This window comes from Vigna unguiculata, chromosome 4 (assembly GCF_037176805.1).
Source record: "Vigna unguiculata cultivar grain cowpea cultivar isolate G323 ecotype 2 chromosome 4, ASM3717680v1, whole genome shotgun sequence".
Taxonomy (NCBI): domain Eukaryota; kingdom Viridiplantae; phylum Streptophyta; class Magnoliopsida; order Fabales; family Fabaceae; genus Vigna; species Vigna unguiculata.
In genome coordinates, this window is record NC_140795.1 from 33,261,255 (window position 1) to 33,332,618 (window position 71,364).

General features: G+C 33.6%; 3 protein-coding genes across 5 annotated transcripts; 2 read left to right on the forward strand and 1 right to left on the reverse strand.

Moving 5' to 3' along the window:
* Nucleotides 1-30,821: 30,821 nt before the first annotated feature.
* On the forward strand, nucleotides 30,822-31,304 carry LOC146887051 (uncharacterized). The gene has a single exon (XM_085672000.1). It carries the CDS (start codon nucleotides 30,822-30,824, stop codon nucleotides 31,302-31,304), a length of 483 nt encoding a protein of 160 aa, XP_085528126.1.
* Nucleotides 31,305-51,241: 19,937 nt separating this feature from the next.
* Nucleotides 51,242-59,305, forward strand: LOC114182724 (magnesium transporter, putative (DUF803)). Of its 3 annotated transcripts, none has more exons than XM_085672806.1 (15): nucleotides 51,242-51,537; nucleotides 51,645-51,807; nucleotides 52,093-52,352; nucleotides 52,782-52,866; nucleotides 52,950-53,011; nucleotides 53,201-53,286; nucleotides 53,389-53,462; nucleotides 55,309-55,411; nucleotides 55,493-55,618; nucleotides 55,700-55,799; nucleotides 55,905-56,024; nucleotides 57,805-57,895; nucleotides 57,974-58,040; nucleotides 58,654-58,750; nucleotides 58,835-59,305. In XM_085672806.1, the coding sequence occupies exons 3-15, from the start codon at nucleotides 52,260-52,262 to the stop codon at nucleotides 59,054-59,056; spliced, it is 1,326 nt and encodes a 441-aa protein (XP_085528932.1). In that variant the 5' UTR covers nucleotides 51,242-51,537; nucleotides 51,645-51,807; nucleotides 52,093-52,259; the 3' UTR covers nucleotides 59,057-59,305. The 3 variants fall into 3 exon arrangements, with proteins under 3 accessions (XP_085528932.1, XP_027925456.1, XP_027925457.1); XM_028069655.2 differs by having other exon boundaries at nucleotides 51,243-51,537; nucleotides 51,645-51,703; XM_028069656.2 differs by lacking the exon at nucleotides 51,645-51,807 and having other exon boundaries at nucleotides 51,292-51,537.
* Nucleotides 59,306-65,507: 6,202 nt separating this feature from the next.
* Nucleotides 65,508-66,731, reverse strand: LOC114180961 (uncharacterized). The gene has a single exon (XM_028067261.2). The coding sequence runs from the start codon at nucleotides 66,521-66,523 to the stop codon at nucleotides 65,927-65,929; it is 597 nt and encodes a 198-aa protein (XP_027923062.1). The 5' UTR covers nucleotides 66,524-66,731; the 3' UTR covers nucleotides 65,508-65,926.
* Between the last annotated feature and the right edge of the window lie 4,633 nt (nucleotides 66,732-71,364).

Genomic DNA, 71,364 nt, shown 5'->3' on the forward strand with positions numbered 1-71,364 from the left:
TTTATTTCATACAACCACTTTAATTTGGACAAATAAAAAAAATGCACACCACGCAGAAAGAAATAAATACATTTAACTATTAGAATCTTACCAAAAAAAGGAAAAGAACAATTATTGTAAATACGCGTGACCCCACAACATTTTAAATATAGGAATTAGTTAGGCATTAAAGTTGCATTTATTACATTTCTCTTGACAAAACTAGGATATATAGAATTATTGTTTCAATATTGTTCATCAAATGATATTTGCAGAAAATATGAATGAAAAATTAAAAGCATAATTTAATACTTCCCTTCTGTATTTTTTTATATTTCAACAAATCTTATAGTCCTCCTATATTTATATATTTATAAATTTATACAGGTAGAAAAAGACGAGTAGAGGGAAAATAAAGAAAATGGTAATCGGAAGTCAAATAAGTGTGGTAGCCTGATTTTATTTCTCAATTTTTAATATAACATAAGTAGATCGCGCAAATTTATTTATTTCAAGTATAAGTAAAAATATTACAAGATCTAACGTGGATTTTAAAAAAATGGAATATGTAGTATTATAATTTAAATTGTTTGAGTGGATACGATTTTATTGGATCTGATTAACCATATAGGCCGCAATAGACACGGTACTGCGCGTTGACTTCACGTGGAGCATGCAGGAGTGATATATGAACTAGGTTTTTTTTCGTGGAAATCTAAGTAGAAAAAATGGCAAACAAATAGTCACGTTGGCTTCATGTGGCATGCATGCATGTGTGGGCTCGTCGGTAGTGAGATTTGTTTTCCTCATTACCTAACTCAGAAAAGAATGTCGTTTTCAGACGCTTCAATATAATATTATTTATATATATATATATATATATATATATATATATATATATATATATATATTAAATCAGCAGTAGTTTTTTAACAATTGATTATTTTTCACAAAACCTTTTACCATTAATGGCTATTTCAATACGAATGTTAAATCCAGGGGATTAATTTATTTTATCACCTCTAACTTATGTAGAAGTTAAAGAATCACTTTTTAAACCTATATAAAAAAAATTATGAAAATTTTTATGCAAAATGGATTCTTGAAAAAGGGCTAGCTAGTACTTGTTTTTATTTTAATTTGTGATTTTTTTAAAGTCCATTAAATAAAATTTTCCAAAATAGTATAAATTTGTATGTTTAAACAAATTATTATTATTATTATTATTATTATACTTTCCTTTGCGTGGAATATGTGATAACAACTTATTAATAGGTATAAAGAACACATTTTATATCGTAAGAATCATTATGTGAATAAACATATAAATATTTATGTTTTCAAGAGAAAATCATAAATAAAAGATAAGAAACGAAACATAAACAAATTCTAAATTTAAAGAATTAAAGAAAACAAGGAAACCGTATATGAAAGAAGAGAGCTAAAAAGTTGGTAAAAAAGTACATAGCAATTTCAATCCCTTATAATTAATGTATCGGAGTATTTTTGAAAAGTGAGTTTATAAATATACTTTAGGTAAGAAAAGTAATCGGTAAAAGAAATTTTATATTAAACCAGTCTAACACTCTCACTTTCTTCTCACTTTTAGAAAAATCAGTTTCTCAAGCGCTCCCTTGTTCTTAGCAGAAGCTCTGCTAGGGTTTGGTTATCTCTTGTTCACGCTAGCTCAAAAGCTCACCCCCGTCTCACATAAGTTAGTTCTTGAACCGTACTCTCTCCTTTCTAAGTTTGTTTTCGTGGTTTCTGTTAGGGTTCACAGTAGTAACCCTATTATTCTTTTTATGCCGCTGTTCTCAGCTCTCGAGTCTGCTCCTGGAGCTGTTGGGTTCGTTGGCTTAAGTGTCGAAGTCTGTTACTAGCTCTTTCCAAGTAAGAGAAGCTATGGTTTTCATATTTTCTTAAGTGATTGCGTGTTCTAACTTTGCTTCGTGTTCATATATGGCTTGTATGCTACTGTGATTGCCTGGAATACCTCGATGTGTGGTTTGGAATGAAATGTATGGCTGATGCAGGTACGAACAATGGCGAGAACTAATATTCTCGCCCAAGCGAGCTCGTCTCGCATAGGCGAGAAAAGTAGAGACTGACCCAGATTCCTGCTTGAGCTCTCGCTCAGGCGGAAAGCTCTTATTTTGAGTGAAGTGTCATCTCACTCAGGTGAGAGGGGCTCGCCTAAGCGAAAACGCGTGAGAGTCTGTTTGTGTTTCGCTTGGTTGCAGCTCAGGCGAGAGATCTTACTCTTAAGCGAAGAGCAGTCTCGCTCAGGCGAGGAGGTCTTGCCTAAGCGAGAGCTCGCGAACACTACAGTACTCTCTGTTGGCAGTCTCGCTTAAGCGAGGACCTGCAGCTTGAGCGAAAGACCCCTTTCGCCTGAGCGAGGGTCCCTAGCTTAAGCGAGACTGGTGTAGGGATTTGTGTTCTTTGCCATGTTTTTGGTTGTTGGTTGTAGGATTTAATTGGAATACTCTATTTAAAGCATGAAGTATGTGAATATGCATGTAATCTTTGATTGTGTGGGCTGAATTGATGAGTTTGGCATGATCTTGGCATGTAATATGAATGGGATGGGTGGTTACAAAGGTTGATATGGAATTGGTATGTATAATGACTTGTCTTGGTTGGAGAAACATAAATTTGGTGCGGTCAGGACGTAATTCCACGATGGTTTCGTGGTGGTGCCTCATTGGTCAGGACGTAATTCCACAATGGTTGGGTGGTGATGCCTCATGGTCAGGATGTAATTCCATGACCCCTGTTAGTGGGAGTTCATGGTGGTGCCTCATACTTAGGATGTAATTCCACAGTTCATGGTGGTGCCTTATTATATAATTTAGTAAAAATTCAAGTAAGGATTGCATCCTGACACTCTAAAGAGTTAGTGAGTCTCACGTAGAGTGTACTGACTTAAGTGGTGTGAGTAGCAGGAGGTCCTAGTATTTGGTAGGATAATGGCCTTAGATGTTTGAAGACCAACTTTGTGAGTGGTAGGGTGAAACCCATTGGCAATTGGCTCTGCAAAGAACTAGAGGCCACCACAAGTGCAAACATCTGGTGAATCCGACTAATTATATGTATCCGGATAAGTCGTGTCTTGAGTCTTAGTGTCTTGTTTGCGAGTTATCACATGCTTGGTTGATGTATGTATCTTTGGCTATCAAATTGTATGCAATTACATGATAAAACATTTTTCCACTCTAACTTACCCTTTATGCTTTTCTTGTGTGTTGGGTGTGTTTTCTTCTTTTGCGATGATCATCAATTCATTAATGGGAGCAGATGTGAGAACTCCTCATGGTCGTCAAGGTGATGGAGATTCCGCTGCATAGCTTTGAGTTAGATATCATTTTTTCGAGTTTCTTTTAGGGTTGTAGCCCATGTACTACGTTGCTCTTTGAGCCTTTATATTGGATGCTGTTAAATTTTATCCTGTTTTGTATTGGTATGGTGGTATGCCTTAATTTCCTTCAGGTTAGATTATTGTAAAAAGTGATAATATACTCTATAATTTTGCTCTTAATATTATTTTGTGTGACGTTACATTTAATTAAAGTTAATATTTAAATACGACGTTACACGGATAAAATCAATTTCTCGATAAAAATAATAAGGGAAAGTAATGGTAATAATGAAAGGTATTATTAACCGAAATTTCCATGGATAAATTAAGAGTCAAGTACGGAAATATCCGTTGGCATTATACATCAAGAATGAATATAATTCTTTTTCGTTGGTAGTATATCTCGGGGCATTAAGCACGAAGTAAGAAAAGAACAATTTTCGATATTTAATTTTTAATTGTACTTATCTGTCGGTAATATTCATTAATCGATAATTATTTGATTGACAAATTGAGCTACTTTATATTATTGATAAATTTATCTAACGGTCAAATAAACAGTAGCTTCTGCTTGACAAATATGGTATCGAAATGTTAAAATTATTGAATGACATCTTGGATGTTCCGTGCATATCAGTCAATAAAATTGTGTAAAATAAAAAAATGTTAATATAAATTATATTTTATTTTAATTATTGAATAAATGTAATTATAATTACGAATTGAAATATAAAGTTTTAAATATTATTATTTCATCATTGTTTGAAACCTAACTTGTACACAAAACCTAATTTAAAGTTTGCATTACTGGAGCTTGTAGTGTGGTGGGTAAGGATGTTAATGGAACGAGTAGGGTACAGGTAGAAACTCTCATGTACCTTACTTGCTGGATAAATATTTATCACGTATCTGTATCTATATTTGTCAAGTATCCGTTATGCAGGTACCTGCCTATTTTTTTCATATTCGCGGGTATCTATGGGTACTGTGGGTATTTATAAAAATATTTTAAAAAATAAATATTTAACCATAAATTCAAATAAAATAAAATAAAATACATCATTGTCATAAATTTGAAATAAAGTTCAAATAAACTCAAGTTCATACAAGTCCAAATAATTATAAAAGTAAATATAAAATTATGTTCAACATAATAGAAATTTTTTAATTAGTGCTTGGATCAACAAGTCCACTTTCTCCGACTGATTCCTGAAAAACAAGCAAATAAAAAATCACTAACAATTTATATTGTAGTTTATTTTTGAATGAAATATTAAAGAAATTACTAACTTCATCAATGTCCACATCTTGCAACATTGTATAAAGTTTCAAGTTGTCCAATTTTAATCTAGGAGCCGAAAAACATAAGAAGTTCATTAAAATTTTCTAACAATCACTTAATTAAAATATCTAAGTAAAAGTGTTAATTTCATATTTTGTTAACTCCATCATTTGACAACAAGCATACCATAAACGTCATTGTCTATATAGGGTTTGATGTATATATGCCCAATTTCAAAGAAAGGAAAGAGAAGAATGTTAAGGAGTGTACCTGGAAGAAGACAACATACAAATACTTGAAGCTGGAAGAATGAAGACTGGAAACAAGATGTGCAACTTAGAAAAAATTAGGTCATAATGTTTTTTACTAATATATATATATATATATATATATATATATATATATATATATATATATAAGAGCATTTTTGTGAATTAAAGTTTAGCGGGTATGGGTATCCACAGGTACGGATACTATGATACCCATACCCGCCACGTTAACATGCGAGTATCAAAAATACCCGTACCCATGGGTAGCAGGTATCCATTTTTAATATCCATTTCCTACCCGTTGCAGGTTTTATCCGCAAATACCGCAGGTACAGATTTTTTTGACATCCCTAGTCATGGGTGGAGTTGCACTTATCACCATTCCGGGTCCTAATGTGGTGTTCTTCGAAATCATAACCTAAGTGTCGTGACCGAAATAGATGCGTCAACTGTAAAAATTATTAACGAAATTTTATTGATGTAAAAAAATTGTTGAAAAAACAAAATTTTCAATGAACTGTATTGATTGAACAAATATATTCTTTGGTAAAATGAAATTAAAGTTTCCATTTTGAGATTTCACTATTTTGGGTAAAATTTATCAATAATTGACTTTATTTTTAAATTTTACAAAATATTTGTCAATAAACTTTTTTTTTTAAATTTGTCGATAGATTCATCGTTTATTGAATTGTTTTAAAATCCATCAATAATTGATTTTTTTATTGGCAAATGGACACCAAATTTCTTGTCAAATTTAACAAAATATTTTGTGCTAAATTAATTAGAGATGAGTGAGAAGAAGAATGAGGTGGGGAAGGAGAATGGGGAATCAAACCTGGTAACGACAAAAGCATTGGTGAAGGTAACGAAGCAAGAGAAGGAAAGGAGGAAGAATGAGGAGTAGGAGGAAGGAGAGGAGGAGAAGGAGAGGAGGAAGAAGGAGGACGAGGAAGAAGAAGGAAGAGGAGGAGGAAGAAGAGAAAAAGAAGAAAAAGAAGAAGGAAAAGGAGGCAGATGAGAAGGAAGAGGAGAAGGAAAAAGAACAAATCACAATAGTTATTGATAGATTAATTATCAACAACTAAAATTTGTTGGTAATTATTAATGGATTGTCAATAATTACAGATGAAATTTGATTGTCGGTAATTACCAACGAATTATTTCTATCCGTTTGTAAAATTTACCGATGAACATTTTGTCGATGGATTTTTATGATAACTAGTGGATATTGCCTGTCGATAATCCTTTTTTTTTGTAGTGGTTGGAGTCATTGTTCTCACATCAATTGTTGTCATCGATTTTGCATTGGTCTATTTTCTGTAGTTGGTTGTCGTAGGCAATGAACATTGCACGACCTTGAAGGTTTGTTTAGTTGTAAGAAGGAGAAAGTGCTTATAAGTATTACACAAAAAAATTAAATTTAAAATTTAAAATCTACACAATCACTTTGGTCATGGACCACGTTTGTTGAAAACATAAGTCAATTATTAATGGTCTTTCTCTTCCTATGCATGCTCTTGGTAGTAAAGTTGTTGAAAAATCTTGATCTGAATGATCTGATTATGAAAATAAAAAAGCTCAAAACAATTGTATAACAAAATATATTATAACATATGCTCTAAATGTTGATGAATTCTACATAGTGTATTAATGCAACTTAACAACGAATGTGTGGGATACAATAGAAGTCTTGCATGAAGGTACATCAAATGTTAAAAGAGTTTGGAAACATGTTCAAGAGTATAAATTGTTAGATGTGCAAAATGCTTTATACATATTTTAAATCATTGATTAGACATGGAAAAGATTTTGAAAACAAAAAGTTGAACATCAAGTGTTGAAATGTTTGGGTTGGACTGTTAAACCCTTGGTTGCATTCAAATTTAGGAAAATCCAAAAGTTTTCTCCTAATGTAGTATCAGATCAACCAATGTGTCAATATAAGGAAATGTGATCTTAAGTTAAAAGTACTAACCTAAAGCATGAAATAAAAACATTTCAATAAACAAAAAACAACACAGGAAAAACAAGCGAATGTAGTGGCAGAATGCATGACGATAAAAGTTAGTAAAATTGCAAAGACAATGTAAAACTGGATTAAAATGGGCAAGAACTATTGATGATAACAAATAAAGTAATGAAAAGTATATTGAAACATGAAACAATAATGAAAAGAATGGAAATCAATGAGTAATAGGGACAAATTAAAGTGTTCGGTGAAATGTCTCAATGAAAATGTAAATACAAAAAGATGTTCAATGAAATGCCTGAATGAACTAAAAAAATGGATCATGGTGACTGAACCATAAATGGACCAATGAAAAAAATTAAAACTTTAAAATGAATCTAAATGAGCAAATTCAAACTAGAAGACAAAACAATACAACAAACTGGTATTGAAATAGTGAAAAGCATATAGAACTAAAATCTAAAACTAAGCATTGTGGACTTGAATTGCACAACTAAAATAGAATGAAATGAAGTAGATTGAAACAACAAGTGTTAGATGAAATCTAGAACGAGAAATGAAAAACAAACATCAATGAAGAATTGAATTAATAAAATGGTGCAAAATTGAACCAAAACAGTAGTGCAAATGAATTAGTATACTTTAAGTCAAGTGATCATGGTCACAATGAAACAAGAAAATGGATAAAACCGAATTGGGAAGGGAATTGAATCATAGATAAAAAATTAAGGAAAACTAAACCTAACTTTCTAAAATGGGTAAAATTGAAATATTAAATAAAAAACCGAATTGGAAAGGGAATTGAATCATAGATACAAAAATATAACTAATGCGGTGCATAGAATTGAAAATAGAATGCATGGCCTGAATATGAAATGCTAAAGTAGTGTTGAAATGAGAATGAAGTGTGTAACTAAAATCCCTAACTAAATAGAATTAACTACCATTATGATCATGTAAGAAGTTTGAAAAGAAACTTGAATTATAAACGGGTACATGAAACACATTATGGAAACATATTAAAAACATCGCTCTAAATTGAAAATAGAATTGAAAACTTAAATTCAGAAAATAGGTTTGAAAATAGAAAATAAGATGAAATAGGTAAATCTGAAATAAGAGATAAGACCAAGGGTTGATTTCTAAATACTTAGAACATGAATATCATTTTAGACTAATTTGTTGGAAGTTTCACATCAACTAGAGATAGGACTAATTCACAATATATAAGTAGGTGTAAACCTTACCTTACAAACTGATTTTGTAAGGTGGACTTAGGCATAAAGTTCACTTTTTAACATGATATTCGAGCCATGAGTTAGAACTTTTCCTACCGAAATTTGATGTTTGTTGGGTCAATTGCATGATCCACTAGCGGACCACTATTAGACCACCAATTAATGGTTATTCTCACACACGAGATATATATACCTTGGCATGAGTGAGGTGTGTTGGAAGTCCCACGTCAACTAAAGATAAGGCTAATTCATAATATATATATATATATATATATATATATATATATATATATATATATATATATATATATATATATATATATATATATATATATATATATATATATATATATATATATATAAGTGATTGCAAACCTCACCTTACTAGTTGGTTTTGTAAGGTTGAGTTTGGTTTAAAATCCACTTTCTAACATAATTAGAATTCATATTTCAAAAAACAATTGAATTTAGTATGATGCAAGGATGAAAATTGAATGTTTGTGATCATGTTTTTGATTTTTTAATTTATAATTAACAAAAGGAATTGAAAACATTGTAAAGGAAATTAAAATGGGCAGAAAAACTGTAAAATATGATTGGAAATGAACAGAACAATGCAAAAACAATGAAAGAAAGAAGAATTGAAAACAACAAACTTAACTTGCAATGAATTCAAATCTTGAACAACATTACAAAACTTTAGAAATCTCGAAATTGAGACATGAAATATTGAATTGTGCAAAGAATATTGAAATTATATAAAAAAAAACTAAAAGTGTTTCAAAATGTAGGAATGTAGGAATGTGATTGTGTTCTTTCACTAAGTCAAGTTCAAGCCTTACATAGGATGAAGTAGGTTTGAAAACTAAAAAATAAATGGACAAAATTGGTTATAAAAGGTTACTTAGGCAATGATTACTAAAATTGACTTGAACTAATATGAAGTATATTTACAATCAACTCATATGACAAGTTGAACAAGTTAAATGTTTATTCCATCTCCAAATAAGTTAGCAATAGTGATTGGATAGTGCGACTTACTCTAACTAGGTTTCACTAGTTTCTTTTTCTTCAACTAGCAGCAACAAGTCCAACAACATTGGTCCAACAGGTTTCAAATTTGAAGAATAACATGTTTTAGGTTACTCGAGGTTGCTTCATTGACATCTTCAAGTTTCCACGAAAAAAACTGACAGTTGAATATAACATTTACTCATTAATTCAACTTCTTCAACTCTTGAAACAACCAATAACAAGTTGTTCTGGTTTAGTAATTGGTTGTAGCAAGTTGCATTCACATGTAACATAATGATGACTTCTAACTTCCATGTTCTATGCAATGATTACTTCCACACTACAAAAAATTGTATAAATTGTAACAATTTTAATACGACAGTTGTTTAAAATCACCACATTTTACAACATAATACGATATTTGAAGATCTGCCACCCCATTTTACATGTAAAATGTGGTAGTTTTAACTGTCATTTTTTAAACTACCATATTTTGTAGTAAAACATGACATTTATAACCACCATTTTTTAATAAATATAAACTCTCAAATTTTCCTTCTCCATACTTTTCCAATTCATTTTGATTTTTCAATAAAATTCACATCAATTTTATTCAATCTTTAACCTCTCACCTTACGTTCGCTCTCCAAATCCATCTGCCACAATCACATCTTTCACAACGTCTACCTCCTCATCCCCCACATGTGTCTTAAGGGCGTCCAACTCGACAAGACCACCTACGTTATCCTTATCACTCTCTAGCACTCCTTCCGCAAACTCTATGAGGCCAAGCTCTCTGGGAATAAGCGATAAGGGCTTTAACCCTCCTTTCAGGGATTAAAGAAGAAATAGTGCCATTTAAATCAAACAAGACCTACTATGGAAGAAAAGCAACATGATAACCACAATAAGTGACATCACTAGAATCCACCATATTAATCACATCATCATTCGTTCAATTCTCGTCTTCTCCTCATACGTTATGCCTCACGCCTCTGCCTGCGCACACGAACTTCCCTCAGGTACAACCTCACCGCATGTCTCAAATGACCTCATCCTTCTCCGTAGCACAGAGGTATATCAATGCAAACTTGGTGGCCAATATCCAAAATAATCACAGTCAAAACTTTTTCCTACATTGGTGTTGTGTCTGGTGTTTATGTCAATATTCATGCTAATAGGTTCGAGTTGCAAGAGGTTTCCTATTATAGGCTAAAAAATGGTCTTTGATCCAGGAAGGTTTCTAAATTTTCTTGTTTGAAATAAGAGAGAAAAGAGAAAAAGCAGTTACTAAACTGAAATAAAACATAACCATATTGAAGTTATGCTTGTGTTGTGTATCATGAGTCTGCGTGTTTTTTTTTTATTTCAAATTTTTATATAACATATGCCAAACATTATTACAATTAAAATAAATATAATATAAAATATTACAACTACATGTTTTTAAAAAAATACAAATATGTAGTATTATAGTTAAATTAGTTTTCAATAATTAACATGTAAGAAACAAAAATTCAATTTATCAATATATGCATAAAAGACTTGGAACTACTGTATCAAACTCCTTCAAAAATCAAATATGAACCCACAATTTGCCTTGAATATGAATGACCAAAATCTTTTTATCTGCTTTTCACAACCTACAAACTATGGGTGTCAAAACATCATTTTATTCATTTGTGATGGGAAAACAACAATACAAACAATATACTAGAAAATGCAACGAATATAATTTTCCCTAACTTGCAAGAACATATCAGGAACAACTATCAAAGAACAACAATAATACATCACCACAATCACAAATAAAGACACTAAGATTTTTAACATGGAAAACTCCTCAAATCAAGGATAAAAACCATGAGTCATCCAGACCAAAGAAATAGTTCCACTATGATCAACAAGAGTACAAATGACTCTTAATCAACTGTACAAATTAGTGCTAACACCTAACCAACTAGCAAAGCAACATATCTTTAAAATAAAGAAGCATGTAAGACCCGGGAAAATTAAATAGTTATTTAATTAATTATTTAATTAGGACGGGTAGCGAGAACATTTAAAGCAATAAATGTGAGGGACTATGACGTGGAAAAGTACTAGCTCATGTGGTTGAGAGTACTTTATTGTGTGTGGGAACTTGGGTTTGAGTCCTATGTGTGTCACTTGGATGTTATTAAATTATGCATTTTTATGTAATTATATATTGAATGCGTGGTGTCATGATAAACTCTTAGAATTGTAGGATTTATCATGAAATAAGGATTGGTTGAATGGTTTGGCCTTGGTTGGGTATATGTATGAGTGTGGGTTCAAACCTTGGTGATAACTAAATAAGTTCTTTTTGCCAAATTTTTCTTTTTGCATGAATGTGAAAGGACTAGAAACCTAGCAGCCAAAGGAGAGGTAACCTAAGGGCTGGAAAACAGAGGGTTAATTGAACATTGGGCTAGCATAGGTGTAATTCTTAATTAAAATTCGTCTAAGGCACTAAAAGGGTAATAAGTGAGAGTGATTGTGAGAGAGAAGGTCATAAGCAGAGGAAGAGTGCACTATAAATTCGTACTCACCATAAGCGAGGTTTTTTCTTAGTTTTGGGGCTGATTGAGAGAAGTGGTAGGGCTGAAATCAGCAAGGCTTGGACTGGAAACAAAGGCTAAGGAGGCTTAGTGAGAGGATAGGCATACAGATTCAAATTTGGCAAGGAATCCAGGTTAGGGGAGTTGCCTGCTGTGTTATATTTCGTGTTTGATTAGTTATGTGTTGTTTTGTAAGAATGCATAAGTTTTTCTTTCTCTCTGACGCTGTTCCACGCAAAATTCTGGGAATCTGCCCAGAAATCGCCTGGCGGGCATGCAGGTGCCGCCAGGCGGCACATCAGTTTGACCTAAAAGTGTTGTTTCTGCTATGAACTGCCTGGCGGTGGGATTGAGCCGTCAGGCGATGTATGCTGTATTGATACTGTTTGATTGAACTGTGTTGTATGTTGTTTTGTGTGGATTGCAATTAACGGCTATAATTGCGAGGTTGTAAAAGACCCTGATGTTTCTGGTATTGACATGCGTTAGATTGTCATTGGGGTAGGAATCGTGGGATAAAGGAGAGAATTCGATGGTTATTGAATTGGGTATGTAATGTTGTGTCTTGAAATCTAATGGGATATGATGAGTGATATGATGGAGAGCATGTCTAATAAAATTATGCGAAATTGATGATCATTGTTAGAAGCAAAAGCGGAAATCAGATTCTGGAATTTTGGGGTTGAGCGCGTGTGCAGAAATCTGGGTATGATACCCATGATCTGATGCACCGCCTGGCGGTGGATAATTGGCCGCTAGGCGACAGTGTTCTATCAGAGTGGTGTGAGAAATCTGGAGTGTGTTGGATGGAAAATAAAACATGAGAGAAGTATAAAGGAAATGTAGGGTAGGTTGATGATCGAATAGGGGAAAATGTGAGCAAGGGTTGGGATTAGGAAATGTTAGGTATTGGAATGTTAGTCAAGGATGAAGGGAGGATGGAAGAAGGCAAAAAGAGGGAAGGAGCATATGAATTGGGTATGAGAGGAGTAAGGGACCGTGGAGTTGACAAGAGCATGCGGTATATTTAGGGGTGTGATAAAAGGTAACTGTAATGCTAGCAGTCTCCTAGGATGGATGAAGTGGTAATTTTATGTCTAAGATCTTGTTAAATTAAAGAGAACTTAAGTGAGTGGATTGATAGGAGTAAAAGTCCATGTATTTGGTTACATATGATTGGTTGTAAATTCACCTATTGCGAGGGCTTGATATTGGGGTTCTCCTGTGAACTTTGTGACTGAGTTAAATGGTAGATTGGATTAACGGGGTGTCATAAACCAGAAAAGTACTATTCTGGTATGGTGCCTGGCGGTACACTGATACCCGCCAGGCGATGGATTTAACAGGAGAGTGCACTGTACTAAGGTGCGCCTAGCGGCACGTCGAGCTCCGCCAGGCGGTGATGAGAAAACAGTGGGTCTGGGAGGACGCTGGCGCCTGGCGGTGAGTGAATACCGCCAGGCGGTCTGGAACGGTTTTACCTAGCGGTGTGTGGGCCGAGCCAGGCGGAGATGCTGTTGTTCTTTGCTTTCTGTTGTGTTGTTTTAATTGATAAAGATGCTTTGCTTGGATCGGGAGGTGCTGTGCCATGAGCGGGTAGGTTCATGGATGTTGTTTGACATGTGATGATATGAACGGGGAGGTTCATATCTAGTTACTCTCACGTGGGGATACGAGCGAGGTAGGTTCGTATGTTCCGTGCTCACGTTGAGAGATGCCACGTACGGGGAGGTACGGGGGCTGGAGGATCACATGTGTTAGACTACGGGTAGGCAGGTCCGTAGAGTAGGACTACGAGCGGGGAGGTTCGTAGAGGCAGGACCACGAGCGGGCAGGTTCGTGTGAGCATCAGGTTCCCGAGTTCAAGGCTAACCAATTATATGATTTGAAGACTGCTAAGTCTTGGGGTTAGGGTCTTGGCCAAGAATTTTATATAATGAATAAGATGGGTATATGATTTATCTCGTTTTGTTTATGCTTGTTATTTTATTTTTCTCAGCTCACCCTTTCTGTTTGTGTTTGGCGATGATCGTGTAATTCGTTACATGGGAGCAGATGTTACGGGGTTAGGGTTTTGCTCATATGTATTTTATGTTTTAAATACAAATTTTGGGAACTTGTAACATTTTATGAATTCAGTTATAAGTTTTGGCGCGCTATTTTAATAAATTGAAATTTTCCCGCGTTAGAATTTTTATAAAGATGACTATTAATATAATTATTTCTTTTACTATTTATTTTTAAGTAATATTCCCTAGGGATGTTACAAAGCACAAATGGAAGAAAAAACCTATAAAATCATTGTTGCAGTGTGAAATTAATTTCTCCCAACTCAGTCCTCGCATTGATGAAATAACTGGTCAGAATGAAAAAAAAATGTGTTTTGAACCTACTATAAAATTTTCAGCATGATCCAATAGTGAACTTATCCGTAATTCCGATTTTAGGATGGCAACTCAGCAAAAAACGTGAACATATTTTTTCCTCTATCTCTCCCTCAATGTGCTAGGGTTTTCAGTGGATTCTGACTTTATTGTTCTTTCTGTCTTTTTATTTTCCAGCTCCCTCTTTGCTAGGTTAAGTGAGACATGAGCTTCTCAAATTTTGGATCTTTTCTCCACATAAGAAAGGAGTACAATACCCAACAATTTGGCTACTTTTTCAGATACCAAAGTATAATTTCTATAAACAATTCTACTAGATATCACTATAAGATCTAGTGTGTCACTTAAGGTGACACTTCAAAATTCAACAATCATATATCATCACATAAAATATATTACAAAAGAATGAAAATAGAGGATACAAAATATTGGGAACAAACAAAAATCATGTAAAGAAATACACTATCCTTTAAATATATTAATTAACGTTTATGTATGGTCTATGATAAAAAAAAATCACATAAAGTTTGATTAAGGATCATGAATCGATACCGCGGAGTATGTTCGATCAGTAAATCAGCCATCATGGTCTTAAAGTTCAAAATAATTAATTAAGTTGTCCCACATAACCAAATTATAGATGACCTAAACTAATTTTTAAACGGATTTGTAAGGCCCAATTTTAATTTGCTACCCTTATGTTTAAGGGCTGACCTTAATATGTTGGGCCTAAAGGGTGGCCCATAGGGTGCTAAGGCCCTAAAGCTGCTAGGGTTCCCTTTCAACCTCACTTTCACAATCTGAACCTAAACACTGTCCCTTTTGTTTCAGAGCTCCGCTAGAGTTAGCCGTCACCCTCTCCAAGCGAACTTCAACTTTTTCCACTCCATGTAAGTTATTCCTGAACTCGTAGTAGCTTCCCTCTAACTCTATTGTGGAGTTCCCTTGAGCTTCATTTCGATAACTCATTCTGCTCTATTTCTTGGTTTCCTTCCAGCCACTTATTTCATTCCTTGAGTTGTTGCGCTCTTACGTTCTGTGTCGAGGGCGCATCGAGAATATCTTACTAGCTTCTTTCCAGGTAAGGGAAGCTAGAACCCTTTGGTTGCGTGATGCGTTTTCTGTGGTTGTGTGTTTGTATGGTGTTTGATTGAAATGGCATGTTATTGTGAACGTATGAGATGGCTGGAAATATTTCTGGGTGTGAAATTATAACTGATGCAGGTTGAACAGTGGCGTGGTCTGTTGTTCTCACCCAAGTGACTTGATCTCGCTTAGGCAAGACTTGCAGAGAACCAACCCCAGCTCACGCTCGAGCTCTCGCTCAAGCAGAGGGTCTTAGTTTTGAGCGAGGTGCGATCTCGCTCAGACGAGAGACGCTCGCCTACGCGAGCTCGCGTGGGAGTTCGAGGTTGGGTCGCTGCAGTTGCAGCCCAAGCGAGGGACCTCACTTTTGGGCGAGGAGCGGGCTCGCGCAGGCGAGGGAGGACTTGCCTAAGCCAGTACGCGAGAAACACTTCATTTACCTCTATCGCGATCTCGCCTAAGCGAGGGTCTATCACTTAAGCGAGGGAACCCCTCTCGCTTGAGCGAGGGCTTCTGGCCTAAGCGAGAGTTGGGCGAGAGAACGTGTGGGTACTGTTTGAATCTTTGTTTTGGGTATTAAACACATGTTTGGTTGCATTGTTATGTCAAAATATGAAATGAATGAGTATGCATGAAATGGAAGGGTGTATGAGTTATGAATGGTGAACTTGGATAAATCCTTGGCATGTGATGCATATGAGATTGGTTGGTTATGAATGTGACATGGTAATGAGATGAGTTGACACTCTATACTCATGGGTGGAGTATGACGAGTTGGTATGAATTTGAACTGGAACATGAAAGGGGATTGGCTATGAGGGTTGACATGATGTATATACATGCATGATAAATATTACCTGGTTTTATGAATATGATTTGGTCCGAGTCAGTGCGTAATTTCTTGGGATCTGTAGGTGAGATTCTCAGGGTCGTGCTTCAGTGGGCGGGACGTAATTCCATGGTCCTTGTTAGTGGTGTCCATGGTGGTGCCCCATCTGTATAACTAGGTAAGGATTCAAGGTAAGGTTGCATCCTAACACTCTAAGGGGTCAGTTAGTCTCACCTAGAGCAAACTGACTCTTGTGGTGAGAGTAGCAAGAGGCCTGAAATTCATTAAGGGCTAACCTTGTGGTGAGGGAAAATTGATTCATTGTAATACTTGTAACACATAGCTCGGGGGTGAGCAACTCAGGGGTGAGCAGAGGTATCCACCACAAGTGCAAGCATCCACTGAATCCGACCAGGTTATATGTATCTGGATGAGTCGAGTCGAGTCTTAGTGTATTGCTTGGAAGGTCGTAACATGCTTGTGTGATATATGTATAATGGACTGTGAATATGTATCTGATTTCATTAATGAAATGGTTTTAGCTCTAGCTCACCCTTTGCTTGTTTGATTCTCTTGTGTGTGGTTCTTCTCTTTTGCGATGATCATCAAATTATTGATGTGAGCAGAAGCGAGAGGTTCTCGTGGTGAACAGGGAAATGGTGACTCCGCTGCGTAGCCCACGTGGGCTAGATCCTGATCCATGATATTTCTTTTAAGGCCACGACCCATGTAGCATCTGTCCCTTACATTTCAAGTTGATTTCTGTAGAATATTTTGTAACTGTTTCTTTTGGCATCGTTACGCATTTTGGTTGGTTGTGTGGAGTTACTTTTAAACTTCGGGACTGCGCTAAGATATTATTCTAGTGTGACGCTTCTTTTAATTACGCTATTAATTAAATGGGGTGTTATAGATTTATACTAATTCAAGAAATATATTTGGTTACTAGAATAGTAAAGTTTTATAAGAGTATAAATGGATGGTGTTGTCTAGCACTCCAAGATTTTAGTTTAAGGAGATTGTTTTCTATTACTAAAAGCTTTTAGTAAGAAGTTTATTTTCTAATACTAGGTTAAGTATATTTTTAGTCCCTGAACTTTAACCTAAAATTGGAATTTGTCTCTGTCTGAAACTTCATTACATTTTGGTTCCTAAATTTTAAAATGAATAAATGTAGTCCTTTTAACCCAATTAAATTAACATTTTTTGATGTGTCGAGCGCGTTTCATATTAATATTGAAGTTGTTTACACCGTTTGACACATTTTCGATTTAATATTTGTTGGGAAATGCATGTGGCACCTAAAAAAAATTAACGTAATTAGGTTAAAAAGATTATATTCATTCATTTTCAAAGTTTATGAATCAAAATGTATCAAAGTTTTAAATAAGAACGAATTCCAATTTTAAATATGACGGACGAAAACATACTTAAAACTCTCTAATACTCCATGCCTTTAATCTCACGGATTTATTTTCTATTACTTCATATTTTTAACTTCAACGGTATATATAAATATATATAAAGAGAATATCTCAATAAATATAAGAAATATAAGATTCTAATCTAGAAAAATGATTCGAATTCTCTTACTTGAAGTCTTTACATTTTAAACAAGAATAGTTTATATAGATAATTATTCTACTCTTTTTAAGCAAGAAGAAAGAACAAATCTCCAAAGAAATCAAGTGGTTTTCACATATATACGATTTTAATAGATTTGATAAGCATAAAGGTCGCAGCAAACATGTTATTGGACGTTGACTTCATGTGGTTCTTACATGATTGAGATTAATACTGAGATTTCATTTTGCTTCTTTACCAACTAAAAAAATACCAAACAAAGGTAGTGGTGCATATGCAAGAATGGGGTTGGTATTGCCTGAATAAAACATAATGTAGTTTGCAATATTTGAATATATTTTCTTTTATATTTTTAAATGATCAATATTTTTTCATAATTTTTTATTATTTAAACATTATTTTGAATGCAAATTAGAGAGCAAAATATTTAATCTAATTTGTGACATTGTAAAATACAAAATCTGAAGATTTTCACTATTTTAATTTTGAAAATTCGTTTTAGTAGACACAATTATATAATACGAATAATTAATATTATTGTACAGGTTACTATACATGTATTGGAAAATAGTTAAATGACTTAAAAAGAACTCAATATCCTAACACTTGATTTTTTTTTTTAATGTTAAAACCTTTTTAATATCAATCAAAATTTTACCATCTGAATTATCACTTTTTCAATACTAAATAAAATAAAATAAAATAAAAACATCTTCTCATGTATCATGTTTCTCAAGAAAGAATTGTTATCGTAGAATATATAAACAAAATAAGAGATCTTTAAATACTATTGCATTAGCGAAAAATGTGTCTAGTTGAAGACAAATTTGACATAAAAAAAGTATTAGTGACATGACATGTTTGCAAATTTTTCAAGCTTTTTTTTATTGTTAAATGCCTGAGCTTATGTAAAAGGATAATATTTATGGTGGGCATGACATCATTTCATATGGTTATTGTTTGTTTATATTAGATCTAGACCCTCTAACATAAAAATTAATGGCTCAATATTATAATAGAACTCTTAGTGCCAAAAAACTAGTCAGTGCGATGTTTTAATGTCTTTGAGTTCTTGTTTGAGTAAGCGGGTAAGCAAGCAAGTATGCCTGAGTTATGTAAGAGAACTAATAAGTCTTTTCATCTCTAAACCAACTAATTTCTCACAAGCTGCACACATTTGTGTACTTCTAGCCAAGTACACCTTAGTCAATTAGGTCTTTTTTTGTCATGACTTTTAAATTGTTAACTGTTCAATTAGACCACATCATATGAATCATTAACGATTTAAACATAGTTACGGAAAAGGATTTAATTGTCCAAAATTTATGAAAATAGGAACATTATTGAACATTGAAACAAAATGAAGATCAAATTGAACAAATTAGATTAAAATAGGGACCAAATTAGCATTTAAGCCAAAATTAATTTCTGTAAATAATATTATTTTCATCTTCTTTGTTGCACTTATGGTACGAGAACATACAAAAGAGTGATATGGTTTTAGCTCGGACTATGCTCATATTCACTCTAGGCAACATGGTCTTTGTATCTTCTTGTCCCATTTTGCCTAAGAACTTTCTCTTTGATCATATTGAACTACCTCATTCTCTTTTGGTGAATATATGTCATTTAGGTTAGTGCTATTATATTGTTGAAATTAAAATAAATGTTTATTTCATGAATTTCAATCGAGCACAATACATGAATGTCTCCACCAAGGTGTTCATTTCATGTTGATATTAAAATTTTGAAAAGAACAATTAATATTAATTTTGTTTTGTAGGAGTAAATATATGGTTTAGTTTCACTACTAGAAATTTTCAAATTACATGGGATTTTTCTTGCAAATTTGTTAAAACAATTTGCAAGAAAAGACTTTTTATGCCATTTTTTTCAAGAATTTTGATTGGCAGGTAATTCCTTCATGGATAATTATTTCCCACAAAATTATAAAATTTGCAAGTATTTCCTACAAATTTTTTTGCGAAAAGTGTTTCATACAAAATATTTTGTAAAAAAATTGGCAGCAATTTCTTACAATTTTTCTTTCATAGCAAAATTTGTAAGTATTTCCTATGAAAAATTTTTCAAAACAAAATTGATACAAAATGAGTTTTTTAAGTAGTATTTTGTTTCAAATAAAGTACTAAAGGTGGCAAAATAGGCTAGGCCCAATAGGCCAACCCGTTAACTCGTTAGGAAAAGAGTGAGTCGGGTCAGGATATTCAACCTGTTAGCCTGTATCAACCCGATCCGTCTGGCTTGTAAGCCCGTTGGGTTGCATAATGGGTTGGCTGCGGAGTGGCCCATAACCCATTTAATATTTTGAAACGAGCTGGCTCGTATAATTATTATGCTTGAAAGAGTAGGGGTAACCCATTTGATCATTGTGAAATTGAATCATGGGTTTCTTTCTCTCACAAGCAAACACAACCTATCTTTCGCTATACAACTCGAGAGAAGAAGTGAGTGAACCTAAGAGGAAGAAACGACTCGCGACCACTACAGTGGTCCTCGACAAAGACGAAACCCACAATGCTGACAGTGATCCACTAACAACAACGAGCCAAGTTCGTTCGTAATTTTGGGATTTTCCCTTTTTTGCCCTAATCGTTCTTGGTTTATTCTTGGTTGGGATTTGACGTCATTTTTTAACTTTGCAACAGTGAAGATAACCCATACAACGATAGAAACCCGAAACAAGAAAAGGTTGGTGGTGGTAAAGAAATTTATCTTTCAAAGGGGCTTGGGGTAAAGTGTTATAGTGATGACATAGGTGGAAGCAGAGGAGATGTTGGAGGTAGTGTTGATCACAATTTTTTGGGTTCTGGAGGTAATGATGGAGATAGGCATGAAGTGGAGGAATATTACAAGAAAATTGTAAAGGAAAATCTTGGGGATGAGATCCTTTGTATGTGAGGAATTATGTTATTTTTTGTATCTGGCAAGTATTGTTTCCCTGTTTATGAGGGATCCTTTGTTTGTGATAGCCAAATTGTTGGGTCATAATAAGCTACTTTTACAACTTATTTTAGAGGATTTGGTTACTTGGAAGTGAGAAGAATGATTGAATGTTAATTGTTGAACATTGAATGTTGTTTGATGGTTCTAATGGAAAAACCACTTTCTATTTGGTTAATTTGTGAAACATTTTTCAAAGTGGGAAAGCCTAAGGGTAATTGTGTATGTTTTTTAAAGCTACGAAAAAGAAGGACGGGCCAGATGGGCTGGCCCGTTAGCCCGTCACAGAATGGTGTAGGTTGTATTTTCTGACATGTGTTGGTGTCTCGTCCCGATCCATTTTTAACAGGCCAAAAATGGGTTGGGTCAAAATGGGTCAAGTTGACCCATTTTGCCACCCCTATAAAGTACGTTGTTTTATTTAGTTTTACATTTTATAATTATGTGATATAAAATAATGTAGTTGACACGAGTAAATATTATGTAATTTAGATCGTAAAAGTAAATGTTTTGAAATATTTTAAAATATAAAGACTAATTATTTATTTTAGTTCTTGGAATAATAACTAAATAGTTTAGTCATTTGAAACTCTAAAAAAAGAAAAATTTATTAGAAAAACTATAGGGAAAAATTATACATTTTTGTATGTATCAATTACATTATTTTATTAATAAGTACAAATTAGGTATAGCGTTAAATTTGGAAGACTTTTGGTTCAATCTATCTAGTACTATTATCTGAGTGCATACTCGATTGTGATTTACTCTATCTGGTTTAATCTATTTTTGTTCATAGGACATGCTAAGAACTAAACTAGTATGAATTCCTAAGTCTCAATATGATGTAAGATATGAAGGTAAGGGTACTTGTAATGTAAAGATTACAATTTTTTTTTGAAAATAAGTGTAACAAACACATTTGAACATAATAAACAACACATTGAATAAGCATAACAAGATATTCCTAGCTTGGTTTAAGAAAAATGTGTACGATGAGGTTAATGTTTTAGAAACACTTTTAAGCTAACTTGATCGGCTTAACAATGATATTAACAATTATTACATTTGGTGAGTAAGATATTAACAAGTATACTTTCTACAAAAGACAAAATATGACAAAATTAGAATACAAAATAGTAGTATTAACATTTAAGTTGACTTTGTTCACTCTACTAGTTCTAAACAACAACAAAACAAAATCTCACCCATTGTAACATCTGAACACTACAACAAAACATAGTCTTATAGACAATTTTGCATTGACGAAATAAAATTCGTTGCAAGATATGATTTACGCACAAATATCTTCATCAATATGGCTTAAGTTATAAAGCTTATGGCAATAAATATATCAATAAAGTTATGTATTTATTGTTTGTTATTTACCTATGGATAAACTCGTCAAAAATTTCATTACTAGATTAAGAATCATTTATTAAGAAAACACTTGTCTTCTTCCTTGCAAAATAGAACCAAAATAAAAAGTATCCTAATTTCCAAATTGAAAAATCTTAATAGTAGTGGCACACGAACTAAAAACATAAATAAGGTTATTCCATTTATTTGAACAATCCATCACTTTTTGCACAAACAATAATATTTATTTCAATTTGGTTAGTGTTTCTTTTCTCCTTTCAGTCTTTCTTCTAGTTTTCTATTTCTATGGAATGCAAATCTATATTGATAAACTCAAGGCACACGACCGTCTTGAATTTCCGAAGATCATACTTCTTGTCGTTGAACATAGTTGGACGATTAATAGCTTGACCTTCACCTTCCATAAATTTTATCAGGATCAAACCTCTCGTTCTTGTCAAGAACTTAACCTGGAGGAAGGTTCTTATATCACTTGTTGGAACAGGGATTGAATAAAGGCTTTGGCTTTTTTCACACAGGACTAGCCTAAATCATTTTTGTTCAATACAAATCTAGCAACACAATAATTTTATACCGTTTCACATAAACACTTGAGCTAACTCTAGGTTTCCCTTGAATAGTCTATTGAAGAGGTCACATTAATCAAACAAAGATTACAAAATGAGTACACAAACAATTATTGGTTAGACAACTACATAAACTACTTCTATTTCCCACAAATACATAAAATAGTCTTGGTTAAACTTCTTAATCTCTACCTATGAGATTAAGAACTCTCAACAAAAATAAATAAATACTCTAAAAGATAGCACAATTTAAGTTCATAGGTACAATTGCACAAAGTGAAAAATTTACCAAAAAGATATCTCCCAAAAAAAGAAAAAACCTTTTATCATTACAACCTAATGCTAACATCCAATTCCATCCAGGAGAATAAAAATTGTTTTAAAAAAATAAATATAAAAGAATAGGTGTTTAAGTAACTCTGAAAATAGGAAATTGAAATATTTTTTTCAATAATAATAATAATATAAAATCAATATATTCTTTTTCATTTAATTAAAATTAACTATCTCAAATTTTTTACAAAAAATAAAAATTTAGAAAATTCTTTTAAGAAATTTTGGACAAATAAAAGAAAAAATAAAATAAAATAAGACATAAAAATATTTGGACAAACAAATATAAAGAAAAGAAGAAAACAAGAGGAATAAAATAAAAAGAAGAAAAAAAAAAGAAATAAATAAAAGAGACAAGGAAAGAAGAAAAAAAAAAGTTGGGCCCTTTTTTTGTTTGACTCATCTTTTTCGAAGAAGAAAAATAGGAGAAAAGGAAGAAGCGGTTTGGGTCTTTCTTCCTGCACCTCCAAAATTTCTTCTACACCTCTAAAATTTCTTTAAATTCTCAAAACACCCTTTGACCATTTAAGGAAATCCACAGACATCACACCCTCAAAATTACTTTCGGATGTCGATTTCTGAAAGTCAAAATATATGACTTTTGGAAGTCAAAATATATCACCAAAAATCGACTTTCGGAAGTCAAAATATATCACCCGAAGTTAACTTTTGAAAGTCAAAATGTATCATCAGAAGTCGACTTCCGGAAGTCAAAATGTATCACCAAAAGTCGACTTCTGGATATCAAAATGTATCACCGGGAGTTGACTTCCAGAAGTCAATAAACATTACCGGAAGTCGACTTCTAGAAGTCAAAAAATTAATTCTATTTTTAATATTTTTAATTCTTTTTAAAATTTATGTTTTCTAACTTTTAATTATTTTTTAGTTTATTATTTATTATTTTTTCATTTTTATGTTTCATATTTCTTAATATATATTTTAAAAATAAAAGAAATTAATATCTATATATATAATTTTATTTATATTTAATATACTGAAAAATAAATATTAATATAAAATTAGTAAAATTAAAATAATACTAAACTTTAAATAAAAGAAAAAAAAACAAAAAATTTATTCTGTTTCATTTAATTTTATTTAATATTTAAATTGATTTTAAAATAATAAAACTTTAAATTAGAAAAATAGAAGAAAAAGAATATATATATATATATATATATATATATAATTATAAATAGGATTTATTAAATTTTTAATAAATTATATTAAAAATATGATTTAAATTAAATATTTAAATTTTAAAAAAAATTGAAAAACTCAAATAAAATAAAAAAATACTATACACATTAAATATATAAATAAAATAATTATAATAATATAAAACAATAAATAATATAAAAAAATAATTTAAATTAAATATATATATATATATATATATATATATATATATAAATAATTAAATTTTGACTTCCTTTACATTTTATATATATATATATATATATATATATATATATATATATAAATATATAAATATGAATATAACATTTATATAGAATATAAGATTCAGTTATAAATTTAGTTATAATTTTACGATATTTACATTCTTGATATTTACATTCTATATTTAATAGATTTTAATAGAATTTTTAAAATTATTTTATTGAATGTTTAGTAAACAAATATTGTGTTTTAATTGATTCTTTCAATTTCGACAATTGATTAAAATTGGGTTATTATGGCTTCGAGTAAGTCGCTATGGTGAAATTGGTAGACACGCTCCTCTTAGGAAGCATGCTAGAGCATCTCGGTTCGAGTCTGAGTAGCGGCATCTTATCTTCTAAAAAAAAGTTCCTATAAAGAATTATTATTTCTATTCCAAGTGTTTCTATTTTTTCATTCTATATGGTATTTTTCACTTTAAAGCATATATTAACTCATATATCCTTTTTGGTCGTATCTATTTTAATTTCAATTCATTTGATAACCTTATTTTTAGGCAATGAAATCATAGGATTATACAATTTGTTCAAAAAAGGCATGATAATAACCTTTTTTTGTATCACAGGATTGTTAGTTACTCATTGGATTTTTTCAGGCCATTTACCATTTAGTAATTTATATGAATCTTTAATATTTCTTTCATGGACTTTTTCTATCTTTTATATGGTTCTTTGCTTCAAAAAACAAAAAAAAAATGACTATTTCAATACAATAATAACACCAAGTATTCTTTTTACCCAAGGCTTTGCTACTTCGGGTCTTTTAACCGAAATGCATGAATCTTTAAAATTAGTGCCTGCTTTACAGTCCCATTGGTTAATGATGCACGTAAGTATGATGATATTGGGTTATACAACTCTTTTATGTGGATCATTAATATCAATGGCTATTTTAGTCATTACATTTCAAGAACTCATACAAATTCTTGGTAAAAGCAAGACTTTATTTTTTTTAATGAATCCTTTTCTTTTGCTGAAATCAAATATATGAATATGAATTTATAAAAAGAATATTTTACAACAAACTCCTTTTCTGTTTTATTCGTCTTATAGAAATTATTATAGATATCAATTTATTCAACAATTAGATCGTTGGGGTTACCGTACTATTAGTCTAGGTTTTATCTTTTTAACAAATAGGTAATATATCTGGAGCAGTATGGACTAATGAGGCATGGGGATCATATTGGAATTGGGATCCAAAGGAAACTTGGGCTTTTATTACTTGGACTATTTTCGTAATTTATTTACATACTAGAAAAAATAAAAAATTGGAATATAGAAATTCTTCAATCGTGGCCTCCATGGGCTTTCTTATAATTTGGATATGTTATTTAGGGATAAATCTTTTAGGAATAGGACTACATAGTTATGGTTCATTTACACCTAATTAATTCAAAAAAATTCACAAATATTGGGAACATTCTATAGAATAAGAAAAAAAACTCCCAATAAAATGATTAAGACCCCATTGAATCAAGTAATGTAATATTGATTCAAGGGGTTCTCACAAACAACAAAAATATTCAATTAGAATTCAATTTCATTTTTATGTAATTAGGAAAATACAAAAAGAAATCCATTTTTTTATTGTGCATCAGATTGATTTCTATTTTTTCTTTTTCATTTATTCCCAAAAACTATCTATAAAAAATGAGAGAGAATAGCTTCAACCTTGTCAGCCGAAAATGAAAAAATAAAATCTGGATAAATGCCAATACTTATTACGGGTATAAGGATAGAAATTGAAATAAATAATTCTCGTGGCCCCGAATCAAAAAAATAAGAATTTTGTTTGTTAAAAAGCTTGTATCCATAAAACATTTGACGTAAGATAGATAATAAATAAATAGGAGTTAACATCATTCCAATTGCAGTTACAAAAGTTATGAGTATTTTTGTGATGAAAAGATATTTTTGATTGGTAATTATTCCCAATAATACTATAAATTCTGCAACAAAACCGCTCATGCCTGGTAATGCAAGAGAAGCCATCGATAAGGTAGTGAAAATTGTGAATATTTTTGGCATTGGGATAGCCATTCCACCCATTTCGTCAAGATAAAGAAGACGTAGTCTATCATAACTAGTTCCCGCCAAGAAAAAAAGGGCAGCACCAATAAATCCGTGAGAGATTATTTGTAAAATAGTCCCATTCAGCCCTGTCTCGCTTATAGAACCAATTCCTAAAATTAAGAAACCCATATGAGAGACCGAGGAATAAGCTATTCTTTTTTTTACATTGCGTTGACCAAGAGATGTTGAAGCTGCATAGATTATTTGAATGGAACCTAATAACATTAACCAGGGATAAAATATAGAATGAGCGCGAGATAATAATTCCATATTAATTTGAACCAACCCATATGCTCCCATTTTTAATATTATTCCGGCTAAAAGCATACAAGTGTTGTAATGCGCCTCTCCATGGTTATCAGCTAACCATGTATGTAAGGGTATAATTGGTGATTTGACAGCAAAAGCAATAAGAAATCCCAAATAGAAGATTATTTCTAGTGCCACGGGATATGATTGATTAGTTAATGATTCAAAATTTAATGTTGGTTCATTAGAACTATAGAAACCCATACCCAAAATTCCCAATAATAAAAAACAGAACTTCCCGCAGTGTACAAAATAAACTTTGTAGCTGAATACAAACGTTTTTTTCCACCCCCCCCCCCCCCCCACACCCACACCCACCCACCCACCCACACACACACACACACAAATAAAATAAAATAAAAGTTAGAAAATATAAATTTTAAAAAGAATTAAAATATTTAAAATAGAATTAATTTTTTGACTTTCGAAATCCGGTAATGTTTTTTGACTTCCGAAAATTGACTTCCGGTGATACATTTTGACTTCCGGAAGTCGACTTCTGGTGATATATTTTAACTTTTGGAAGTCGACTTCCGGTGATATATTTTGACTTCCGAAAGTCAACTTCCGGAGGTCAATTTTCGATGATATATTTTGATTACCAGAAGTCAACTTTCGGTGATATATTTTGACTTCCCAAAATCATATATTTTGACTTTCGGAAATCAACATCCGGAAATAATTTTAGAGGTGTGATGTCCGTGGATTTCGTTAATGGTCAAAGGATTTTTTGAGAATTTAAAAAAATTTTAAAAGTACAGAAGAAATGCTTGAAGGTGTAGGAAGAAAGACCCAAGAGGTTTTCATTTCTACATTCACATTTTCCCAAAATTAAAGCCTCCGGTCCCCATTTTTCTCTTTTTACCCTGCCTTCAAAATGGATCAATAACCATTTAATGCGCACACCACCCATCTTTTTCTGTTCGCGCCTTGTTTTCGGCCCAACCCACGTTTTTGGATGTAATCACCCAAGATTTACTTTTATCAGCCCCATTGGGCCGAAAACCTTTTTTAATATATCCACCACCATTTTTTGTTTTCTTTTTTAATTTTTGTTTTTTTGTTTTAATTTTTTTCACCTCCATTTCTTTTTTCATACCACCGCTATTTTCCTTTTGTACACTTCTTTATAGGACTAACTAGTCCAATACAATTTTCATTAATCATGCCCTTTCAGTTTTATTTTCACGCATCCCCTTTCAATGACCAAATCATCATCCAAAACTAGAAAAAAAAAAAAAATCATCAACAAAATATGGAGGAGGATAACTGAAGGAAGGGGAAGAAAAAACTGTTTTGCTCTCTCGTCTTTTCTCTCTAACACCCACTCACCCATGCTTTCCAATAAAAACAGAAAAACACATTAAGAATTACACTACCAATATACCAAACATCCATTTGTTCATATTATCAAAACACTTCAGAAACGAAAAAAAAAGAGAGAACAAAAGAGGGCAAAATTTCCATCATACAGAGAGAATCAGTGGAAGGAGAAGTGCGTCAAATTACAAGAGGTATATTCTAAACCTTGCTTCTTGCGAATGTATCTGCTATATTCTGACTTTTATGTTGATTCATTAGCATAATCTGTAAATGTGCCTCAACGTTTTATTTTATATATTATTTCGTTCTGAGCCGCTGGATGCTCGTGTTCTCTCCAACCGGGTGCGGAGGGGACGCCCTTGGTGGCAAGCGGCGGCATGATCGCCGCCGGCACAATCGGAGATCGCCGTTAGCAGTGGCGGCGTAGGTGACAGTATTGTTGCAACCCAGCGCACCCAAATCTGTTTGTGATTGTTGCACTCCTGCCACCCATATTTCATTTTCTATTTTGGGCTGTGCCAACTAAGGCTCACACCTCACCTTTGCACCTATGTAACACTTGCTAATGAACTGGGCTGTTTTTTATGGGGTATTTCATCCTACATCTCCAAGTATTTCTTCTGCACCTCCAAAATTTTTCTAAATTTCCAAAATACCCTTTGACCATTTAAGGAAATTCACGGACATCACAGCCTCAAAAATACTTTCGAATGTCGACTTCCGAAAGTCAAAATATATCACCGGAAGTCGACTTCTAGAAGTCAAAATATATCACCGGAAATCGACTTCTAGAAGTCAAAATATATCACCAGAAGTCGAAGTTAAAATATATCACCGAAAGTCAACTTCCGAAAGTCAAAAATCATTACCGGAAGTCGATTTCCGAAAATGAAAAAACTTTACCAAAAATCGACTTCCGTAGGTAAAAAAAATTAAGTCAATTTTAAAACACGTATTAAAAATTATAAAACATATAAATTAAAAAAATTATTTTAAAAAATAAAAATAAATTATAAAAATACTAAATAAAAAATTGAAAAATAAAATAAAAAATAATTTAAATTAAAATAATAAAACTTTAAATTTAAAAAAATGAAATATATATATATATATATATATATATATATATTTCTATTTTTAGTTAAAATTTTACTATTTCAATCTAAATTATTTTTTAATTTTATTTATTTTATTGATATTATTATAATTATTTTATTTATATATTTCATGTGTATAGTATTTAATATTTTATTTAAATTTTTTAATTTTGTTTAAAATTTAAATATTTAATTTTAATCAAATTTTTAAAATTTTTTCAATTATATATTTTTTATATTTTTAAATTTAAATTTATTTTTATATAATTTATTAAAATTTTAATAAAAATAAAAAAGAATTAAAAAAATCATATTTAAAATAACATATATAAATAATATCTAAAGTAGAATAAATTTTTTTATTTTTTTGTTTTTTTATTGAAAGTTTAATATTATTTTAATTTTACTTATTTTTATATTTATATTTATTTTTTAATATATTAAATAAAAATAAAACTATATATAAATATTTATATTTTTATATATTAAGAAAAATGAAAACATAAAAAATTAATAAAATAATAAACTAAAAAAATCATTAAGTTAAAAAATATAAATTTTAAAAAGAATTAAAAATATTCAAAATAAAATTTGTTGTATGACTTACGAAAGTCAACTTCCGAATGTTTTTTGACTTCCGAAAGTCGATTTTCGGAAATATTTTTTGACTTCCGGAAGTTGACTTCTGGTGATAATTTTTGGCTTCTGGAAGTTGACTTCTGGTTATACATTTTGACTTTCGGAAGTCGATTTCCGATGATATATTTTGACTTCCAGAAATTGACTTCCGGTGATATATTTTGACTTCCGGAAGTCGACATAATTTTGGGGGTGTGGTGTAAGCGGGTTGCCTTAAATGGTCAAAGAATTTTTTTGGGAATTTAAAAAAAATTTGGAGGTGTAGAAGAAATTTTGAAAGTGTAGGAAGGAAGACCCTTTTTTATGCTTTGTACTCCATGATTCATTTTTATACCTTGTTTTCGAGTTTGGGGTGTTATCGTTTTCTCTATCCTGTTTTCCACACTTGCATCCTTTTGTTTTTTTTTAATTTGGGTCTTCTATTTTAATTTTTACAACACATTTCATTAATCATATTTTTTATATTTCACATTTTGCATATTTACACCAGTATAAAATGCTTTTAATAAAAAAAATAAAAAACATTTTCTAATAAAAATAATAAAAAATATTTTAATAAAATAATAGAAATAATAACAATTAAAATAATAATAAATACTAAAATATATATAAAGATATATTCAAAAGAAACAAAAATGATTTTCTTTATTTTATTAAAATTGGGTTTCTTGATCCCTTCCTAAACCTAAGGATAATTGACTTAATCAGTTATCTAGGGTTTCCCCTTTTTTCTTTTTTCCCTCTTAGATCTGTTTATATAAAAAAGATTTGAGATCCACGTTATTTTGTAGTCAAAATACAAAAAATATTGAATGAAATACAAAAACTCTTACCTTACGATCCTTGCAATTTCTCTTTGCTCTTGTCCTGTGCTTTCTCACTATAGCCCGTGGGCTTCTCCTAGTTTTGTGTTCTTCTCTCCTACGCTTTCCTCTAGATCCGTGAGCTTCTCACGAAAGTTTATCTCTGCCACAGAAGAGAGAGTTTTACTGCTTTATTATGGCATCAGAGCAGGTTACTAGACTGCCATCCTTCTGCAATACTTTGTCCACTATCAAGACTATGAAGAAAGCACTTCTTGATAATCTTTCCTGAAGATCATGACCAGTAAACCTGAAACAAAGCTTGAAAACACCAATCAAAAGATCAACAATTCTGATCTGGATCAATCCCTCATACCTACTAGTCCTTATTACCTACATCTTGGAGAAAACCTAGGTTTGGTTCTTGTTCCTAATACTTTGAATGATACTAACTATGCATCTTGGAGCAAGAGCATGCAAAGGGCCCTACTATCCAAGAACAAACTAAATTTTATCAATGGTAGCATTAAAACCCCTTTCCCTAATGACTCTACCTACGAAGCATGGGAAAGGTGTAATGTGATCATTCTTTCATGGATCATAAGGTCTCTTGCAACATACATTGTAGAGAGTATGTTGTACATAGACTCTGCCAAAAAGCTATGGGATGAATTAAAGGAGAGATTTTCTCAAGGAGATTGCTTTCAAATTTCAGACCTTTTACAAGAGATTCACTCCATCAAACATAGAGAAAGGAGTATATCACAGTTCTTTGCATAATTAAAGAAATTATGGGAAGAATTATAATTATTGCGGCCCATACCAACCTGCACCTGTGGTAAACCCTATGTTGGGTTTAGGCTCCTAAACTTTGGGCTCCTAACTATGCTAAGGCCCATATACTTGGTCAGACCCATTTGACTTACTTAGGGTAAGTGAGAGAGCTTCCAAGTCAGTAGAGTGTGAGAGCATTGAGTGACCAAAAACGCAACCAAGAAGAGAGAAAGGGGAGAAAATTCTGCAGATTTTTAACAATGTGTAGTCTTGGTAAATTGACGATTGTGGGTTCGTTAACCGTTGGATCGGGATGAAACTTTGACACAAGGTTCGCAACATATGATTCTTCATTATGACCGTTCGGATTGTCAATCGGAGGTCTCAAGTTTGAGATATTGGTCCCACACAATAGCTTTGTTTTAGGGATTTTTCTCACTTTGTTCTTCAATTAGCAAAATTTGATGCTTTGTTGTTTGGCTGCATGTTAGCACTTGTTTGTGCAGTTTGTTGAAACTCATTTGTACACTTCTTTGATTATAGTGGAGCTATTTCTTTGGTTTGGATGCCCGTGGTTTTTACCCTTGAATTGAGGGGTTTTCCACGCTAAAATTGGTTTATTCTTTGATTGTGATTATTGTTGCCATTTTATTGTTGTTGATCCTCATAGATTCTTGCAAGTTAGGGGAAATTAATCCGCTGCATTATCTGGTATTTTGTTTGTGTTGTTGTTTTTCCCATCAGAGTGGCATCAGAGCTCTTGGTTTAGGGCTATATATTTACTTGCTTGAATGATGGAGTCAAATACAAAAATGGTTGCTTTGAATGGTACAAATTATCATTTGTGGAAGGGCAAGATGAAAGATTTATTGTTTGTCAAGAAATTGCATCTTCCAATCTTTACTACACAGAAGTCGGATTCTATGTCTGAAGAAGACACTAGTGCAGAATTGGATTTCTACCTCGCCTTATAGGCCTCGGTTGGCCAGGAACCGAAGCCTATAATGGCGCGGTGGCAATTTTGCAATTATTGGCAACTTTTATGCCTCGGTTCCCCTACAACCCGAAGCCAAAACCATTGATAGGCCTCGGTTGTAAAAAACCCGAAGCCAAAAGCCCTGTTAGGCCTCGGTTAAGAAGGCCCGAAGCCAAAAAGGATGCCCAAAATTTCAAAAATGCCATTCTCGTTTTGACTTATAGGCCTCAGTTGTGAGAATAGCCGGTGCCAAAAGTGGTTTTAGGCCTCGGGTGGTGGGGACCCGAGGCAAAAGGGGGTATATGCCTCGGTTCTAAATTGAACCGAGGCCATAGTGTTTAATTAGGTCTAAACTGCAGCCCTTTCTTCCTCGCGCGCGCAGCTCCTCCATTTCTCTCCTCCATTTCTCTCTGCAGGAGCAAAACCAGCGGCAGCAACAACCAGAACAGCCTTCCATTGCAGATCTGCGCATCCTCGCTGGGCACCACCAACCTCTGCAGCGCCAGCTCCGCACACCACGGCGCAGCTATGGCAACCACCGCAACTCCGTCGCACACCGTTCACGCATCCAACCTCCATCATCTCTGCACCTCGCGCACTCTATGGCAGCGCCACCATCGTTTTCTAACCTCTGCAGCGCCAGCTCCGCACACCACGGCGCAGCTATGGCAACCACCGCAACTCCGTCGCACACCGTTCACGCATCCAACCTCCATCATCTCTGCACCTCGCGCACTCTATGGCAGCGCCACCATCGTTTTCTATCTTCACAGCAGATCCGCAAGACCACCACGCCTCCGCGAAGCTTGTTCCGCGCACCACCATGGCCACCGTAGACCTGCAACCACGTCCACACACAGACCAGATCGGAGCAGCGGCCACCACTTCACCTCGCAATCGCATCTGCACGAATCAGTTTCGTTCACGCACCTGTCCTCGCCGGAAAACACTGCCGAAACCACCAAAAGGGTTTCGAATTTAAAAAAAAAAAGTAGCTCATATGGCCTAGGGTGGCACAGAAAACCGAGGCCAAAAGGTGGGCTCTATGGCCTCGGGTTCGTCTGAACCGAGGCAGAAGGGCACTCTATGGCTTCGGGCCTTAACCGAGGCCAAAAGCTGTGCTCTTTTGGCCTCGCCCCAATATGCTTTGGTTCGCGAACCAGTGCAGAATATGATAAATAACCGCTGCCAAAGGCCCTTTCTGCACTGGTGAGAATGACATTTTGAGCAACAACAAGTGTGCAATTTTATTCGGCTGTATGTAGAAGACAATGTTTATAATCACATTGCTAATGAGACACATGCCAGAACCTTGTGAGAGAAAATTGAGTCTTTGTATGCTTCTAAGTCTGGTAATAATAAACTATATTTGTTGAATTGCTTGATGAATTTGAGATACAGGGAGAATTCTTCAATTTCATATTATTTAAATGAATTTCAAGGGCTCTTAGATCAATTGTCAGGAATGGGCATAAAGTTTGATGACGAAGTTATGAGATTATGGCTGCTTAATACTCTACCAGAGTCTTGGGAGGTATTTCGGGTTTCAATTACGAAGTTTGCCTCAAATGGCGTTGTTTCTTTCCAGATGGCAAAGAGTGGTGCTCTTAATGAGGAGATGAGATGGAAGGCACATGGTTCTTCATCTCAGTCTAAGATGCTTGTTATATAAGCTAGGGGAGAAGTCATAAAAAGGAACATAAAAATGGTAGAGAGAAAAGTAGGAGCAAGTCCAAGTCAAGATACAAGAATATAGAGTGCCATTTGTGTCATAAAACTAGGCACAATTCAAAAATACTATTTTAAGTTGAAAAATGAGAACAAAGACAAGAAGGGCAAGTAGAAAGAGAATGACCATGATGATGATGATCGTGTCACTACTACTAAAGGTAGTGATCTTGTTCTTCTTCGTGACTTTGAGTTAGTCAATCTTGTATTTGATGAGAGCATGTGGATTATTGATAGTGGTGCTACATTAGATGTTACACCTAGGAATGAGTTCTTTACATCTTACACTTATTTTGGAGTGTTAAAGATGGGTAATGATGGTGTTTCAAAGGTTATTGGTGTTGGTGATGTTTGTTTGCAAACCAACATGAGAGTGCAGATATTACTAAGAGGAGTCAAACATGCTCCAAATGTTCGCTTTAATCTGATATATGTGCATTTGCTTGATGATTGTGGTTATGAGAATCACTTTGGTTATAGTAAATGGAAGCTCACTAAAGGTAACTTGGTTATGGCTAAAGGAGAGAAACAATATAAATTGTACTAGACTAAAGCTTTGGTTGCTAAAGACAGTGTTAATGCTATGTATATAGAGGCATCTTTGTGGCACAAGAGGCTTGGTCATATAAGTGAGAAAGAGCTTAACCGTTTAGCTAAAAAGGATATGCTTATGGGATTGAGAAATGCAGAATTGTAGAAATGTTCTCATTGCATGGCTGGTAAACAAACTAGAGTATCTTTAAAGAAGCATCCTCCCTCAAGGAAGTCAGAATTGCTTGAATTGGTGCATTCTGATGTTTGTGACCCATTAAAGGTAAAGTCATTTAGTGGTGCACTTTACTTTGTTACTTTTATTGATGATTGTTCCAGGAAGATATGGGTCTATACTCTTCAGCGGAAAGATCAAGTACTTGAAAAGTTCAAGGAATTTCATGCTATGGTTGTGAGGCAATCATGTAAGAAGCTGAAATGCATCCATAGTGATAATGGTGGTGAGTACCGTGGACCCTTTGATGTTTATTGCGAGCAATAGGGTATTAGACACGAGAAGACTCCTATTAAAACTCCTCAATTGAATGGTCTAGCGGAGAGAATGAACAAGACCTTGGTTGAAAGGATTACATGTATGCTTTCGGAAGCAAAGTTGCATAACCACTTTTGGGGAGAGGCATTGCTTGCAGCTGTGCATGTTATTAATCTCAATCCCGTAGTTGCTTTGAATACTGAGGTGCTAGAAAAAATTTGGTTTGTTAAGAATGTTAGCTATGATCATTTGTGTGTCTTTGGTTACAGGGCATTTGTTCATGTTCTTAAAGATGAAAGATCCAAGTTAGATAAAAAGATAAGGCAATGTATCTTTACTCGCTATGGTCAAGATGAATTTGACTACAGGTTTTATGATCCTGTAGAGAAAAAGCTAGTGAGAAGTCGTGATGTACAATTTATGGAAAATCAAACCATTGAAGATATCAACAAGGTGGAGAAGACTACACCCGAGAAGGATCACAATCTCATTGGGGTAATCCGATGCGGTTTTTAGTTCACAATCTGGATAATGTTGAGACTGAAGCTCAAGATGATGACCAACATGGTGATGTTGATGATCAACAAGTTGAAGATGGAGTAGAGGTTCTGATTGATGATGCTCAAGAGGAATATGATATTGATCTTGGTGATACACCTGAATTACCACAAGTCCCTACCAGGAGGTCCAACAGGCTAAGAAAACCATATTCTAGGTATCCTTTAGATGAGTATGTAATTTTGGCTGGTGGTGGAGAACTTGAGTGTTTTGAAGAAGCGTTGGATAGTGAAGAGAAGAAACAGTGGCTGGATGCAATGCAAGATGAGATGAAATCTTTGCATGATAATCATACTTACGACTTGGTGAAATTGCCTAAGGGCAAAAGGGCATTGGAAACTAGGTGGATTTTCAGGGTGAAACAATACTCAAATTCTACTTCCAAGGTACAAGGCCAAATTAGTGGTGAAAGGTTTCAGAAAGAAAAGGTGTTGATTTTAATGAGATTTTCTCACCAGTGGTGAAAATGTGAATTGTGCTAAGTTTAGCTGTTACTCTTGATTTGGAGGTTGAGTAGATGGATGTGAAGACAACTTTCCTTCAAGGTAATTTGGAGGAAGAGATTTACATGAAACAACATGATGGTTTTCATGTTGAAGGCAAGGAAGATTATGTGTGTAGGCTAAGAAAGAGTCTATATGGTTTGAAGCAAGCTCCAAGACAATGGTACAAAAAGTTTGAGTCATTTATGTCTGATCAAGATTATAAAAGGACTACTTCTGATCATTGTGTCTTTGTCAAGAAGTTCTTTAATGATGACTTTATTATCCTGTTGTTGTATGTTGATGACATCCTTATTATTGGAAAAAAATATTTCCAGAATTGACAAGTTAAAGAAGACACTTGGCGAGCCTTTTGCCATGAAAGACTTGGGAGCTGCTAAAATGATTCTTAACATAGGTATCTCACGTGATAGAAGAGAAAAGAAGATTTATCTATCACAAGAGCAATACATTAGGAAGGTGTTGCAAAGATTCCAAATGGAAAATGTTAAAGTTGTGAGTACTCCTCTTGTTACACATTTTAAACTGAGTGTTAAACAAAGTCCTTCAAATGAAGCTGAGAAGACCAATATGAGTAGAGTTCCTTATGCATCTGTGTTGAGCAGTTTGATGTATGCGATGGTGTGTACAAGACCAGATATTACACATGTTGTTGGTATAGTTAGTCATTTTCTGTCAAATCTGGGTAGAAAGCATTGGAATGTTGTGAAATGGATTTTGAGATATCTTCATGGTACAATTAATATGAAGCTTTGTTTTGGAGGTGATAAACCTACTTTGATGGGTTACTCAGAGACTCAGAAATGGCTGGGGACATTGATTCCAGAAAGTCCACTTCGGGCTATTTGATAAAGTTTGCAAGGGAAGTTGTGGCTTCGTAATCAAGACTACAAAGGTGTGCAGCGTTGTCTACTACAGAGGCATAGTTTATTACTATTACTGAAGCATGCAAGGAGTTGCTATGGTTGATGAAATTCTTGCAGGAGCTTGGTTTTGTGTAGACCAATTATCCATTATTTGTGGATAGTCAAAGTGTTATTCATCTTGGTAATAATCTAACTTTTCATTCTAGATCCAAACATATTGATGTGAGGTATCATTGGATACATGATGCTTTGGATGCTAATTTGTTGGAGTTGGAAAAAGTTCATACAGATGACAATGATGCTGATATGATTACTAAGACACTGCCTAGAGCAAAGTTTGAAGTTTGCTATGAGATCGCCAGATTGGTGGTCACCTCCACATAGTTGTGAGGGGGGAGATAGGTTGGGTTTGGACTCACAAACTTTGGGCTCCCAACTATGCTAAGGCCCATATACTTGGTCGGACCCATTTGACTCACTTAGGGTAAGTGAGAGAGCTTCCAAGTCAGCAGAGTGTGAGAGCATTGAGTGACCAAAAACGCAACCAAGAAGAAGAGAGAAAGGGGAGAAAATTCTACAGATTTTTCACACCGTGTAGTCTCGGTAAATTGACGATTGCGGGTTTGTTAACCGTTGGATCAGGTTGAAACTTTGACACAAGGTTCAGAACATAAGATTCTTCATTATGATCGTTTTGATCGTCAATTGCAAGTCTCAGGTTTGAGATATTGGTTTCGCATAGTAGCTCTGTTTTAGGGATTTTTCTCACTTTGTTCTTCAATTAGTAAGATTTGATGCTTTGTTGTTTGGCTGCATGTTAGCACTTATTTGTGCAGTTTGTTAAGACTCATTTGTACACTCTTTTGATTATAGTGGAGAGATTTCTTTGGTTTGGACGACCCGTGGTTTTTACCCTTGAATTGAGGGGTTTTCCACGCTAAAATTGGTGTGTTCTTTGATTGTGATTATTGTTGCCATTTTATTGTTGTTGATCCTCATAGTTTCTTGCAAGTTAGGGGAAATTAATCCGCTGCATTATCTGGTATTTTAGTTGTGTTGTTGTTTTTCCCACCCTATGAGTGTGATCTTTTCAAGTCTTTCTTGAGGTAAAGAAAGCATGCTATTTGTTTTCTAAAAGACTTAAATGATAATTACAATAATGTTAAACTTCGATTTTGTTGATGGAACCTTTGCCTAGCATAAACAAAGTCTTTTCTTTAATAATGCAACAAGAAAGGAACAATGGTGGTTACGGAAATTTGAGTAATGAAAATAAAGTGTTGTTGAACATAGTTGACAAAAGGGTATAAAACTCAAGAATAGGGTCCTTGGAGAGGCCAAGGAAGAGGTCCTATCTCTCGTACACAAGGGAGAGGTAGAGGGAGAAATTCCAACTAGGGAAAGTAGTGTACCTACTACCACAAAATGAATCACATTGTAGAAGAGTGTTATTCCAAACATGGATATCCTCCATGGTACAAACAGATAAGTGAGCAAGACAAAGGATCTCACAATGACAAAAATGGAGGTTCTCAACATGTCTGCAACCTCAACATTAATTCTGAGAATGAAGGACCTACTAACCAAGTTTTGAAGGAAGATACTATTGGAACCTCTCTAAGTGCTGATGAGATTCAGAAATTATTAAAACTCCTTGATGAGAAAAATGATTCAAAGTATGATATCAGCCACATCCAAGGCACAAACAACAACGTTTCTACTCATAAACCTCAACCAAGTAAACTTTGGATTCTTGATACAAGGGCAATTGATCATGTAACCCGTGATCTAAACCATTTTTCCAATTTCTATAGAACTAAACCCATCATTGTAAAATTACCTAATGATCTAAACCATTTTTCCAATTTCTATAGAATTAAACCCATCATTGTAAAATTACCTAATAACTCTACTGTCACAAATGAGTTTGCTGGAACTAAACCTATTTCAGATTCTTTTGTTATTTTCAATGTTCTTTACATTCCAGAATTTTCTTTCAATCTAATTTATGTTCAAGCTCTTATTAAAGATTTAGACTACAAGCTAATTTTTTCTTCTAAACATTGTTAGATTCATGACAAGTTTATATCCAAGATGATTGGACATGCTAGCATGATGGAAGGGCTATACTACCTTGATGAAAATGCTTTCACCTTACATGACCATGTTTTTATTAATTCTATTTTGAATTGTTCTAAAAAGGATGTTAATACCTGGCATTATAGACTTGGACATCCTTGTGAGAATGTTCTCAAGCAAATTTGTAAAATCTATCCTTATGTTCATGATTCTTATAAAGACATTTGTGAAATTTGTCATTACTCTAAACAACATAAATTGCCTTTTCCTCACAAAACTTCTTTTTCTGATAACTCTTCTTATGTTGACATATGGGATCCTATCTCTATCCTTTTGTGCATGGTCATAAATATCTAACTATTGTTGGTAATTATTCTAGACATACTCGGGTGTTCCTTATGCATTCTAAGATAGAAACTAGAATTCTTTTACTGAATTTCATCATTTATGTTAAAAATCAGTTCAACAAACTCATTAAGAGCATTAGGTCTGATAATGACCCAGAATTTGAATCTGCTGATTTGTATAATAGTTATGGCATCACACATCAAAAGAGTTGTGTTGGAACCCCATAACAGAACTCTGTTGTTGAAAGGAAACACCAACACATTCTAAATGTGGCTAGGAGCTTACTGTTCCAGTCAAATCTCCGTAAATGTTATTGGTCCTATGTTGTTAACCATGTTGTTCATTTGATAAACATAATGCCTTGTGCTATTTTGAAAAATAAATCTCCCTATGAAATGCTAAATTTAAAGCCTCCTACATATCTTGATTTGAAAACTTTTGGATGTTTGTGCTTTGCCTCTTCCTCTAATTTTAATAGAAACAAGCTTGATCCTAGGGCAAAAAATGTGTTTTCATTGGCTTCAAGAATGGTATAAAAGGTTATATTCTCCTTGATGTTAAAACTAGGGAAATTTTCATAAGCAGAAATGTTTTGTCCTATGAAAATGTTTTCCCTTGCAGCTCCCTCGAAAGTGACACTAAAAAGGCTAAGTATCTTGTTGAAGACCTCAATTTTCTGCCAAAGATGAACACAATGATTTCAGAAATTCTACAGAACAAAATAGGAATAAAGAAGGCACAAGTGATCCTAAAAGTGATAGGATATTGGATAATGTCTCAACACCTGGATAAGATAACCATCAATCTGAGATCGAAGGAAGTTTACAATAGAACTCTGAAGTTGATGGACAAAACAACATCAATGATGATATTCAGGAATTGAGATGATCCATAAGAGACAGACAAGTTCCTGATTACCTAAAGGACTATCAAGTTAATGGCTCTTTTACTATGGATAATTACTACAAAAATGATAATAACAATCATTCTAAATCCAATTATAAAACTGCTTATTCTATTGATTATGTTGTTTCTTATAATAACCTGTCCAGAGATCACTTAAACTACTCTATGGTTATTGTTTCCAACCATGAACCTTAATCCTATATTGAAGCTAGCAAAAATAGTAAGTGGGTTGATGCTATAAATAAAGAGATACAAGCCTTATAAAACAACAAAACCTGGTATCTCACTAATTTACCTGTTGGAAAACGCCCTATAGGGTGTAAATGGGTTTTCAAAATCAAGTATAATGTTGATGGCACTATAGAAAGACATAAGGCTCGATTAGTTGCTAAAGGGTACTCCCAACTCGAAGGAATAGATTATTTTGATACTTTTTCTCTTATTGCTAAACTAACCACTGTGAGAATCATCCTAGCCCTTACAACTACTAAAGATCGACACTTACATCAACTTGATATTGATAATGACTTCCTAAATGGAGACCTAAATGATGAAGTCTACATGACTCCTCCACCTGGACCAAGTATTCCTAAACAAAGGCAAGTTTGTCGCCTAACTAAATCTCTATATGGGCTTAAACAAGCAAGCATACATTGGTTTGCAAAGTTGTCATCCTTTCTTCTAAACCTTGGTTTTATTCAATCTATATCTGACTATTCTTTATTTACTCATAAAACTGCTAGTACTTTCATTACTCTTCTTGTGTATGTAGATGATGTTATTCTGGCCGGAAACTCCATGGACATCATCAACAAAACCAAAACTCTCCTACATCAAACTTTCAGAATTAAAGACCTAGGAAAGCTAAAGTACTTCCTAGGTTTTGTGGTTGCCAAAAAAAATTAAGGGATTCATTTGTGCCAAAGGAAATATGCCTAGAAAATTTTGGATGAGGCTGTAACGTTCTAACCGAAAATTACTTATTTAAAATAAAAAGAAAGAAATATAATAATAAACCGCATTTATTATTAAGTACTTTCCCAAAACGCGTGAAAAATTTAAATATGTTTCAATGCGCCAAATTATAAAAAAGAAACCATACAATGTTCCATTATCACAAATATAAATGGTTTATGGTATCTGTTACAAAATAATTCATAAAATCCACGAAGAAAATGATTATAAAACTCCCATAGCTGGCTCCACTCCGACTCTAAGCGTCCACTTGCTCACCTGCATCAACTTCTGCTCTCATGTAACAAGTTACATGATCATCGCCACACAAACACAAATAAGGTGAGCTCAGATACAATAAAAACTGTTGAAATAATTATTAAATTTATGTTAGAGTAATTATTAAGTCTAAAATAGGGAGTTGTGTGTTGGGAGCTACTTCCAGCTGTATTTATAAGTCTAGTGCACTCTGAGTTGTACCTAGGTATTTAGGGTAGTCTTTTGATCTTTCATCTTCCATTGTTTCAGTTTTATCATTATAAATAGAAGGTTATGAGAGGGATCTATTAAGACCCTCCAATTGTGTATTATCATATTATTTTCACATGGTATCAAAGCAGGTGGTTTAAGTTTCGTTGTGTTTGTGTTGCTTGTCGCCGGCTGCCGGAGTCAAGTCTTTCAAAGACTCATGTCTGAAGTATCTCAATGTGATCCTGCTCTAGTTTCCGTCTGGTCTGTCCACCGTACCTGTTGCTGCTGCGGCTGTCCACCACCATCCGCCACTATTCATCATTGTCTGCAGCTGTCCACTGCCATAAAACACTATCCAAAGCTACCCACTGCCATTGTTCTCTAAATCGTCGTTGTCTGTCACTGTTCTGCCACTGTTCCACTGCCGACCTCCATTGTTCGTTGTCGGCCGCCGTCTCTGGCCACCTCAGTTTTCGCCGGCGACCACTGGATCTGGAGCGCCTCTCCGAGCGACAGCCACCCTCACCGGTGCCGGAACCCAACACCTGTCCACGCGCCGCCACGCGCCACGTCTTTTCCGCTGCGAACAGGCGCGTGCAGTCCACACGCCGCCTTCTGCTGCTTGGAACGTCACGGCGCCACCTCCATAGTGTTCGCCAGAGCCTCCTTTGTCGATTATGACTTTCAAAAGTTCATTTCGGTGAAGTCCAGAAGCCACCTTTATGAAAGTCCCGCTAGGTTTTTTGGTTTTCCTATACTGTTTAGCATTTCCTCACAAAATAATTCATAAAATCCACAAAGAAAATGATTATAAAACTCCCATAGCTGGCTCCACTCCAACTCTAAGCGTCCACTTGCTCACCTGCATCAACCTTTGCTCTCATGTAACAAGTTACATGATCATCGCCACACAAACACAAATAAGGTGAGCTCAGATACAATAAAAACAATTACAACATGAAATAATAAAGAATTTCCTAACCATAACCCGTGTTAGCACCCCAAACCTCAATCATCCACTTCTAAAACTTCTATTGGACGCCTCTCGATTCTACACCCTTTTATGAGTACATTGCTCGATGTTTGCTGCATGAGTGTCTACTCGCCCCTCCGACTACAGGCCACCACCTAATAGTCCACACGCGAGAATAATTTGCCACGACCATGATCCGCGACACCAAGTGAAGTTCCCCAATACAAACTACAGTTCGTATTTATCTCTAGACTACCAAACTCAATCAATTTCACTAAAGAGGGCAATCTTCCAGAACCCCGCCATATGAGCCACGATCTCGCACACTTCCCTTGACTTCCAAAACCACTAGGCTACAACCTCGAGTGATCACATGTTACCCCAATACAAATTATACTCGTAATTGTGCCCCTAGCAAAGCATCGCATCATGACATCTATCCAAAGCTGTGTATAAATCCTCCTCACGATCCAACTCTGCACCCAAAACTGCCTGACGCACCTCTCGCGTCACTAGGCGGAACTTGGTTCCAGACCGCCTTGCGGTCTCCCCGCGTCGCCAAGCGACAACACCTCCCAGTGCCCCCATTAATAATCTTCGCATGGCGGAGATTCCCTTGCCACTAGGTGCCACGTGAATCTAGTGGCATCTACCACTGTTTGGGGTCTCTATCACATGGTGGCTCATCCCGTGTTGTCAGGCACCATACTTGTAGCGTGATGCTACTTGTTTTTGGCCTTTAGAACAGGTCCAAATGGACCCCAATCGCACAACACACAAAATCATAGCACAATTCCAATCATCCAATCATACTTCTATGACTGGATCACAATTCAACCCATTCATGAAATTCAAAGTTGGGTCCAAACCATATTCAATTATTGATGTAATTCACACACACACACAACACACACATACACACACACACACACACACTTTATTACCAAATTAACATGCCACTTTGAATTACAGTCCATTATATACAAGCAAAGCCTCTAAAAGTAGCCACTGTACCACATCACATTTCACAATTTCACTCCCTTTAACCTCTTTTAGCCTAAATTATGCCACACTCATACACATGCTTAATTTAATCACATACATACAAAATTTCCAGATAGCCACGCCTAGAAATCCAACGTGAAGCAAAAATCAGCTTCTGTCTATGCCTGATGTGTCGCCTGGCAGCAATTTGTGTGCCGCTAGGCGGTGCATACAAATTCTAGGTTCTGTCCAGATTTTCTTGAACCTACACGAACCCTAAAGCCCTCAATTACCAATTCTCGTACGTGTTTTGACATAATTTTAAACGTTTAACATCACACTGGTTCATGCCAGTCCATAGCAATATTATTTTCATGCAACCAGTACATTAATCCTAACCCGACACATATTTCATCATTTCAAAATCCCATATGAACCCTAACCCCCAATTGGATCTCAATTCATAAAAATTTCATCTATTGTTTAACTCACAGGCATTTATCCACATTTAACTCACCCACACATACACAAAGAATCAACTCGAGCATCACAATTATCGTAGAAACCACCACAAATCACGAACTGGACAAATCAGTACACGTCGCCTGGCGGGTCGCACATAGCAGCCAGGCGGCTCATAGGGAAACCCAGAAAACTGGGTTCAAACACATGTGTTGCTTGGCGGTAGTTCGTGTGCCGCCAGGTAGTTTCTAGAAAAATCCAGAAACGCCAAAAGAACTCGAGCATGGCAGAGATATACACTTCAAACATTTCATACAATACATGATCATGCAAAAATTACAATTTAATAACAGATGGAACTCCCCTAACCTGGTATTCCTTGCTTCCACTTGCAAAACTTAGCTAGCCTTTCTTATTCCCAAAGCCTCCTTTGATCTTCCACCTTTCAGCACTTCCTCTCACTCTCTACAGCCCGTAAATATTCTGAAAGTTCTCTCCTCACTCTATGCATCAATGGCAACCTCATTAACACTCTCTCTCACCCTTAATGAAACCCTTAACTATGTTTTAATTTGGCTTAATGGTAGCAAAACGAAAATTCCATTAAAGAGAGTTTAAGGAATATTCAATGACCATTCTGCCTCTTAATTAATTAGGGTTTCTGGCTCTTCACTCTATAAATTTAGAAATTTATACTCTCTTATCACGCTCAAACATATCATAAAAATAATACAATTAAATAACACATAATTTGGCTTACATAGGACTTGAACCCAAATCCTCTCACCACAACCAAGTACTCTCAACCACTTGAGCTAGTACTTTTCCATGTCATGAAATTAGCATTTAATGCCATAAAGGCTTCCACTACCCGCATTTATTAAATAATTATTTATTTAATTATTTAAATTTCTCAGGTCTTACATGGAGCTAATTAATTGTATATGAGATCGGATAGGATAATGGGGAGCCATGTTGTTAATATTCAACTAAGCTTATGAATTTTGGATGAGGGTTGAGGTAGTAAGAGAGTTGGTAAATGGTGCAAGCTGATAAAAAACCAATAGGCTCGCTGTACTGGTGTAGCGCCTGGCGGCATGATTCAAACCGTCAAGGGGAAGCTACAAAATAGGGAGGTATTGGACGCGTGGCACTTGACAGTGAGGGTTGTTCCGTTAGGCGACATCTGCAGGCAGTGGCACCAGAAGTGCTTGGCGCTTGGTGGTACATATCCCCCGCCAGGCGATTTGGAAGCGTGTTGCGCCTGGCGACTTAGGAGTAGCGCCAAGCAATAATCCAGAGGCAAAAAATATGTTTTGCTTGCTTCAGATGTGCGTGGTCTATAAGGTTTTGGTGATATCTCGATGGTCGGCTTGCTGGGGTTCCTTGAGTTGTGGATCAGAACATATCCCTTGAGTTGTGGCTTGGGATAGGGTTAAGCACGTGGCATTCCTTGAGTTGTGGCTCAGAATGACATCTCTTGAGTTGTGGCTTGGGATGGCGAGTGTTGCTGGTGTGAGTGTGCGAGTTGTGGCTCGTACGGCGGGTCCAGATAGATTGTCCTCCTTGGTATGAGACCAACGAGTTTGGAAGTCTTGGGACATTACAAATGTTATTCGTATTGGGAACTCCACCTAGCGTTACAGAGTGTGGTCCGTAGCATGGTTTCTCGCACGTGCTCTACCAGTTGTGGCTGGTAGGTGTGGCAGCAAGACATCTCAATGTACTCATTGTAACATCCTTTCCGAATATTACGAATCTATTTAATAAAAATAAGATAAAATGTTAAATGCTCATTTATTAAGATCCATTTTCCAAAACATGGAAAAATATAAAACTTTTATTACATCCGAAGTTAACTCAAATCCATAAAATTTAAAACTCAATTATAATGTCTACGGGTAGTAATATGAAATATTACAAATTCTTTAAAAACTCATAAAATATAAAACTCTGAGAAAGTCATCTCCCAACTAGCCCCGCTCCGGCTCTATGCCTCACCAGATCCACCTGTAACATCGACTACTCCCGTGTATCGCGTACACGATCATCGCCAAACACAAATAGATAGGGTGAGCTAACATAATAAAACATATGCATTAATTTATATAACAAAACACACACAATTCCAAGGATCCTCATCCTTTGATCTCATATCACATGGCCACCACCATGTACTCCATGTTCTACGTCTTTGGTTGATAATCTCAAGCTATCCTTGTTGTCCAACCAACAAGCCACCACTTGTAGAACACATGCGGGAACACTCGTTATTCCGTGCCACAACTCAAAGAATGCTCGTGTTACCCTCCATCCTGAGCCACAACTCCAGGAATACTCTAGCATCTGACCCTTGAGGTATTGCCCAAAGCCTCGTAGACCATGCACATCCAAAGCAAGCAAAATCAACGTCTGCTTTATCAAAAATCGCCTGGCGCTGCACACAAGTCGCTAGACGCAAAAGGCTTCCAGACTGCCTGGCGGGAGACACATGCCGTCAGGCGCCAAGCGCCTCTAATGTTATTGTTTCCACAAGTATCGCCTGGCGGGACAACCCTTATCGCCAGGCGCAACACGCTTCAATTCTCTACTGGTTTTGTAGCCATCGCTTGGCGTTCAAACACCACCTCCAGGCGCTACACTAGTACTTGTGTAGTACTGGTCTTTTAGCACCCAAAAAAAGTCAAAACAAACCATTCACATTTCTTATATATATATATTCCCCTTTTAAACCATGATAGCATTCAATTCTAACTTATGAATAACGCATGCTTAAACAAATATAGCAGTAACACTCTAACGATTTAAGCACATAATTCTATACACCAATGCAATTAACATTGACACACATGCCTTCATCAAAAACCAATTCTCCACATGTGCCAAACCAAAAGGAACATTCAAATTGATATAAACGTACCTCATAACCTAATCATGCTTCATTATATGTTACTTGGAATTATCAAGAGCTTATTCATGTATTTTAAAGACTCCAAAATTAGGAATCTTGAGTAACGTATATCTCTAACTCCTAACATCCAAATCAAATCTCCACCGTTCAAAGTTAGGAACCACATGTTATGGACCACTTGTCAAAATTTCACCTAAATCGGACAGTTAACGAACCGGGAAATGCCATTTTACGAAAACTGTGCGAACTAGAAAAATTGGTTGCACCTAGCGCCCATAAGTGAGGAAGGTGGCGCCTGGCGGGACTATGCTAGCTCCGGGCGGTTCCTGTTCTGCAAAAAATATAAAAAACAACATTTTTCGTGAATCAGAGCACCACACATCACTGGTATGGCGCTTGACAGTAACCAACGTGCTGCCAGGCGGTTCCTACTGTTTCAAGAACCCCAACATTCTTCTCTGCACCTGCGAACCTCAATCCATTCAACTCCAACTGTTCTGGTTTCATTCAATTTACGACTCAAAAGGTTGTACTTAATGTTTAGGTTCACTATCCATTCCTAGAACTTCCAATAAGTGAAATTCCATTAACCTTTTTCCCTTAATTTAGTGCCACTATAAAAACCCCCAAATCATTAGCCCTAAATTAGTGTTCATATAGTTTTTCATTGAATTTAAACTTCAACTACATATAATCCCACGAAAATCTGATCTCCAACCATTTACCAATCATTAGTACTATCTTTTACCCCAATCAGAGTTAACTCAGGAACCCCAAAACACCGAAATCGAACCAATATTGGTTCGCGTCGCTTGGTGGGTGTTCATCACTGCCAGGCAGCTCATCAAAACCCAGAAACTGGGTTGAGCCATACGCGTCGCCTAGCGGCACAAGACTCGCTGCCAGGCGGTTCCTTGTAGGAACCCAGAAACCAAGCAAAAATACAAGTGCCACTTGGCGGCAGTTCATCACCCACCAAGCGGTTTTTGGGAAATTTCCAAAAATCAGAAAATCAACCCAAATAGCAGGTATTCATGCATAATTATGTCTATATATCATGTGATTTATCCTTAAACGTAAAATTAACGAGTAACAACTCCCCTAACCTGGAATTTCCTTTGCTTAGAGTTTGAATTATGAGTCTTCCCTTGAGCACCAAGGGTCTTGAACCCAAGTCCTCTCACACAATTAAGTACTCTCAACCACTTGAGCTAGTATTTTTCCACGTCATAACAATCTCCATTAAATTCCATAAAGGCTCCCCTACCCGTATTTATTAAATATTTATTTATTTAATTATTTAAATTTTATGGGTCTTACACTCATCAGAAGACGTAGAACACGAGTAACATAGTCGTGGCCATGTGGTGTAAAATCAAAGGATAGAAATTCCTTTGGTGTATTTGTATGGTTTGTATGATGTGTGTGTGTGTGTGTGTATATATATATATATATATGTTTATGTAATTGTAAGCTCACCCTATCTGCTTATGTTTGGCGATGATCGTGTACACGGTACACAAGAGCATATGATGTTGCAAGTGGATCTAGTGAGAAATAGAACCAGAGCTGGGCTAGCTTGGGAAATTTTCTACAGATTTTTATTATGGCTTTACAAACTTTGAAAATTTTGAAAGCATTGGATTATTAGACTTAACTTTGTAGTTTGAGTTTTATTAAATTACGGATTTGAGGTATTTTATGATGAATTAAATGTTTAATTTTCTCGCGATTTTGGGAAAAGTCAGTTTAATAAATGATGCTTAATGAATATTTCTATTTTATTTTGTTTAAATCCATAATATCGGTTGGGATGTTCCACAAAGCATATCCCTTAATGACTACTAAAATGAATCACTTGCATTAAGGTTCATACTCTATAACTAGCTAGAGCCTTAAATCCATTTATAATTCTAAAAGTAGGAGGAAAGTTAGTTGGACCACAACTTGAAACTAGTTTCTACTCAATCTCAAAGTAGTGAAATAACACGAGTGATCAGTTCATCCAACAACAAATATAAACTAACTCACAAACATGTAATGAAAGCATACTTTAATAGATAAAACAGTACCAATACAAGAGAGTTCTAAAGAGTTACATCTTAGCTTCAACACAGAAAAATTTAGCTCCTCATAATGTATGAAAATATTTCAATATAATGAAAAGTCATCATCCTTCTATCCTTTGATATTGTTCTCTAAAGTACACAGAAAAAGTGTATATAAAAGCTCTCAAAAGAACCACTCTCAAAAAGTCTATACAAACAAGGGTGAAACTAAACTTTAATAACTATCTAGGGCAATGCTAAGCGGTGCACTTTGTAGCTCAAGCTTTAGAGGTTTCCTTCTTGGTTGGATTTACTTTGATGGCATGAGCCTCCTATTTTGATGCTTTAGCTTTTGAGATAACTTCAAAGGAAGGAAATCTTCATAGCTTAGTCTTTGGTTTAGTGCTTGAGATTTTCCTTTGTATTGAGTTTTCTTGTGTGGCTCAAGCCTCAATTTTCTACTAAGCTGCACCTTTGTCAGTTTTGTCCAAAATTGCTTGAATCTTTGTTGTTTTTTTTTTTTTGGTTAAATTAGTCTTTTGGTCCCTCTATTTGTTATGAAATTTCAGTTTGGTCCTCAAATTTTTCGTTGTCTCAATTTGGTCCTCATTTTCTTAAAAATGACTCAATTTGGTCCTCACCGTTAACTTTGACCAAACGGTATTAAAGTCAACGCCACGTGTCAATTTAAGGTTTTTTTTTATATTTTTTTAATATTTTTTAATTTCTTTTAATTTTTTTTAATTTTTTGTTTTATTTTGGCACATGTCATTTCACATTTGTGCCACATGTCAAAGTGACTCAATTTGGTCCTATATTTGTTTTTAGTTTCAATTTAGTCCCAATTTTTGTAAAAATGAAGCAATATTATCCTTCTTTAAATTGACACTAAATTTACTTTTTTTTTATAAATTTTATGGTGATATTCTTACTAAAATTAATGTTTTTATTAAATATTTCTATAAATATTTTAAATTAACTTTAAATTCTATACAAAATATTAGACTTTGATTTTGTTTTGAACTTGAAATTTAGTTCCTAAACTTATGTGTGTGACAAGTTATTTGATTTTTAATTTTTACTAAGTTTGTATAATATGGTACACTTGATGCCTTGATGCCTTTATATATGATGACAAAATTGTTAATTTTTGAAATTAAGTTTGGGGTTTAACTTTGTTTAATAATAAAACAAAAAAAAAACTTATTTTAAAATATTTCTACAAATATTTAATAAAAACGTCAATTTTATTAAGAATATCATCATAAGTTGTATACAAAGATTAAATTGAATCTCAATCTAAGGAGGACAATATTGCTTCATTTTTACAAAAAATGGGACTATATTGAAACTAAAAACAAATATAAGGACCAAATTGAGTCACTTTGACACGTGGCATAACTGTGAAGTGACACGTGTCAAAAATAAAAAATTAAAAAAATTTAAAAAAATTTAAAAAAAATTAAAAAAATTAAAAAAAATTCAAAAAATTCAAAAAAATAGAAATTGACACGTGACATTGACTTAACACCGTCTGGTCAAAGTTAACGGTGAGAACCAAATTGAGTCATTTTTAAGAAAATGTGAACCAAATTGAGACAACGAAAAACTTGAGGACCAAACTGAAATTTCATAACGGAGGAAACAAAATAATTTAACCTTTATTTTTCCACTTTTGACTCTTTGATTACACTTAGATCTGTAAAACAAACTACATTGGAATGAATTTCATATAAACAAGATAGAATTAAGACAAAAATAAAGGGCCAAAATTATCTCAAAATTAGCTAAATTTGGACTCTTATTACTCACTCAATTCATCTTTCGACCTACCTGGTATTAGTATTTCTTGATGTCCTCAACAAATATATAATATATTAATAAAATGTGAAATTTTAACGTTAAATTGGTCATTCAAATAGAAGAATCAATGATAATGCATTTGTGGTAAGTTATATCAAACACAATTTGACCGAAATTATAAGACGGCGGTAACAGCGGTCGCTCAAGTCTCACGTTGTTTCTCTTTAATGACCTCGACCCGACAACTTCCTCTCTCTTTCTTTCTTTATTATTTTTTCATAATTCATAAAATTTTCTTTCCTTTCTTTAATTCTTCTTTTCTCTCTCCTCCTTTACCTTCTCGAATGTATGACAAATCTCCCCTTCATTTTGGACCAAGAAAACAAAAGTCCCACTTCCCTTCTTATTTTATTTTATTTCTATAATGATAATAATAATAATTTTCATAATACCGTTTTTTGTTTTTATCCACAATTTCAGTTTTTATAGTTTTTTTAACCCACATTATTATGATTTTAATTTAAATTTTTATTTCCTTCCCTCTGAATCTACCTTTCCTTCTGTATTCCCGTTCAACCCACGCGTCCAACCTCACTTTCAATTTTCTGTTCCAACAGAAGAGGGAATTGATAGATTGTCTCTCAGGTAATCAACCACCCTTTTCAAGCTTTCGCGCTTCCCAATGGACCCTCCTACACATTGCATTTTGACTTTAATTCAATTTAGTTAATTTTTTTCTTGCAATGGTTTAGTTGGATCGGTCTCGGGGGTTCAATTTTCTTGCAAACACAGCAGATCTGGGTTCTTCAAGGTTAGGAGCTGCTTTTTTGGGTTTTCTTTCCTTTTGATTGTTTTGTTGGAATGTTTGGTCTCAATGAAATGTTGAAAGATCCGAAGGTCGAAGGAGTTACATTGGTTCGTATATTCCCTCAATTGGTTAGATTTTGTGTTCTCCTGTAAAATATTTTTTTTTCAGTGCTCAAAATTAGTCTTACCTTTTATGGGTTGAAGTTGAATCTATTGGGTTTATGTTTTCTGATGTAAGTTTGTGTATTTCGTGCTATGCCTTTGTTCCCTACACCCATTTATAAGCTTCATTAATTTTACACATAGATCTTCGAAGTATTAGTAGTTAATAGTATTGTTGAAGGTGTGGATTTTGATTTGATGGTTTTATTTTTGTGTTTGGTGGTGACACAGGAGTATTGTTGTCCTGACTCTTGGCGTATAGAAGAAAGGCTGTTTTCCTTTCTACCCGGGTTTTGCATTGTGTGCAAAGTTTGAGAACTAACATCTGGTAGACGGTGCTTGAAATTGTTTTTCTGCTGCATGTGGTTTCTCCTTCGTGGTGCAACACTATTTTATTCATGGGGGAGTGGATTGTTGGAGCTTTCATCAACCTCTTTGGAAGTATTGCAATAAACTTTGGGACCAATCTTCTCAAATTGGGGCACAATGAGGTATGCCCGAAGTCTTTTTTATGGATGGAACCGTTTATTTAGTACCTTCCTCTATTATTATTATAGACATGTTTCTGTCTATATTATAATGACTAATGAGGTACATAAATTGGCTTTGCTGTTGTCTTCCTTTTCAGATTTCAGCTGATTTTATAAATGTTTACTGAAGTAATGAAGTCATGTATCTTTTTGTATTCATTTTTATCTTGTTACATTATTTCTTTGGATTTGTATGCATGATTTTTTGGGTTACGGACATTAGTTATAATAGTGAAGCACTGAATTTATAGATAAATCCATCTGATTCTGAGTTTTAGAGTTGTTTAGTTTCGTGATATATTACATCTGTACTGCTATTTCTTGAAAGTTGCAATTTGCATTATCAAATTATTTGGGAAACCTAATATTATTTTTTTTTTTCTTTTGCAGAGAGAAAGACATTTACATGGAAGTGATGGGGTAAATGGAAAGATGACTTTGAAGCCTATTATATATTTCCAGAGTTGGAGAATTGGTATATTCCAATTTCATTTTTATGTGGGTTTTTTTGCTCCTTTTATCAGGGTGGTTGGTTCCTGATTTTTGCTCTCATTGCAGGTATCGTATTTTTCTTTCTTGGAAATTGTCTTAATTTCATTTCCTTTGGATATGCTGCTCAGGTACGTTTCCCTGATGTTGGGATTTTTTGTTCAGTAGCATATCGTGTACTTTATGATAGTATGTAGTAGTCTTGTTCTTTTTTTGTTTGGTTGGATGTAGTAAAATTTGCAAGTTCTTTTGCTTGATTTTGATGGATGTATTTCCCTTCATTGTGATTACTCATTCTTATTTTTCTGTTTGATGTGCAGTCACTTCTTGCGGCACTTGGTTCTGTTCAGTTTGTATCTAACATTGCCTTCGCTTACTTTGTCTTGAACAAAATGGTGACAGTCAAGTATGCTAAATTTGAACTGAGACTACAGTTTAATTTTTCTTTTTTGCCAACTCTATTTTAGTGATGAGAATTCTTGTGGTTTAATTAGTGGACTTTTATCAGGGTACTGGTTGCCACCGCTTTCATTGTTCTTGGAAATGTTTTTCTTGTTGCATTTGGCAATCATCAATCGCCTGGTATGTAACATTTGTCTAGTTCAATTAAACATTTGCTTCTAAGTATACCTGTGGAAACAATGTTGATTAGTATGAAGCTGATAGGTAGATGTACACAATGACTTGTTAATATGGCAAACAGCAACTAGGTTTTGTATGTTCAAAAAGTAAGAAGCATATTTTATACAAGGCTTTTTGTATGTGGCAACGTAATTTAATTTTTTGTTCAGTATGTTCTCTGTTCTTACTGAATGTTACCATTCATTGCTGTTAAACAATTCAATCATATTATAAATCAATTTTTGTGGAAGATATGATTTAATGACATTAAATAGGAAAAAATGAAGTGATTTTCTTACATCAAACAGGGAAATATCTTGGAAAATATTTCTCATTTCTTCATTGTAAAAGATGTGTTTACTCACAATTACAAGTATTCCTTTCAATAGGGTATCAGACAGATACCATCCTCCGTAGTCTGTTTTGTCACTATTTCGTTGTTCGGTCATGACTTTTTTCTAGACGCATTGGCCCTGAATGCGGTCACTCTTTCACTCTCGGGTAAACAGCTGCACGCCCTCAGAGCAAATTTGCTCTCTTGCAGTCTCTGGACATTTTTGCTCTCCTGCAATTGTTGTGCCCTTTGACCATTTTTTCTCCTCGCTATGCTCTTCAAGCATTTTTACTTTCCGGCAGCAACCATGTTCTGTGGGCATTTTTTTCTCTCTGACAGTTGTTTTGTCCTCTAAGCAATTTTGTTCTTCCGCAGCCACTTTGCCCTCTGAACCCTTTTGCTATCTGGCAGTCCCCGCACTCCAAACATTTTTTGCTCACTAGAAGCTGCTGCAGCATCCTTCAAGCATTTTTTCCTCGCTTCCCACTATGCGTCGCTGATAGTGCTGGTAGTGAAGCGGCCCAGTTCTTTGCATCGACGCTGGTACTGTTGTCACTCCTCTTGTCGTCATTGACGGACATTATTGTGGTAGTGGCTTTCTCCCTGTGGGGGTGGTGTGGTGTCTTCATATCCGTGGATAGGCCTTCAATGGACTTGTTGCCAGAGTCCGGGATGGCAGAGGGACCAAGGACTTCACGGTGGCTGTGAGGTCGTCAGAGCAAGAAACAACAGTGGGTTGCCGCCATAGGATATCCCTATGAATTCCTCTTTTATATGCATTTATTGCCCTTGTTTGTCTTTTCATATGTATAATTCAATATTTTGTTGCTTTTTTAGTTTTTGAAATTAAAAGAAAATGAAATAAATTTATTAAACTCCTAAGATTTTATTTGACTTAATTTTTTGATTATGAAGTATGATTAGTATTTTTGAATAATCTTATAATCATGTAATGTAAATATATGACTTACATAAATATATAATTTATACGAATATATAATTATAGAAATATGCGTGTCCCGTCCCGTGTCTTATAGTTTCTAATTTAGTTGTATTTTCGTCTCCGTGTGTCTGTACCCGTACTTCTTAGGTCGTAGCCAACCAACACCATGTGCCACCAGTTCCGTGGCAAGTCATCTTCGCACACTTGCACCAAATTGATGCGGAAGCTTTGTCATTATTAACTTCGTTAACTTTAGCAACGAATTCACTTACATGTTCGCGATGGGTCTTGTGTTGATCACATTAGTAATGTGACTCAGATACACATGTTCTAGCTTGAGGGGGGACTATAAAGATATGATATGATATGATATAGGGAAATATTTTAGCAAATATTTCTCATTTTTTATTATTGACTTTGTTCCTTATTATAAATAAGAATAGTCATGTATGTACACTACACACAATTACAAATTCCTTCAATAAATTTCAATGTTGCAAACTAATTTCAGTTAAGTACTTGCTTTTCAGTTTATACGCCAGAGCAGTTGACGGAAAAATATACCAATATGGCATTCCTTCTATACCTTCTAGCTTTGGTCTCAGTTGTTGCGTTGCATCACTCCATCTACAAGTAATCTGTAGGATTTAAATATTTGTTGGTAGTTTAATCAAACAATTGTTATTCTTTGTAATTAACACGTGGAATATGCAGGAGAGGGGAACTTCTGCTTGCAGTATCACATGATCTCAGACCCTATTGGAGCATGCTACTGCCTTTCTCATATGCCATAGTTTCAGGTGCCGTGGGTTCATGCTCAGTGTTGTTTGCTAAATCACTGTAAGTGAGCTACTCCAACATGTTGCCTTGCTTCATGACACAATGTCCATGGAATTGTACCTAATACAATTTTTTTTGCAGTTCTAACCTATTACGACTGGCTATGTCCAATGGTTATCAGTTACACAGCTGGTTCACATATTCCATGCTTCTTTTATTTCTTAGTACTGCTGGATTTTGGGTAAGGCTTTTTCTTGGGTAGTGATTTTTTATTTGGCTTTTTTTATTCTTTGAAGTTAAGTGATGAGAAGTGCGAATGCTAACCCAATCCTTTTAATTTGTGCAGATGACCAGGTTGAATGAAGGACTGTCATTGTTTGATGCAATTCTTATTGTTCCTATGTTTCAGATAGCATGGACTTTCTTCTCAATCTGTACAGGATTTATATATTTTCAGGAATATCAGGTACTTTCTCTTTCACATGATATACACTGGTAGAGTTTGCTTTGCACAGGCACTCGTAGAAGTTTTAATTATATTATTGAAGATTAATAATTAAATATCAATTCCTACTTTGGTTGAATGGAGTCACTTGAGTATATATTTCAGAAAATCCAATCTGTTACATCGTTTAGAAACATCATGGGTTCAACAATCAACATACAAAACAAGACCTAGTCTAGATAACGTAAGTCAATTTCAGATAATTAACTTAATCATGCTTCTATGTACATTTCTAAGTTGTGAAGAAGTCGTATGTCACAGTGTAACTGCTTTTAGTTTCAATCCCTGGTTACATTTTTTAGCTGGTTTTTCTGTAAGGTCTAAATCTAGTGAGATTTCCCATCCAGGTTATAGAAGTTTCTCTCACTCTTCCACAAACAAGAAATTAATCTTCTGTTTTTTTCTAGTTTAGCTTTGAGCCATGGGTCATAGCTTACCGCAGAGGAAAGATGTGAGCTTCCAAGTTCTAAAATTACTGCAGAGAATGCATGAAAATCTGTGTAAATTAAATCAAAAAGAAACTAATGATAAGGATATTGCAAGGTAGTTAAAATTATACTTTTACTTGTATTGGGAGAGAGTTAACATCACAAATCATGGGATCTTAACAATTATTGTAAGATCCTACAGAATTCATAAACTCAAACACGTATAATAACATAAATAAGCAAAGAGGACATTTCAGTTCAGTTCAGTGGCAGCTGGGTTTTCCCTATACCCAGGGAGCCTTTGAAGAGAATAGGAAAACAGAAAACCCAGCAGCCAGCAAAAGACAGGTGACAAGTGAATCATCCGGCAAACTCAGCAAACAAAGGTGCAGAGGAGAACAACCATGGAAGAGATGAAAATGGATGGAAAAGAGATTCAGCATTGACAGGGTTTTTAGCAAAGAATGGTTGGAAATGGTGGTAAAACGTGCCAATTTGGGGTTTGGAACCTAGGTATTTTGGGTTGCAAATAGATTGAAAATTCTCAATGTGAACAAAATACCAAATGTTCAAACAGAAATATAGCAGAGTATGTTAGGATGACAAAAGAAATGTATATTTCAAAGTTTAAAATTTGCCAGGAACTGAAGATGTGTATGTTAGGTACAAGAGAATAATTTAGAAGAAATGCTATATGTTGAGGAAAACCTTGTCTTCCATTTATAGGGCTTGGTTGCCACCCTTGACATCATTAATTAACTAGGTTCATAAAATGAAAGTTTATTGCAATCAAATGCGAGAATATAAATTGTTGCTGAACCACGGCTGAGGGTCCAACTTTTTTTCTTTTGTTATCAGATTCAGTGTTATTTGGTTTGAATTATTCCCTTGGTTTTTCTCACCTACCTTGCCCCTGGAATCAACTGATTTCAACATTTCAGGTTTTATTCAATATTTCAAAACCGGATGAGTTTATTATTTTTTTAATTGAAAAGACGTAAAATTTTTGAATATAAATACTGGTGTTTGTTTGCAAAAATTTCTACCAAATGCTGAGATATGCAGCTGATAACTGCAGCTCGTCTTCATTTATTTAACTTATCTTTGGTCTATAGTAAGTAGACAGAGTCACCTATTACCTTCTAGAATCTGGAAGTAAGTGTTTCAAAAGCTTTGGTTCATGTATCACTGGTATTATTTGATTTTATCTTTGTGTGATGAGTGCTTGTGTCATTACTTTGGTGAAAGCTGAATGTGTTTACATAATGAATTTTAGGTGTCATGTCATGTAAAACTTACCTTCCTGAAAGCAGGTATTTGATGCGTTACGGACAACAATGTTTATACTCGGAATGATGTGTGTATTTATTGGCATTTCTTTACTGGCACCAGATGAATCAAAAGGTAATATAACTTTATAATTGTTTTAGGTTTTATACAATTCAAAGTATGCAGAAGATAATACGTAACTATTTTTTTCAGGTCATGAGCCGAAAGATGGTTCTTTGGATTCCATGGTGTCTTCTGCCACTTCAACAGAAGAGAACAGGTAGAGTATAATAATCCCTTTTGTATGACTTTACATAAAGTGAATTTTAGTCGCATAGTTTACTATATTTATGAAACATCACTGAAGGGAAGCAAAATGATTGATATACTACTACTAGTTAATGGTATCATCTTACATTTATTCCGTAGGTCTGTTTCAACTTAACAATATCACACATAAAAAGTTACTACCTCCATTCTCATTTATAAGAAAAAAATACTAATTTCACGTAGAAAAATTAAATAAATCAGTTAAATGTATTAAAATTTATTTATCTCTTAATATTCTTCTTAAAATGCCCTTATCATAATAAACACAGTACATATTATGATGGTGTAACCGAAAGTAAGAGATGAATTCAAGTTAAGTATTATCGGGAAATGGTCAACCAATAAAGTAAAAAGAGTTAAAATTTGTTTATATTTGAGAACAAAAATGTTAAGAAGATTCCAGTAAATTGCTCTAAATTATGCATGGACCTACTAAAACAGCCAAAGGTCACTTAAAACTTGTTGATAGAATCATATTGTTTGTACTTTATTTTTTCTTGAGAGTCAGACTCTCTTGTTAATGTTGGTAGCTTTCCCTGATGCATATTGCCTGTATATTATAGGCTGGTAGTGTCTACTGAAGAAGCACAAAATAAAGACCCAAGATCATTTGTCAAAGCAGTGCTCATAAAGATTACAGATTTGTTGGTCAAGGCAAAGGTATTGTTACTAGTTGCATTAACATTAATTGCGAATGGTGCCACTTGTTATGATGATAAATGAACTTTTGCTATCTCTTTGCAGACTTCTTGCGCATTATCTCTTGGTTTTGGGGAGGACACCATCAATGCTTCATCAGTTCTTGTGATGCCGATGGTGTCATCAAGAATGACTGGATTCAGAGGTAACGGACTTGAGCGAGCAAGAATTTTGTCCATGAGAAATTCTGGTTGGAGCAAGATCTCAATGGATGAAGATGCTGAGAAATTGCTTGATGCTAGTTCAGTTGTTCCTCCTAGCCCTTAAAGGATGTTGATAATCAAAGGATGTCCCACGGTATCATTTTTTCCCTTGATTTTCCTTTACTTTAATGATTGGAATAGTTGAGATACGAAACCATCATGATTCAATTTATTTGCTGTTAGCATTCATGTAATAGGGAAAAAAAAGGATAAAAAATTTGTTGTATATTGTATATACATATTGTAAATTTTTTCTTGCATAATTGAAATTCGAAAGAAAAAAAAAATCTATGGAAGTTTTATATGCTTGATACTCATTTTTGCCACAGTTTAGCTATTCATTTCATATGTATTATTAGTGAGGTTACAAAATTGTAAATTGGCATTGGTTTCTACGAATTCGAAGGCTAGATTTGTTAGGTACTAAAAAAATGTATTATATATATATATATATATATATATATATATATATATATATCCATGCAATTTTTTGGTTTCTACATCAAATTCAGTCTATTAAGTGATTTGCATAATTGTTTTCCCTTTGTATGACATTGATCTATCTTTCTGTTTGACTATCATTAGAATCTTGGATGCAATATTCTTATAACCATCATACAGCATCGCACGTTTCTCTTATACTAAATGAGCAATTTAATTCTTAGAATTATTGGTTTTTGAAACTAAAGAACACCTAAGTTCTTAAACATTTCAAGTGTTCATTTAAGTTTCTAATATTAATATTTATTTATCTATGAACATATATTATTATTATTATTATTATTATTATTATCATCTCAATTCTTAGATAAAATAATAAAAAATGTATAATTGTATGAAGTTAGACAAAATTCTAAAATAATTATATTTTTAATTTAAAGGACTAATATAACAAGATATAATTTATTTAGTCTTTAAAAACGAAAGCTCACGAATCTTGGGGTCATCGTGAGTCACGATGATCCCAATTTTATTGGTTGAATAAAGAGACCTCAAAACCTAAAACTAAAGTTGACCGAGACAATCGAGGCCAGAAACAGCGAACCAAGGTACAATTGTTTTTTTCTTTCAATTATTTGGTTGGACATGACTTGGAGCAACTTTCAGCTAACTATGGAGAGTGTGTTGCGCAATTAACAGATCTTAGATTTTAATTGTCTTTAACATTTAATCTTGATTATATATATATATATATATATATATATATATATATATATATATATATTGGATTCGAGCTATTTATTTATTTATATTTTTTTATTTTCGGGTGTAATTTGTAGGGGTTTTGAATCAATCTACACGGGTTTTAGTGATGGAGACGAAGAAATCGATTTTATCCGTTCTCATTTTGAATGATGGGATTTGACTAAGTTTGGATTTCAAGTAAAATAAAGGCAATCAAGTGGTTTGTAACACCAGAAATAAAAAGAAATGAAGTAAGGATCATATATAAGGAGTTTCTTATCATACACGTTAACTTTTTTGCTCTGAAACATAAAAATAAGAATATTTATTCCAATGTTCAGAATATTAAAGAAAAATACTACTGGATATAGTTTTTATTTTTACCATGTGTATTCACTTTTATCTTATTATTGTTAAAAAAATTAATTAAATAATTATTAAAATTAAAATGTTATTAAATTTATAAAAGATATATTCTTAAAAAATAATTATAACAAATAGATAGAAAATTAAAAGAATAATATAATTAATAAAATTATTTATATTAATAAGGATAAAACTGATAATGATATATATATATATATATATATAAAAAGTAAGATTATAATATATAAAGAGGATTTTTATCCAAATTTCATTTTTTTTAGTTTTACTCTTAATTATTATTTTAAAAATTAATTATTTTATAAATAGTTTATATTTAGCTACACACATGCTCTTTTTCGCTAATCTATAATATAATATATAAAGAGAATATCTTCTTTTGTGTCCACATTTCATACTACCAATTCTATTCTTTATAATATAATATATAAAGAGAATTTTCTCTTTTGTGTCCACATTTCATAATAAAGAAACTTTCCTCTTTTGTGTCCATATTTCATAATACCAATTCTACCCTTTACAATATCTATAACTATATATAAAGGGGATTCCCTCTTTTGTGTCCACATTTCATAATTCCAATTTTACCCTTTACAATTTAATTATTTATTAAATTTTTAAAAATTAACGGTTAATTTTACAAATTTTTATAAAACTATTTATTTATCTCCTTTTTCTTTTTTCTCATACTATTCATCAACAATTATTTTTTTCATATTTTCTCCATACATTTCACTTTAATTTTTATAAATATACTTTTATTTTGTTCATTAACTTAATAACATTACAATATCATCAATTATAAATATAATAATTCGAAAAATGCGTACACGCAGGCGCGATAGCGCCTGTGTTTACACTAGTAATATATAAAGAGGATTTTCTCTTTTATGTCTATATTTCATAATACAAATTCTACTCTTTACAATATAATTATTTATTAAAATTTTTAAAATTAACGGTTATTTTTACCTATTTTCTATAAAACTGTTTATCTTTTTTTTATTCATCAACAATTAATTTTTTTATTCATTTTACTTTATTTTTAATAAATATAAATTTATTTTATATATTAACTTAATAATATTACATTATTATCACCTACTAACATACTATCATTCATATTTTAAAAATCGTACACATAGGCGCGATAAGTGTTGTCGCGCTTGTGTGTATGCTAGAATATATAAAGATGATTCTCTATCTTGTGTCCACAATTTATGATTTCAATTTTATCCTTTACGATATAAATATTTGTTAAATTTTTAAAAATGAACACCTACTTTTACATATTTTCTATAAAATTGTGCATCTTCTCTAATTTTTTTTCCTATTCAGTTACTTTCTCATCTTTTCTTCATCTATCTAACTTTTTTTAGTAAATTAAATTTATTTTTCATATTAATTTAATAACATTACAATATCATTATCACCTACTAATATAATAGCATGCATATTTAAAAAATGTATACATACAGACACAATAACACTTGTGTTTATGCTAATATATATAAATGGTTACCGAAGGATTATATAATGATTATCGAAACACACACGCACACACACACACACGCACACACACACACACGCACACACACACACACGCATACACACACACACATACACACACACACACACACACACATACACACCGTTTACTATATGGGATTGTTGTGCAAGGTAGTCTATGCTTCACCATAACCATGCATTAAGTTGTGCCAAACAAAATATTTCTTCTATGTCTATCTTCCCTTGCCTCAATATTTTTCAATTTTTACGTTTCTGAATTTCCCAAATAATTGTTATCACACTCCTTTCCAAGTATTGTTTTGTTACCATTTGTTGGGAATAGTTTAAGTGTGAGTCAAAGTTCTACATTGGATAGAATAGACAAAATTAAACACTATATAAGATAAAAGGCCCATAACTACATTGCCTTAAGGTTTTGTGGTTAAAAGTGGTGTAAAATGCCTTATATGTGTAAGACCAATGTCATATACATAGAACCACAATCTCTCAATGACTATACCTCATATGAAAAATATATAAACCTATCAGTGGTACCAGAGTTGATGATTCAAAGTGACTGACCGCATAACCATAACCAAAAGGGGTCACCATACACTTAAGGGGAATATACCATATGAAAAAAGAAAAAAGGGACTCACCCTTGAGGGAGATTATTGGGAATAGTCCAAGTGTGAGTCAAAGTCCCACATTGGATATAATAGACAAAGTTAAACACTATATAAGATAAAAGGCCCATAACCACATTGCCTTAAGGTTTCGGGGTTAAAAGTGGTGTCAAATGCCTTATATGTGTAAGACCAATGTCATATACATAGAACTACAATCTCTCAATAACTACAACCCATATGAAATATATATAAACCCAACACCATTTTGTTGCCTTAGGTGGAAGTATTGGAAGTTAACTTTAAAGTGGTAATGATGCATTGTGTTTACACAAATCCCAAATATTTTTAGTTACATAACAACTAAAGAATAAATGTTGGACATTCTCCTCACTTTCTTTACATAGCTCAGAAGATTTGTTTCCTCGTTGTACACCCCTAATTGTTAAATTTTCGTTAGTTGGTATCTTGTCCAACACTAATCTTCGCATTAAGTGTTTTGCACTTAGGGTGGGTGACCTTTGTACTCCAAAATGAGTTAAACAAAGTGGTATCTTCCCCACCTAAATTGCATTACAATATATTATACAATGACTTGATCGTAAATAATCCTTCCTCACTCGCTTTCTAAATCCAAATGTCATCAATTTCTCTTTTGAAATATTGGATTGTTATGAGTTTCAAAGGATCTTGTTCTTGGATAGCTTCCCATGCGAATCTAGCTCTCCTCTACATTATATTCCCTTCGCATCCTCACATTGTTGTAGGTGGCATCAATTATCCTGTGGTGGAGATCAAGTAGGCCGAGTCACAATTGAATCGTGGTGCTTGGGCTGCTACGTTCTTAAGTAGAAAGAGTTGCATCCTAACTAATAGTTATAACTTTTGACCTAGTGGTAAGATCTTGATCCAACAATTGGTATCAAAGCCAAGGTCACGAGTTTGATTCCTAGTGAGCGATCCCTGAGGGAGAGATTGTTGCAGGTGGCATCAATTGTCCCGTGACAGAGACCAAGTGGGCGAGTCATAATTAAATCGTGACATTTAAATACCTCAATGAACCATACATACTCTAATACCTCCTTCCATAAGTCTCTTATTCCCAACCCCCTTCTTGCTTTATGTTCTAGAGATTTTCCCATTTTATCTAGGTTACCTTCCTGTTTTTAGATCCCCAACCCCAAGGAATTTTTATTTTTTTTTGCATTTTTTTGAACACTTTGCATACACTCTTTCGCACTTTTAAGAAGGACAAATAAAAAAAGGGAAGGGTTGAATGAAAAAATTTACAAGGTATACACAACCTACAAAAGATTACAATATACCTCTCCATCTAGTCAAGCAATTACTATCCTTATCTACCACCGCTTGCCAAAACTTTTATTTCGTTGGATTCACCTAATAGGCGTTCCTAAGTACTTAAATAAGATTTTCATATAGGTACAATTTAGGATCCTAGATAAGTTCTCCAATACATTCATCTTTATCTCGTTCCGCCTATCTTTCTTTTGTAGAAATTGACCTTTAGTCCAAATACCAATTCAAAACTCCTCAAAATAGGTTTTATAACCAAAATGTTTTTAATGTTAGCTTCACATATAAATAAAGGTTAAATATGTTTTTAATCCCTAAACTTTGATGCAAAAATGTATTCGTCCTTATCCTAAACATTGGTATAGTTTGGTCCCCAAACCTAAAAAATGAATAGATATAGTTCTTCTAACCCAACTTATTTACTTTTTTTATATATATTAAACTGTACTTCAAGCTTGCGTTTGAGTTGTTTACATCATTTAACACATTTCAGTTCAAATGTCAATCCAGAATGCCGTCTAACACTAAAAAAAATTATCCTTCATACAATTTTTTCTTGGTCGCTTGTCTTCATAAGTTCTTTCATATCATATATGTATAATTGAATTCAGAACTATCCCATTGGATCCAATATTAACGAGTGGGCATAATGAACAAATTAATGAAGAGCCAATAAATATCTTTGAAACTTCAATCATATTATAGATTATCAGTCTGTGACCTTTATCATGTAAGCTTTATAACAATCATTTGTCCTTTACACCAATGATCATGTACTTGTTTTCTTTATACTGAATGTGCGTTTGATTTGCCGGCTGAACTTTATTAGATAGATATTTATGCATTTTAAGGTAAGAAAGAAAGAAGTTTAAACTATATTCGTTTTAATGTAATAAACAAAGAAGTATTTTCTGTCATTAAATTGAAGGTACCTTTTATCAAATATAAATTTTTATAAACACACCCTGAGATATCCAAATAACACCAAAAAATGGCAGATAATATAGGCCATACTCTGCAAATGCGAACTACTTTTCACATTCTTCAGCATGCTTTCTTTTATATCAATTATAAACAAATGTAGAACATTGAATACATATTCATAACCCTAGTGCTGGTACAGAATATTTGTCTGTAATAAATCTTAGTGGGATTTATTTTCTAATCACATTTTGAAAGAACCAAGTTCAGTACTAGTTAGATCACCTATTTGTTGATTAGAACTTTTGAATTTAACTAAAAGGAATATTAATTGCATATTTGAATATAGAGTGAATGAGTGACTAATGTGGTTGTCAAACTGTTCAAGAATGCAAACTGTTTAACACTCCCCAAAATAGCAAAAGTGCAAATGGTAGTTGTGAATGTGGTGCTGGTGGGTGAGTTCAGAAAGCCTAAACTAACATATATCTAAGAAAGGCAAAAGCAATATTATTCCAAAGGGTCCATCACCAGGTCCACCACCACACCTACAAATGATGTAACACCAAAGCAGAATGGAGAAAGGTACAGAACAACCTTCTGCATATCTTTTTATTACACACCACACACCATGAATATGCTGAATAATATGTTACCAGGAAAACATGAAGACCAATAGAATCACAAGATGAAAGTATATCCAATGCTCAAAAGCTTTACAGAGAGGATCAAATATAGTTCAAGGAGCACAAACAGAACAGCCAAATTCCCCTGATGAGAACAATGAAAGGTGAAAGATCAAGAGACATTATAAAATGATAGATCAACTTTGGACTGTCGACATAGTTGAGATAAGAAAGATCACAGTGATGTCTAACACCGGTCTATTTGGAAAGATCAACAAGAAGAAATCACATATTTCCAGATTTGGCTAAGCTAAACTTGTTGATGAGCATCAAGTTGAGGAGCAACACAGTTATGCTTGTTCTTTCAAGTTACATCTCTTGGTACTGAAGCAACTGCATGCGGCTTTGCATTCGTAGCTGTTCATAGAACCTTCTGATGAAATCCTCAGCCTCATCATCAACTTGATTTGCCCCCTCTTCATTCTCATCCTCAGATGAGTAGTTGGATATCCTCACAGAGAAGGGTGAGAGTAGAGGGCTCTTCCTCTCTCCAGGAGTAAAATCAGATGCATCAAACCTAAGGTTGAAAGTGTATTCAGGTGTCATAGGCACCAACATCACAGGCTTAGGTTCTTCAACAACATCTGGGGTGTTGATGCAAGGGAAGTTGAAATGGTGCTTCCTCTTTGGCACATGGAAAAAAACAGGATTTGGACTGTTGCTGCAAGAGAATTCATACTCCTGTATGCCGTAGCCACGTACCAAACTCTTTGAGAAATGATGATGATTATGATGAGATGACATGAAGTTTCTCATAGATTTTCTGAGCAGTTTCCCTTTTTTCATCATCAAATTCATGTCCATAATCAGCTTCCTCTTTGACACCAAACCCTTTCTGATCATGAAGAAGGTGATCCTCAGCACATTCCACAGCTTCTTGGCAATAACCGGAGAGTGTACCTCCATTTCTTAAACTTCACAAACAAAAAATCAAATATGTGAGATGCACTAAAGGTTTTTAGTAACTTGAGATAAAAGGGTTGCTACAATATTGGAAAAAACTGAGAAAGAGAGCAAAATGAAGAGTTTTTGTGAAGGAAAATGAGTTTTCTTCTGTTCTGCGAGGTTTGTTAAGCCTCGCAGAAACAAGAAAACCTGATGAGAAAAAATGGAAGCAAAGGCATGAGGATTATATAGGAAGTAGAAGACATGATGAAGTGCTTGAGAAGCCATGTGAATAGAAGTGTGGTTTCAAAAATGGACCCAACAACCGCTCCTTCCACGCAAGATTTCAAGAAAGGAAAACACAGAAAAAGCAACTATCCGTTTCAAAAATATATAATTGAAGTTAACAATAAATGATATTACGCTGGAACAACAGTTATCAACATCATTTCAATGTGGGAACATGTTATTCTTACAATAAAAGCAGATAAACTTTTGCTGTCCTCTTTAAACATCTTTTACAATTAATTCAAATATTCTTCTAATTACAAAACAAAATATTAATGGTGATCTTAGATGTCATTCAAAACCTGATTTTTTGTTACTTAACAGTGTATGAGAATTAGATTTTACTTCTATAACTGTATATTAAAAGGTATATAAAACAAAAATATTGATGAATAATATTAATCATAACACTAAAATCGAAATATTTGAACGCGTTAAGTACAGTAGTTGAATGTATTGAATTGAAATGCAAGCTCAAAACCACCCTGTAGGGTATAGTTGATAGAAAAAGAGGATAGTATTTTATGGGTTGTAATAGCATGATTTTGGTCGGTGTGGGGGAAAAGGAATTCAACGGCTATTATATGATCTGGCTCAAATATTTGACAACCAATAATAGGAGACCCATTGTTGTGAACATATTAATATAACTTGGAAATTTATTTATCTAATTTTTTACTTATTTCATTTATTTATTTGAAAAAAAGGAAGAGAGTTTAGTTCACATAATTGCTATGAAACTACTAGGGAGCCTTCTGTGGGGGACGCCTATCCCTTTTGTTTTGGGGTCATTATTTTATTTCTATAAGAATGGTTGGGGTCCCTACAAAATGCAATTAATGCTTTCTATTGGATAAACAATGGAAGATTCTGAAGTGGTTCTTGCACCTTTTGTTTAGCTCGAAATATCTTGCGGAAACAAAGGAACTTGAAACCCAATTCAAGGATAGCTAACTTAACTTGCCTGTTCTTGATAATTTGCTTATTAAATACTCCTCATTGTAGGAAAGAAGGGTGTGCGAATTCTTGGATAGGTTAGGTTTGAACAAGGGGATTTAAAGTTTCAAATTTAGTTTATCTAAAGATAGGTCTTGATTATTATTATTTTTTTGTTACTGATCATCCACACAAGATTTTTTCCACAATCTTTTTAAGTTTATTTTGTTAGTAAATGTCAAACATTATAAAATCTTTGTGAATTATAAATTCCATATTAATTTCAGCAACATATGCAATGAGTACTTAAATTCTATGTTTTTCTCTTTACATGATTAGGATTAATGTACTCCATTTTTGAATTGATTTGGTACATGAATTTTGAATTGTTTCCAAAACGATCAAAACTCTATGATAAGTAATGCTCTATAATTGGACACATACTCTATGCTTTTACTCATTTAGCCTAGTCTCATCTCATTACATGTCATCATCGTCTATAGAGAGCAACAGTATTGGGTTTAGTTAATTAGAATCATTTTTCTATCATCTAATATCAGAATCTAATTAATCCTTTGCCTTATTTGTTCTCGATATTTTTTTATGGACATTTTTTTTATACCGTAATGTTTTTTAATTGGAAAGGGGAATGGTTTTCCTTACTCTTTTAGTAATTAAATGGTGGCTTTTTTGTGTTTAAATTATGCTTAAATAGTCCGGTTTTATTCTTGGATTCATGAGTTGTAAAAGCCCAGCTGACTCTTCCTTCTGAAGATAAAACACGACTAAAACAAATAATGCTTTATCGTTTTGTCGTCTGTCTGCTATTAACACGCATTATAATTTATAGGTATAAATACAAATTTGGTACCCCAATTTTTTTGGAAAGTTCAATTTGGTACCCGAATTTTAGGAATGTTCAATTTGGTACCCAAACTTTTTAAACGTGTTTATTTTGATACCTTCCGTTAAAGACTACATAACGCCGTTTTGCTACCACTATTACAGGACAAGCTTTGATTTTGCATCAACCATGAATTGTGAGAGCAAGAGGAAGATGATTGAGCCCTTGACATTTTTTCAATGTCTAGAAAGATCAGAAGAAGAGAAAACCACCTATTAGGGTTCCACAAAATAGGGCACTTAAAGTTTACAAATAAAGGGGGATTCCAACTCATTTTATCTGAACAATTGTTTCTGCCACGTATCCCCAACACAGTGCCACCTCAACAGAAGGCAAACGACGTTATGTAGTGTTTAACGGAAGGTACCAAAATAAACACGTTTAAAAAGTTTGGGTACTAAATTGAACATTCCTAAAGTTCGGGTACCAAATTGAACTTTCCGAAAAAGTTGGAGTACCAAATCTGTATTTATACCTAATTTATACGTTTAAATGCCTTTTACATGCAAGAAAAGATATTTACTATTAAAAAAACTCATACTTTTTACTAATTTTGTTTTAAAATTTCTTTTTAAGAAATACTTACAAAATTTGTTATTAAAAAAAATTTACAGGAAATTGTTGTCAATGTTTTTTGCAAAATATTTTGTATAAAACACTTTTCGCAACAAATTTTGTAAGAAATATTTACAAATTTTATAATTTTGTAGGAAATAATTATCCACGAAGAAATTACCTACCAATTAAGATTCTTAGAAAAAATAGTAGAAAAAAGTCTTTTTTTGTAAACTTTCTTAACAAATTTACAAGAAAAATCTCATATAATATGAGAATTTTTAGTAATGATTTGTCAACACGATCCTTTATACATGCAATTTTGTTCGATGTTAATACAAACATATACATTCTTTGATTAATTTTTAATATTTTGTAATTAATATAATTTTACTAAATTTAAGGGTAACATATTATATTTTGACAAATCATTACTAAAAATTCTCATATTATATGAGATTTTTCTTGTAAATTTGTTAAGAAAGTTTACAAAAAAAAACTTTTTTCTACTATTTTTTCTAAGAATCTTAATTGGTAGGTAATTTCTTCGTGGATAATTATTTCCTACAAAATTATAAAATTTGTAAATATTTCTTACAAAATTTGTTGCGAAAAGTGTTTTATACAAAATATTTTGCAAAAAACATTCTAATGCAATTTTAACTATTCTAATTTTTAATAGTTAAAATTGGATGTATATTAAGATCACATTAGGAAAATATCAATTGTAATTAAATATATATAATGTGATAAAATATACTCAAGAATTTTATTACATATGGTTAATTAGAATAAAATATTGGTTTACATTTCTTAATCTACTCATAGAAATTATGAAAATGAATATAATTTGATAGTTTTATCATAAAGTTACATGAATCTAATTGAACCATATTTTGATCCAGGTACAAATTTTATGTCACGCTATTCATGAATTAATGCATGTTTACAATGGTGAAACATGACATTTATTCTCAAATTGAATCAAATTTTTATCCACATACAAACATGTATTTTGAACTTTTGTAGTTTCTTAATTAATTTGTGAATATTTCAAATATCAAGTGTGGTATTCTCAAATCAAAAGGTTATGATTATAATTTTTGGAAGCATAGAATTCTTCTTCACCTGGACTTGATGGACATCGACTACTATTAAAAAACCAGAACCATTGGCTACTAGCGACAATACTTAAAATGTTGTTGATCTTTATGAAAAGAAAAAAATGAGAGGGGACATATCTATAATGTTCATAAAAATTGACATTCCTGTTAATCCAAGGTTTTGTTAACCAACATGACAATGTCTGAGATTTACTGGAGGCTACTAATGAGCAATTTACCTCATTCAATAAATCTCTTCCCAATACCCCGTAGTGCAATTTTCATTCTTAAAGCTCACTAGGAGTAAGGGAGTTATGTAATCATATAATGCATATAAGAGATATTGTGGCTCAATTGAAAGCTTTGGAGGTTATCATGTTTGATTCTTTCATGGTACACTACATTTTATGAGTCTTGTCTCATTAGTATGCCCTTTCAAAATTTCTTACAACACACATAAAAATAAGTGGTCTATTTAATTACTTATTGAACATGCGTGTCCAAGAAAAGGAAAGGTTATTAATGGAAGAAGGGGTGAAGATAAACTTGACTACCTCTTTTAAAATAAAAGTCATGTTAACGATAGGGGTAAGATTCCCACTGTGCCTATTATAAAAAGAGACTCAAAGTGATTATTTTTCTACAAAGAAAGGGGCACATGAAGAAATATGGTAAAAAAGTTAAGAGTTGGTTAGAGAAGAAAGGTAATCAATTTGCTTTTTCTTGCTATGAATCTAACATGGTAGATTTCAATCATAACACATGGTGTATTGATTTGGGTTCTACAGCCAATGTTTTCAATAACTTTTAAGGTATGAAAAATATAACACTCCATTCCTAGTGTCACATTACCCATATAATGCCTTTAGTTAATCCTCTACTAATTTTCTCCAAAAAATCTTCTGACTAAATAAAATATAATGTATCGTCAATCATAGGTAAGAAAATAATGTCTTACAATCATAAAATATTTTGCATACATATAAATATCTTCCCATTCGTCATTAATAACTAAGTTTTTGATAAATATCTTCTCATTCCTCATTTACACTTATACAAAAAGATTTGTTTAGAGG

Coding starts and splice junctions, on each gene's coding strand:
- LOC114182724 (XM_085672806.1), top strand. CDS start 52,260: ATGGGGGAGTGGATTGTTGGAGCTTTCATCAACCTCTTTGGAAGTATT. Junction 52,353..52,781: donor TCAAATTGGGGCACAATGAG/GTATGCCCGAAG, acceptor TTTCTTTTGCAG/AGAGAAAGACATTTACATGG. Junction 55,619..55,699: donor GTGTTGTTTGCTAAATCACT/GTAAGTGAGCTA, acceptor TTTTTTTTGCAG/TTCTAACCTATTACGACTGG.
- LOC114180961 (XM_028067261.2), bottom strand. CDS start 66,523: ATGGAGGTACACTCTCCGGTTATTGCCAAGAAGCTGTGGAATGTGCTG.
- LOC146887051 (XM_085672000.1), top strand. CDS start 30,822: ATGACCAGTAAACCTGAAACAAAGCTTGAAAACACCAATCAAAAGATC.